This window comes from Juglans regia, chromosome 9 (genome assembly GCF_001411555.2).
Source record: "Juglans regia cultivar Chandler chromosome 9, Walnut 2.0, whole genome shotgun sequence".
Lineage (NCBI taxonomy): Eukaryota > Viridiplantae > Streptophyta > Magnoliopsida > Fagales > Juglandaceae > Juglans > Juglans regia.
The window spans coordinates 12,696,803-12,768,891 of NC_049909.1; the positions used below are offsets into that span (position 1 = coordinate 12,696,803).

Genomic DNA, 72,089 nt, shown 5'->3' on the forward strand with positions numbered 1-72,089 from the left:
CCCAAAAATTTTACTTTGGTTCTGCCCAGCAGATACATCATGATCAACCACCCAGCAATCCATATTCAGGCTCACCCTCCAGGCATTCAACTTTTTATGAGCATTCATATGGTGGAGCTCCTTTCCGACACAGCAGTTCAACAATGAAACCCTTACAAAGCCCATCATCTCCTCCAGTTCTCGGTGGCGGGAGCAGCAAAACACTACTGCCAACGGCGCAAGTATTACCGCATGCACTACCCATGGCCTCTAATGTGGATGCCGAGACTGGTTCTAGTGGGACTCGAGACAGAATAACAACCGATGATGTTGTTGACAAGGTTGTAGCGATGGGGTTCCGAAGGGACTTGGTGAGAGCAACAGTGAGGAAATTGACAGAGACTGGACAAGCAGCGGACCCTAACATAGTTCTTGATATGGTAATGAATAGCGGAGAAGTAGGGCCACATGGTGGTAGGTTTGGCTGATAATATATATATATATATATTTATATATATGTTGTTGCTTGCAATGTCTAGTTGGATTTATTTCTGTAGATGATGATATTACCGTGGTCTTCTGTATCATTATTGTTAGTTCCTATGTACATTAAAACATCATTTTATATATGCTTATGATGTACATATGTAAATGTAAATTCTGGCTAATGTACATGCTCGGTTTTTCTGTTCCTATTTATGTTCTGAATACTCTCAAACTTTGAGCATCATACTATTGTTTGTTGACATGAAAGGACCATTTATGAATTCCAAAAGGTTTCCTCTTCTTGGTAATGGTGTCATATCATCAGGCAATATGAGTTGCTTTTCTGTCAACTAGGATGTGGCATGAAGGCTACCAACCAATAGCACTTGGGGTATGTGATGATGAATAGTAGCCAATGAAAATAATTTTTCTATATATAATGCTTGAAATTATACATATATTTTACAAGCTGTGATCTTGGTTACTAGGACTGTTTGTCCCACATCACATGTTTAAAACTTTGCAATTATAAAGGGTGTTAATAAAGGTGTCATTCCAGGTGGTAATAGAAAAAGAAAGAGTGTTAGATCTACAAAGAGATTTTACAAACTGACGTGTTTTACTGTTATATGTTATATCTGCTTTACAATAATAATAATAATAAAAAAAAAGTTATAATATAATGTATCATATTATCCCACATCAATTTGTAAACTTATTTTTGCAAGATTTTTTTGTAAACTAAGAATCTTTCATAGAAAAAACTGTTTTCTTGTAAAGGATATATATATATACTGTACAACGTGAAATGATTATGAAGCCCATATGAAATGCTTGAATTTTGAACAGCTACCGTGAAATCTTTTTAATAATTTTAATGTGTCTATTCTCTCTCTCTCTCTCTCTCTCTCTCTCGGGGCTGAGTAATAATCAGTGGGTTATTCTATCAGACGGTCCATTTTGTGCATTGTTGTTGGATGCGTTCGAATGGTTTGTGCCAACAGGTCATGAATCTTCAAGGTTAACTTCTTGAGAGGGAGAGAGAGCGCTTAGCTTGAATAAAGGATTTTAAACTAATCTTAATTCATCTCAACTCATCATTACAATTTTTTCAAATCCCAATACAAAATATAATAAACAATTCAACTTTTTCAAATCCCAAAATAATAATAATATTAAAAAATAATATTCTAATAATATTTTATCATCTCAACTCAACTCAACTCAACTCACTCCAACATCCAAACACAATCTAAGGCTGCATAGCCAACATTCCTCAATACTTTTCAAATATTCTCTTATTATTAGAAATACTTCACATGCCAAACGCAATGAACCATCTGTGTATTAAAGTCTTTTTAAAAATTACTATAAATATTTATCAATATAATATATAAATAAAAAATAAAATCACTAATAAGACGGAGTTGTTGCCACCAGACCACCATTTTGTTTGAAAATTTTAATATAATTATTTTATATTAATAAGACTTTAACTCTATGTGGATGGGTCTATTTTACCATCCAATACAAAACTGATGTGTCAACTTTCTACTGGAGGATCTAAAAGACTTGATTTACACCAGGGTCCTGATTTTAAATTTTCTAAAACATTTCGTATAAGCTTTGGAAAAGGATCCTGTCTAATTTTTTTTGTCCACCAAAATTTCATATTTCACATAGATATATGTTACCGAGATATCATCGTAACCATCTTTGGTTATCAAGGAGACAAAAATAGGCAAGTAATTATTTTTTGACAATAGCTTGGTCAAAATCAACTTAATGGAAGGTATGGCATAGTCGGTCCAACAATTGGCATGTATGGATGCTGCTAGTTTTGAAAGTGTTAGAACGCCTCAAATGCACATACGAAAAATTAAAAAAATAAATAAAAAGGACATGTACTAGCAAGTCTATTGAAATCTTCTTAACTCTTCTGGATTACTTAAATGAAGATATGGCATAGTCGGTTCAACAGGTGGCATCACATGATGATGCAATTAGACATTGCGTTAGAAAGTCTTAAATGCACATACGAAAAATTGAAAAAAAAAATTAATAAGGACATCTACCTGTCTAGTCTCTTGAAATCTTCTCAACTCCTCCAGATTTACTCAACGGAAGATATGGCATGGTCGGTCTAATAGGTGGCATCGATGGATGATGCAATTAGGCCTTGTGTTAAAAAGTGTCAAATTCGCATATAAAGATTTTTTTTTTTTTTTTTAAATAAGGCATCTACTTGGCTACCCCAATGGTATAGATATGGATTTGAATATGTATTTGATGTCATAAAAAATGTCGGATAGTATGGATTTACGAGACCATGATAGCCCTATAATACAATAATAAAAAATACGTTAACTAAATAGAAATATTGGACAGTCAAAGATATCAAAATGAACAATATATATCATACTTGGGTCGATGAAATCGATGTAGAATGCCTGGATGACCTATCATCTTCCTATTCGCTTGTCAGGCTATTACAACTAAGAATGACACGTACACAAATTCAATATCTCTTAATTGTAAGAAGCATGTGAGATATATGGGTACAAAATAAGACCAAGAGGATTTCTTACCCCAAAGATGAAGAATTTAAGATTAAAAACATTAAATTTGTCTATTTTTCTCGAGTTCTATATATATAACAAAATCATCATTGTCTGCATTTGTGTAGAATGGGTTAATCCAAATGCCGGACTATTAATATAAATAAGTGCAAAAGCATAATTTTTTTAAACAAATTGTTATTCAAACTTTATTTCTTAAAATTTATTATCCAAGTTTTACATATTTATTTTCTCTCTCTCTTGCTAAAAGATAGATATTCTTTCACGACTTAATAAAAAATAAATATTCATTCATTAAAGTCTAAAAATATCATTTTAATATAATAAAATAGAATTACGGGTGAGAACAAGAGAGTCTATGTTTTCCAAAATACGCTCTACTAAATAGTGGGATATTGTTTACGAATTATTGAATTACTATGTGTTTAAAATAATCAACAATAAAAAAAAATTAGGCCTTATGAAAATATAATTATTGGGCAGTATTTAATATTATTTATTAAAGAAATGAAGGTAGATAGATAAATGGAAAATTGGAAATAGATCAATATTATTTTTTTAAAAAATCATAAATTTACTAATAAATAATCTAATAGTTACTTCGATAAACATTAACCAACTGTCAAAATGAGAAAAAAAATGACAAGACAAGTCAGCATTTTTTAATATATAAACATGTGTCATTTTATGACCATGTCAGTCATTCAAGCCTCACTTCAATGTGATTGGCCATGCTAGTGTCCAAGATTTTTCTGATAATTGAGAGAATCTTATTTAAAAATGGATATTTTGCAATAAACATATGCTCATTTTAATAACATTATAACTATAATTGCTTATTAAGGAAACAAAAAAGGGTAATAACTATTATTTTTTAAGAATAATTTAGTTAAAATCAATTTGATACAAAATAATTCAAGTCACCTAACGTGGGTGACAAGGTCGTGTCATTTCATATCAAGGTTCAATATCAGATCAATATCATATGACACACTAACACAATGATTTGACCCAATCTCGAAGCTCAGTCTATGCACCTTTCTCCATGCATGAATAGAATGCCAAAAAAAAAAAAAAAAAAATTATAGTGCCTAAATTTTTATATGAGTAATGATATAGGTGGGTAAATATTATATAGTCATTTTAAAAAAAAATTAAAATTTATTATTAAAAAATTAATTTATTTTCATGTGGATTGGGTCATGTATTTAATCATTTTTTTCAAAATAACTATACGACTTTTACATACTTACGATTGCAAGTATCATTTTTCTTTTTATATATATATAAAAAGTGTTACCGCTATAAAAACATCTGATAAAAATAAGTCCACAAATTTATATGACTTTATATGATACGTTAATCTATATTATAATGAAAATAATTTTATAATCTAACGTACTACATCAAATTATGTTAGTTTATAAATTTATTTTCGTATCATTTCGTTATACATGTATGAATGTATGTATATATATGGAGCCATGGACTTTCTAGAAATCTATAAGAGTTATTTATGCTATTCCTAGAAATATATACACATTTATGTCATGTAATCACACATTTTAGTCATTCAAGCCTTATCATCCGACATATGCTCACTTTACTTTAACGCAATTGGCCATATTGTGCAAGCTTGAGCTTCACAGGGACTATTTGAATAAATAAATACTATCCATTTGACTTGAAATAGAGAGAATTTTATAAAAATAAAATTGATATCTTGTAGTAAATATATTCTCCTTGCCATATCATTGTAACTATGATTGCTTTTTAGGAAACTAAAATCGGGGAGTAACAATTTTGGACAGTTCATGTTTAGTAAAATCAACTTGACATAAAATAATGCAAAGTCATCTTTTCTGGATGACAAGGTCGTGTCATCAAGGTTGAACATGACAGTATTACATTAGATTAGAGACACTAACACAAATTACATGAATAAATGTAAAGGAAAACACTATTCTGATGTCCACCGACATATTATCGATTTTTTTTTTTTACTAATTAAGAAAGTTTTTTTTTTAATAAATAATTTATATTTTTCTAAAATATTTAAAAAATTACACACTCGATAACCACTCTAGGAATGTAAAAGGTCGGTCAGTGCACTCTCCATGAATAGTCCATGAAAGATATAAAAAAAAAAACTTCTCATTTAACGTATTATGTAATTTTTAGAATAGTTCTTTTATATATACTCGATAGATATAACCGGTGTACAGTCATCTATGCCACGTCAGATTTGAAATGAATTCTTCCTCTCATCAGCTCAGTCTTTCTCTCTCATCAGCTCGGTCTCTGCCTCTCATCAGTTTCAGCAGCTCGATCTTTCCCTCTCTTCAGCTCTCTCTTATCTCTCTCATTAGCCTGATCTCTCTCTCATCAAGTATTTCCATGTCAACCACGTTTATATTAGGCGCTTGCAACAAGTGTTTTTCTTCCTCATTAACTGCTCCAGTTCAATTCTTCTATATACAGTCGGTAGATATAACCAGCGTGCAGTTGTCTATACCACGTCAGAATTAAAATAAATTATTCATTTCTCATTAGCTCGGTCTTTCTCTCTCATCAACTATAGTAGTTCGGTCTCTCCCTCTCTTCAGCTCTCTCTCATTAGCTCGGTCTCTTTCTCATCAAGTGTCTCCACGTTAACCATATTTGCATGCCGTTTACACCAAACATTTACAACAAAAGTTTTTCTTTTTAGAACTATAAACTTCTCATCACTTATAGAAATGTTTTAGAAAATAATTTTATAAATTAATATAATTAAATACATTATATTATAAAATTATTTTTATATTAAAATAAATCTAATATATAATTATTTAAATTATAAATTTACTATCAAATCTATTTATACCGTAACACTTGTCAATTTGATATGGCAGTCATTCGGGCCTTATCAATGCCCACTTTAATGTGATTGGCCATGCCATGAAACTTGATGGTGACCATTCAATCAATTTCACTTGAAAATAGAGACGATATTATCTTAAAATCTAATATTTTACAGTGAACACTTGTACTCTTCATTGTCATTGTAACTATGGTTGCTTGTCAAGGAAGTTGGAAAAAAAAAAAAAAAAAAGTGCTGCTTGTATGCCGTCCAATTTTACCGAAGTATTCTATAATATAAATTGTATTTTTTATAAATATTTTTTAAATATCATTAAATATTTAAAAAATAAAAATATATTAATAATCACTTTTTTATTATTAAGTCTATACATGACCGTATTACCGTATTATATGAGAAATAACATAGTGACATGAACAAATGTAAAAGCTTCATATACACAAACGGGTGAGAGCTTTTGTTAGGTATTTTGAATTTTTTTTTTCATATTATTTTTAATATTTTAAAAAAATCATAATAACATTAAATAATAATTTTTTATCACTAATTAAAAATTAAAAATTAAAAAAAAAGAACAGTGACTTTCAGCGGAATACTTCCTATACCATATGTATTGTCTTGGCCAGAGTTATTGTGTCATTCTTAAAAAGAATACAAACATAAATGTCTCGTAATATGACACATGTCAATCATGCAGACCTTATAATCTGACATATGCCCACATTAATGTGAGATTCCATGACGTCAGCCCTCTTCAATGTTGATAGTCCATCTTGTCAACTTAGTAAGGACAATTTCACTTCAAACAAAATTTATGGTAGATATATGCTCCTTGTCATATCACTATGGGTACCCTATCATTATCGTAACCATGATTAAGAAAACAAGTATAAAGAATAATTATTTGTGAAAAATATACAATTTACTTTATAGTAATTATAATTAAATTATACTATATAAGTATTTTATTATATATAGTAGTATCTAAACCGAATTATAAATCAAATTCTGATGTGAATGATGTACTTTATACGTCAACTTAAAAATAGAATAACTCTTAATAAAAATAACCTAATATGGGCATCAATGTTGTGTTGTTAAATTTCGAGTTAAACCATGATAACAATATAGCATCATATGATATAGTTTTAGTTTATAAAGTATAGAATACATAATGTAAGTTATATGAAACTAGGGGTGATAATCGGGCGGTCCGGACCGGGAAAACCGACCGGACTGGCCAATTCGGTCCGGACCGGACCGGACCGAGAGTTGTTCCGGTCCAGTCCGGTCCAAAAATAAGAGGACCGAATTAATTCGGTCCAGTCCACGGTCCGGCTGGTTTTCGGACCGGACCGGACCGGACCAGACCGAATTAAATATATATATATAATTTAATAATTTATATATATTAAGTATATAATTTTCATTTGACTAATTAACCTAATCCTATCACTAATTCATCATTAAGTAATTATTAACTAATACACATTTATAAGTTTATACTAATAGTAATATTTATAATTTTATAGTAATACTAAATTATTAATATTTATACTAATACAAGTATTATATTAATAGTCTAGAGTCTACTTCTAGACTCTAAAGTCTAATATGGTATTAATAAAAATATATACTAATAGTATATTAGTAAATTAGTAATAGTCTAACATAGAGTAAGAGTCTAAGACAATAGTTAATAGTTATAGACTTATAGACTTATAGTTATAGTAATATAGTTATAACTTATACTAAATCACTATAACTAATATTAGTATATTACTAACATATAGCTATAGCCTATACTATATTACTAATAGTCCAATACTAATACTATTAATCTATTATATAGTTATAAGTTATAACTTATATTGATCATGATTGATAATAACTAATCACTATAAGTTTATAGTATTAATGTATTATTATATAATATATAGTATTAGTATAGTAATAGACTCTAATATGGTATTAGAAAAAAATATACTAATAGTCTAGTACTAAATTACTAATGTATTATTATATAATATATAGTATAATAGTATTAGTATAGTAATAGACTCTAATATGGTATTAGAAAAAAATATACTAATAGTCTACTTCTAGTACTAAATTACTAATGTATTATTATATAATATATACTATTAGTATAGTAATAGACTCTAATATGGTATTAGAAAAAAATATACTAATAGTCTAGTACTAAATTACTAATGTATTATTATATAATATATAGTATTAGTATAGTAATAGACTCTAATATGGTATTAGAAAAAAATATACTAATAGTCTAGTACTAAATTACTAATGTATTATTATATAATATATACTATTAGTATAGTAATAGACTCTAATATGGTATTAGAAAAAAATATACTAATAGTCTAGTACTAAATTACTAATGTATTATTATATAATATATAGTATTAGTATAGTAATCCTTGGCAAAATCTGTATTATTATTATTTTTTGTTGATACTCCATATATATTAACATACAAAATCAGTGGGTAGCAATCCTTGGCAAAATCTGTATTATTATTATTTTTTTTTTTGGGTTTTTTTTATTTTATATAGATTAGTTTTAACTTTTAACTTTTTTTTTATCATTGTATTTTTCAAAATCAAGTTTTTTAAATAGTTTTAGTTAAAAAAATATACCAAATTTGAAATGGGCCGAAAATAATTGAAATTGAAAAAAAAAAAATCACATTTAGATGGGCTGAATGGCCCATTTTAGGCATGTCCAGACCGACTGGACCGATCCTGGACCCGACCGGACCGAAATGGACCGGACCGGACCGGACCTATATGTGAGTCGGTCCGGTCCAGGGTGGAGAAAATATAGACCGAATAGGTCCGGTCCGGTCCGGTCCACATTATGGCCCAAGACCGGACCGGACCGGACCGATATCAGCCCTATATGAAACACTAAGAAAGTGACATGATCAAATCTAGGAGCTCATTCATAGGAAATAAATGATACAGATTCTCATCATCTGACAAATGCCCACTTGAATGTGATTGGCCATGTTGTGCAAGTTGAATGGGACCATGTTCTTAAGTGGGTGAAAACAGAGACCACTTTTTTTGTTTTTTTTGAAAGGTGCAGAAAGTTACCTACCTTAAATGCAGAGCAAGAAGAGACTTCAGAGGCTCAAAATTAAAACCAAACCTTGAGGGTGAGGGGTCAGGTCTTAGTTTGTTCAAAACTCTCTGGAGATCACTTCTGACTGAGCTCTCATAAACATACTTACATGGCCCCAGTTTTGAATTCAGGATTTTTCTTTTTCAAAGTGCTGATTTTGTGGACCCCAAATCAAACTAGAAGTCCAGAAATTTGCACCCTAGGAATTTACATGTTTTATCCTTTTAACTTTATGTCAAGGTTGCGTTTGAATGTTGAAGTGAGTTGAATTGAATTGAGATAAGATGATAAAATATTGTTAGAATATTATTTTTTAATATTATTATTATTTTAAGATTTGAAAAAATTGAATTGTTTATTATATTTTATATTAAAATTTAAAAAAATTATAATAATCATTTGAGATGAGTTGATGATCCAAACGAAACAATTCGTTACCCTAAAGGCACAAAATGCTTTATTCCATTTGTTTATTGATAAAAATGGGTTTATCTTTATTTCAGCCAACAAAAAAGTCCCATATATAAATATATATATATATATATATTAAATATCTTTGAGAACCAAAGAATATAATTAGAAGAAAGTGCAATAAAAAATATCAAGATCATTGTATTCAAACTAATGTGCATATTTTTCTTCATTCATGCAAGTCATGTAAAACCAGATGGATAATAGGTGACACAATCTTTTACCAAATAGAAAAAACAGGGATAGAACCATGATTTCTTAAGCTAAGCTAGATAATGAGATGAGATGAGATAATCTATGAATAATAGTGAAATAGTTTATAAATAGTAGTGAAATGATTTGAGTTAATATGTTTTATAGAGTTTTGGTAAAAAAAAAAAAAAATGAGAGAAAACGTTAAATAAAAATATTGTAAAGTTAAACTATTGTTAAAATATAATTTTTCAATATAATTTTATTTTGAAATTTGAAAAAATTGAATTATTTCTTATATTTTGTTTAGATGTTTGGAAAAGTTTTAATGATTAAGTAATGATTTGATAAAAAAATTAAAAATTAAAAATTTATATTTATAATATTTAAATATTAAGATGAAATAAAATGAGACGATAAGCTTGTGGGATGCAAACCCGGTATTAGCAAGACCTGCACAAACAAATACAAGATAATTGAAATATTTTTAAGTGACAGGCAGAATGATGATGTCACATATTTTCATTTAAGTGACAATAGAAAATATTTACTAATTTATTATTTATCTCTTTCTACACTTTAACAACAAATAAAATTGAAATTCTCATTCAACTGGAATGAAAATGTTAAACCTATAACTATTTTATAATTTTATTTAAAATGACGGATAATTATGTAAAATTAAAAGTATTTTTAATAAAATAACATAATTAAATTGATTGATTTAAAATATACTATAAAATAATATAATAAATATTTATATTTGGACAAATTTGAGATTAAGACTAATATTCCTTCTTTTATATTAGTAAGCGGAATGATGACATCACAATTTAAGTTTTAAGTTTTAAGTTTTAACTACAAAATCTAAATGATAGCAATCCTGCCAAATAAAATTATAATTCTTGTTGCAATTAGGTGGTGGAATATTCATAATTGGGTCATGATTTATCTCACAATATTATTCATGCATTTAGCTTTCAATCTGAGTCTAAAAAACAGAAGAAAAAAAATCTCAAGATTGATCACCATGATGACCTCACATTTTCATTTAATTGACATAGAATTATTCGCTACTTTATTACATTGTAACAAAATTCAATTTTGCGATGATTTTTATTTGAAACAAAATGAAAATCATCTCAAAAAATGAAATGTAAGGACGAGATTTAAACTTCGTTCCTAAAAAATGAAGAAGAGTGTTTATCGTTCGAATATGTAGGGACTTCGTCCCTAATAAAATAACCGTTTGAACAAAATAAAATGAACATTTGAACGGATATTATATATCGTCGAACAAGAATTTGGTGTGTTAAGTGATAAAATCTAGCGAGATATTGACTTACTATTCAAATAATATATAACACGTTTAAACGTCAAAGTTAATTAATGTTCGAACGAAAAATTGGCAGGTTAAGTCAATAAATTTAGCAAGATATTGACTTGCCGTTCGAACAAATTATTATATCATTTGAACGAATACGTTAATCAATGTTCGAATGTAAAATAAAAAGTTCGAACGGAGATTTATTGCAGAAATATCTTGAGGGAACGGAGAAACGTTTGAACGTGATATATTATGTTCGAATGGTTATAGAATTTTTACAATTATTGATGGCAACAAAATACCTTATTTAATTATGGATAAATTTTAAATTTATATAAAAATTAGCAATTAAATAATAGGAATAATAAAAATCAATAATTAAATTAGAAAAGACAAAACTATTTAATTCATAATTAAATTAAATTTACAAACCACCAAATATTTTCCATACTAACAAAAAATGTAAATAAAAGAGACAAACTACTAAAATCTAAACTCTTTGCATACATCCCCGACTCTAACTAGGCATGTCTCTAGCTGTGTTAGTCAAGTATTGATCGTAACCTAAGTCACAGACATGGCATTAATCTTTGCACATAAGTCAGAGATGCTAGTATTAATCTCTGCACGTGACTCAGAGATGCTAACATTAATTTACTCAGACATGGCAGTTTGGATCTCCTTACGCACTGCATTGATGGATGTCTCACCGACCGATACTCCACAATTGCCCGGGCGTGCATCTCTCTAAGTATCGACCGGGTCTCGAATAGGATCACAATGGCGAAGTCTCGAGTGTCCCATGCTTCATGTCAGGGTGGAGGAGTTGATTGGTCTCATCGGCTCCCAGACACGCTTAGCAATATTTGGCAAGACCTCGACATGTAGCAGAAATCATGTGATTAGGACCTCAAATGGCAGTATATATGTCATAATGTACCCGGCCTCTGATCGAATCCTATCGAATATATAACTCATTAGGTCGATAGGAACACTACAAGCGACGAGTATTATAAATTTTGTCCAATCCATGCCAACTTCTGTCTTGTGCTGCCGAGGATCAATGTTGTTGGCGATGATCAAGTCAAGTTCATGATCTTGAAGAAACCATATAGATCTGCCTATATGTTGCTCTTCATCCCATCATAGAGAGGAGCATCTGAACCAACAACTAACTGTCTCACCTCATGATCAGAGAGGCCATCGAGTTTATCTGTATAAGATCTCTTGTCCTCAACCGTCTCTTCATCACCCGAAGCTGGAGACTCTCTGGGCACTACGTTCGGATATGCAATGCGCAATCGAGGAATACCAATAAAAATAACGAGTATGTCTACTTAAAATATAACTGAAGTTTCTCAGATATAGATCGTGTATGCCTCTCCGTCATTTGGGCTGGCACTACCGAGCTCTTTATAGAACTCAGAGACAATGTTAATATAAGAAATGAGGTCCCATGCTTTGTCATTCTGGTCGAGGATTGGTGTCCGACCACGATCAATGAAGACTGATGTCAAGGAATGACCCTCCCATTTAAGAGTCTGAAAGTCAAAAATATTCACCTGACGCTCTAATAAAATAGGCATCTCTTGAACTGTTTCAATGGAAGGTTGCCCTAGTTTGCCACGCTTACGTCCCCTATAAGACGTTATCAACCTGAAATTTAAAAAATAAAATATATATGCAACATTAGTTATAAAATATAATACATGAATATTCATAAAGTTATATACTAATTAAAACAATGAGAAATTTTTTTCTGTTATACCGTTCAATTGAATCTCTAACCATTCGAACATTTTAATTTTTACATCCCTGTTCGAACATGAAACATATATTTTCGAACGATAAAATTAAATTTAGTTTGAACAACCGCTCGACGTTTGAGTTCCTATTGTTCGAACGTATACAAAATCGTTCAAACTGTATTTAGATCGAACTCAGCCATGGCTAGGAGTGTAACCGGTCTGGTTCGGTTCGATTTTAGACAAAATCTAAGACCGAACTGGTATGTACCGGTTTTGTAGTTTCCAAAACTGATTACGCATCGGTTACCTTCCTAAACCGATACTTCCGGTCCGGTTCGGTCCGGTTTTCCGATTTTTTTAAAATGTAAATTTCACAATTTGTCATTAAAAATTTGTTTATAAAAAAAAAAACTTTTAGTATTAATTATAAGTATTAGTGTATTAGTTATAATCTTTTAGTAAAAACTTTTAGTATTAATTATAAGTATAACTATAATCTATAGTCTATATTAGACTATTAGCATTATTTATAAATTTATATATTAGTATTAACATTTAATGTAATAATTTATAAATTATAATATGAAATTATTTCATATATATGTATATATATATATATGAAATTATAAATTAACATTTAATGTATAAATTTATAATTATACATTATATATAAAACTTATTTATATTAATATTTAATATATATTTACAATATTTTGTATAAAACTTATATATAAATATTATTTTTTATTTTTTTTAATCAACCGGTCTGGTCCGGTCCAAAAAATCTCAAAACCGGAACTGGCCGGTTTTTATATTTTAAAAACCGGTTCCGGACTGGACCAGCTCAAAACCGATCTGGACCGGTTTTCTGGTTTGAGTTTACACCCCTAGCCATGACTGAGTCAATTCAGTGGCTATGAAAATGAAAACTCATTTCTTTCCTCCACAAATAACAAGTACACAACACTTGGTAAACAGCCTACGGTGGATTCCTGGCCACCTATGGGCCATCGACGGAAAAACCAAGTTTTCATATTTTTTACAAATAATCTAACAAAACCTATATAAATCAACCATTATTCGAATGTAAGGATTGTACTACTTGAAAGGAATGAGTCTTCGACGATGGCGGTGATGACGTCCTTCGATTGAGGTTGATCATGTTCGAAATTTTGAATGGTTGTTATGGGGTGACGACGGCGTTCAAAAGCCTCCCCTAATACCTTATATGTATAGATATGTTCGAACGATATGTTATATATTCGAATGGTTTTGAGACTATCTTACCGTTCGAACACTAGTATATATCGTTTGAATTCTGTTTATTTCAAATTTAGTAAATTAATTGATGTTTTATACTTAATATATTATATATTATATGATATTATATGTATGATATATCATGTAGAAATTTCATATATAAATATTATAATATATAGTATTAGTATATGCTAATTATAATATCATATAATAATGTAAATGTGTGGGGTTCGAACGGTATAGATTTTAAAAGGTCGCGCAGGTGACAACTTTTTTTGCCGTAATAAACGTTGTATTAATTGGAACGACGGCGTTTCAATTCAAAGAACTTGTTAAATACTAGGTCTGGGTTAAATAATGTAGATCACTTATAGTGCCGCACTCTCATCATTTTAGATTTCTTCTTCAAATTCCAGAGAGAGCTAAGGTATCTAAGTGATTTTTTTCTTCAAAAAATCAGAGAGAGAGATACTCACACTTGGGTTTAGAGAGAGAAAAAGAGTGAGAGAGATAGAGATAGAGTGAGTGAGATTGATGGAGAGTTGGAGAAAGGGTTGCACACGAATTTTTCCAAGAGACGATCCTTGGTAAATATATATGCACCTTAACTCATGTTCTTCATTTTAAATTTTAGATGTTTACTAATTTTATTGTATCCCCTAAATGTGGTGTAGGTTTTTTGTGTTTATTGGATTGTTTGGAATTGCATTGAAGATAAAATCTTTGATTTCTACTCATTATAATCTATATCTATGTTTGTCCATAATACATGATTTGTGTTCGTGAATAATCACTGGATTGTTTTGTGTTTGTTTGTCTACATCTATTTGTCGATGTTGTTTTGCGTTCGAGTCTAGAAACTGAGTTGCAACCGTTCGAACAATATTTGTTACCATTTGAACGGTCATTCTGCATTCGAACGTACACTATATACGTTCAAACGTGAACTTCCATTATAGATTGCACAGAACTCTAATTAAATTACTAATTAAATTTCAAAAATGTAGTTTAAATTATCACACAATAGAACATCATAATAATAAACATAATGAGAGTATAATTAATACTTAAAAACATAATAGACAATAGGAAGTTAAATAACACAATAGAACAACATAATAATAAACTATAATTAATACTTGAAAACATGCACCCAAGTGAATAAATATACTAATAAAAAATAATTGGTCAAAAGTATTTAACATAAATAACACAATAGAACAATAATATTGCACAATATATTAGATTTAATAAAATCATATAGCACAATAATTGATTAGATTTAAGAAAATTATATAGCACAATTAATTAGATTTAAGAAAATCATATAGCAAAAAAATAATACCTTAATTATATAATTATCCGTTATTTGCTATATTCTTATATTTTGAATTGTTATTGTGTATTATATGAGAGTAATTATATGTTGCATTGAAATAAACCTTAGACATGTTCGAGAGTTATCAATCCCATTGAATGGTTGATTGATAACTCTTTAATTGTCCAGAGTAAATAGTTTGGAATTGTAAGATCATTCTCACAAATTATCTAATTTTATCTGTTCACATTCAACATTATGATTTTGGTAGAGTCATATCTTATTGTTCTCCAAATTTGCAGTTTCGATGATGGTGCATTGAAATTTACTCGTCAGTGCATACGATCAAACGAGCATATTTGGAGAACTATAGAGAGATGCTGCCGAAATTTCGTTGGATGTAACAGATAATAGTTTATAGATTGGCGACTATAATCTTACAATCCCGAATGAGATAGGATCAATTACCTGGTGAAAAGAAGAAATTGCACAATATGTTAGATACATGCTTGTTTTACCATGTAACTGTTTGTAATAGTGTATTAGGCATGGATAAGAGTTGGATGCGAGTTAAATATTGTTTGGGTGAGGATTACATTGTTTATACTAAAAGTGTTAAGAAATTATTGGAGTTCGCATCCTGTATAGTTGATAGTGACGTGAGTATTAGATGTTCATGCTGACAATGCAAGAATTTGTGTTCTTATAAAATAGACTTGGTGAGAGAGCATCTATTTGTCAAAGGTATTGACCAGGATTATACCGATTGAGTCTTACACGGCGAACTATATTCAACATCATTCAAGCCTTCACATGAAGAAGAAGACATCGATGAAGATGTACAACCAGAGATTGTTGGTGATGAATATGATGAGAATATGGAGCAAATGCTAGGTGAGATTCATGCGAGAATGTTTATGGATGAAGGTGATATAGACACATTAAATTCAAATGATGCGGGCCATGACACTTTTGCACGCTTGTGGAATGGTTCATAACGTGAGTTATATCCAAGATGTAGAAGGCACAATAATTTATCATTTACAGTTAAACTGCTTCACATAAAATTCATGTGCCAATTATCTATTAAGGCTGTCAATATATTACTTTAGCTGTTTAAAGAGACACTTACATCAGAAAATATTTTACCTCGCAACTTCTATAAAGAAAAACAGTTGAAACAATGACTCGAGTTTGATTACAATGTAATACATGCATGCAAGAATGACTATGTATTATTTTGGCGAGGGAATGAGCAATTAAACTAGTGTCTCATTTGTCATGAATCAAGATGGACATCTAAGAAGTAGAATGTGTCGCGAAAGGTCGTACGCTACTTTCCATTGATACCTAGATTACAACGGTTAGTTACATCATGTGCAACGACTATAAACATTAGGGCTATGCAAAATTCTGAAACCTCCGATTCTGGCCGACCTCCACTCCGCCTCCGACGGAGTCGGAGTTTTCAGAATTCGGAGCCCCTAGGGGTTATGAACTCCGAATTTTTAAAAAATATATATATATTTTTTAGCTCTCCCTTCATCTTTTCTTCCCTCCCTCTTCTCTCCCCCTTCTATTTTGTGACTGTCCATTTCTTTCTCGATTCTCCCCTTAGTCCCCTATCCTTCCAGAGGCCCTTCTCCCCCTCCCTCGTCGTCATGCCATCGTCCAAAGCCCAGGCCCATCATTGACGGCATCCCTTCGTTGGTTCGTCCTACCATCATTAGCTCCAACTGGTAACAGTAAGTCCAAGTTCCAACTCCCCTTAGGGTTTTGAATCTTTTGAATTCACATTTATACTATAATTATTATATTATATATAGTATATAATATTATAATTATACTATATACTGTGTATTTACTTTTGAGGAAATGGTATTACGGTTGTAGCGATTTAGTGAGAAAAAAAATTATATTATAATTATATAGTATATCAATTATACTATATATTCTAGGTGTTTGTGGAAATGTCACTGAGGAAAAAATTTGGGTAGCCTTCATCTTTGAGTTAATGACTTCAGTGCATGCGCTTAGGGATCCTTCACAGATAGTTATGTTAGTGATGAGATACCTTTCAGACTATACTTTGGTGGAGAGAAGAAGCATTGTTCTTTTCATAGTGTGTTAAAACAATTCTACTCATCAAGAACCATAATTTATTAGTTCTTAAACTTAATCTAAAACTCAATAACCTTTATGTATTCATTAGTACCAAGGCTAAAATACATGAGTTGATGAAACTAAAAGATGTGTGTTCAAGAAAGTTGATAGTAATCCATTATCATAGGGAAGAAATGGCATGAATGAACAGAAACAAAGCTCCGTAAATGCATGCTTTCAAAAAATATATAACATATATATATATGTATATTTAAATAGAGAAATTCTATTTGCAGTCCTGAAGTAGGGACTGCATGTGCAGGCACATGCTTAAATGAGAGAAAATATTATTTTAAGAGGGATAATTTTATAATTTTACAAAATTTTAAAGTTAAAATAGCCTAGGCCTGTACATGCAGTCCCCAAGTGGGGACTGTACCTAGCATTGCTCATTTAAATATTAAGTTGAAGTGAGGATGGCTTTCCTTAGTGGTCCAGGGCAACTATTAATTCCATCTTCCAGAGTTTAATTTCATTTCAATCCAACCCAGTAGGTCCCTTCCCAACATTCCATTAGGGGTACCTCTGCCTGTAGATTTTATTAGATGACACCAAGATAATTCCACTGACATCCATCTTCAACCTACACCATGAATCCATGCATCCTTTTCAACTTTGAAGTCATCCAGAGAGTGCCTTTTAACTTTGACGTTCATCATTAAATGAGAGAGAATGGTCCTCTTACTATGTCTCATGACTGCGATGTGAATGTCTAAGTTGCTAATTAAGCTCTTCTATTTTGTGTTTACCTTGGACATTTGATTGTTGCCATCTTTCATTTTAGTTATGTGCTTAGTTACCGTATAATCAAGTTCAGAAATGTGCCCTTCTCTTGTTTTGACATAAAACAAAACAGTTTTTTTATGTAAAAGAGACAGAGACGCTCTTAGCATTTGTGATTTGTTTGAAATTTTTTTCTTGTTCTGTGCAACCCCCCAAAAAATAGAAAATTTTATCTGTTATCCATATATATATATATATATATAATTAAGCCGACCCATATCTATATATATATATATATATATTAATACAATTAAACCTAGCCAGCCACTACTCAGAAATATTTTTGTTTGGCCTAGGAAGGAAGTTTGCCTTCTTCTGTGGGCATCGAAATTCAAAGCTTCATTTTCTTAGACCTACATATTGTTTTTCAAAACATCTAATACGAAGGAGTCCTGATCCTTGACCATATTTCATAATCTAAGGCACCTTGATTGAGCTGAAGTTTGGAAACTTTGATTTGACTCAATCAAAGGGTAGGCATGCAATTTTATTCTTTTTTTGGGTGGGGTTTGCTTAACTAATCATTTGACGGGGTCGTCTTCTAGGCTGTTGCTGCATGCATCAACCTTCCCAAAATTTGATACCCAAATTGAAGAGTAGGATTGCTTTTCTTTATATTATTTCTAGACATGTGCTAATTTATATTATTTCTAGACATGTATTTCTTTATATTATTAGGTTAGTACATGTTTGTTTGGCTAGCTTGTTGAAACTTTTCAATCATTTTTATTATATATATATGCAGTTCATGTTTTTTTAAACTAATTTTTTTTGTTTCTAATTTATTTTTTCAGCTTATTTGGTTGTGATATGAATGCTACACCTAGTGGAGACGATTGTCCACAAGGGGATGCGGCGAATGTCATTGCTACTGCTCCTACACCGGTGGGTACTTCCACCCCTAAAGCCACGTCTAGAGCCACATCTAGAGCAGCTACTTTCTGTACGAGTAGTTGACTCCCAGTAGATATAGAAGATGATGATATGTTCAAAGAAGAGGAAGAGATATCCATTGAGCACGATCGATCACCACTGTGGATTACTTTGTGGTTACCATTCGAAGAAGCAAGGCACCAGTGTATTAATAACATATCTTAATGGTTGCCAGTGGTATAAGATCGTGAAGGGATTGGTGGCTACTGATCAGACCAAGCTCAGTTACGAAACTTCTACAGCCTCTGATGGTACACATGTTAAGAAATTGGCCATCCCTCAATACAGTGAGAAGATGTTGAGGAAAATGCATGCAGAGATGATAATTACTGATGAGATGCCTTTTACCACAGTCGATAAAAGAGGCTTTCGAAAGTTTGTATAAACTATTGAGCCACGATTTCTCATTACATCATGGTATACGGTGATGCGAGATTGTATGAAGATGCATGCGAAGGAGAAGGCAAAGATGAAGAAGATGTTTATTACCACTGACCAAAGAGTGTCATTTACGACTGACACATGGACGTCTATACAGAACGTTTACTACATGTGTATCACATCACACTATATTGACAATAAGTGTAATTTGCATAAACGAATTATTGGTTTCAAAGAAATTGTTGATCATAAGGGTGCATCCATTTGGGCAGAGATGAATAATTGTATAAAGGATTGGATAATTCGAAAGTGTTATGTATTACAGTTAACAATGACAGTGCCAGTGACACTGCAATTGATTGGGTCAAGCGGAATACGACGATGAAAGATGATGTCATTCGTCAGCATGAGTTTATTCATGTTCAATGTTGTGCTCGTATCATCAACCTCATAATTGTTAAGGGTTAAAAAAGGTTGATGATTCCATTACCAGAGTCTGTAGCATTGTGGGATATGTGAGAACTTCTCCAAAAGGCTTGCCAAGTTTAAGGCAATAGTAGAACAACTTCAGATTGGATGTTCTAATATGTTGTACTTGGACGCTCCGACTCGATTGTAACACCCCCTTCCCCTAAATAAGGAATTTCACGTATTTTTCATAAAAATAAATCCGACAAGATATCTCAAATTTCATAAATGAAATTAAGAGTTTATTTTGTAGAAAAATGTCTTCCAAAAACATTAAATGAATAAACTGAATAAATTCATGTCATAAAAACATGTTTTATTTTAAAAAGTCTAAAACTAAAATTAACTGCTCCTTCTATTCCTGGTCTAACTGCTTGTATTCATCATTCTCACTTAGGTGGTTAAAAACATGAAAACAAACTAAAATGAATCAAAGACTCAGCAAGAAATCCATCACAACGTAAACATAATAAATATAAGGTTTTCATAAAAATTTTCATACTGAGAGTTTAAATTTATGACTGTTCATATTGATGCTTATGCTATGTATGACTGATTTAACTGAATTAACTGACTGATCTAACTGGCCAACACACTAAACACTGTGTGAGAGGTTGTGCACCGACCCCACATCTCGCGGCCACAAGGGGAGCCACTGATAGTATTCTGGCATACTATGGTGGACCACGACTGAGTTCATGGCTTGTACATCCACCTTGAAACTGAACTACATTGGTACCATGCATCTGAATGACCATCTTATTAACTGATCTAATCTTATCTTGTACTTGAATTTAAGATGGCTTATGTGTCTTATACATATGAGATGCATGACATATTACATACATAATTATAATTTCTGAATATCAACTTGATGCGGAATGACATGATCGTATGCTATGCTGGATGACATGTTTGCATATGACATGAGTGGTAAATAAATAATGGCTTTCAATGAACTGGCTTGAATAATATTTGTATATAAGCTGAACTGTGATGATCCTAATTTATGATCAAATTATTTATCTCGTTGTGCTTCTTCTTGAATATCACTTCGTAACTCGACACCTATACGCAATAATATCTATCACTAAATCTGTCTGGGAACAATAAGTACTAATATCCTATTTAATTAAATTCACATCGTAGAACATAATCAAATAAATATTCTGTTTATTACAAAATTAATGAATACTGATATCTTAAATTATGTATAATACTAATAGCATATTATAATATAGTAGAATACTTGAGCTATTTTAAATAAGTCATAAAAATCCCAATTCTTAAAATAGGTTTCATTTCTTAATATAAATTTTCAATCTTATAAGAAACTTAATAAATACTAATAATATTCTTAACATAATAATTTTATTAAATTCTACTAAATAGACAAAGAAATATTAACAAAATATTAGTCTTCAATAATATACTTTGAAACATAATTTAAATTCTTTAAACACTTCCTTATAAAATAGCCTTAGACTAATATATTTATTTAAGTAAAAACTCATCTTTAAAATATTAAGCCCAACTCAACTTTAAATAAAATGACTTAATAAAATCCATAATTAACATATACTTAAATGTAAGGTTATAAATGTAATTGTACTTAAAATAATCCTTTAAGATAATACATTAAAAAGGGCATACTTGTAATCTCATGCACAACTACACTTAGTAAACTAAAACTTAAAGCAACTAATATATATTCTGCAGAAAAACAGAGGGCTCGTGAGAGAGGCGCGCGAAGTAAGGCTCATTGAGAGAGAGAGGCTGACGTGCGGCGGTTCTAGGTTGTTGGCGGGGGTCACGGCGGACGACAGGAGGCTCGTCTATGGTGGTGCGACATCGAAGGATGAACTATGCGGCGGTGCAACCGTGGTGTTGCTTGGGCTGGGGAGTTCTGTCACGTCAAAAAACAACCGAGAGAGAGGCTGACGATGGGCGGCGGCTCTAGGTGGTTGGAGGTGGTTGGCGACGCGGTTGGTTTCTCTGGGCAGGGTAGTGCAACACCGAGAGAGAGAGAACAATATTTTGTTATGCCGAAACAAGAGGGAGAGAGAGAAGGGTGGTGGACGGCAGTGGCTACGGTGTTCCTACCATGCTTGAACTGTGGCAACCGTAGGGTGGAGGCTTGGGCAGTGGTTTCTATGGAGTTGGATGGCTAAGGAGGCTTGCGGGTTTGCCGCGCATGGGAAGAATTGGTGCTCTGTTTTGAATTGTGAAAACATGGGCGGTTGGTGCTATTTACGTGGGCTGCGGAACAACTCTGTTTTCCATGTGTTGGTTGCTGCGTGTAGGAAGGATCGTGGCTCTTGGTGCACTGCCGTGTGTGTTGTGCGGTGTTCTCTGGTTGAGCTACAGTGAGGGTTGATTGTGTGTTTGTTACGATTGGTGGTTTCATGGCTTCTGCATGAGATGTGGACTGACCAGGTGCTGCGGCATGGTCTTCCTGGGGTTGGGGGAGCAAACATGGTATTGTTGGATAGAAGTGAGATGGCTCTCGGTCTGCGGCGTGAGGTTTTCTTCATGCATGAGATCTGCCGTATATACATATATATATATATATATACGTCATATAGAACGCCATAAAAATAAACGGAAAGAGACGTGTATCGAGAAGAAAGCTAGACATGCATGCGGAGGAAACAAACGTCCATGCGGAGGATGCAGACGCGAATCGTGTAGAACGTGGAATCTGATAAGATCTCATGGTTTGGGCTTTTTGGCCCATTAAAAAAATAATTTAGGCCTAATAAAAGAAAAATTTTAGAATTATTAGGTCGGGTGTTACAAAACTCTATGTACATGATGTTGGATGTGGCACAGAAGTACCAAGACAACAAGACAGGGGCTTGGTGTGCTGGACGCACATGATTGGACTAGTGTGAGGTACTTTATTCAATTTTTAAAAAAACATTTTGACATAACTATGCGAATATCTGAATCTAAATATACGACACGAACTTGTACTTCAACAAGCTCTCGGGACTTCACTTCCACTTGAAAAATAGTTGTGCAGACTCTAGGGAATTGTTATTTGCTATGACTACGAGGATGAAGACCAAATATGATAAATATTGAGAATATAAATAGATTATTATTGGTGGCTGTGATCCTTGACCCCCAATATAAGTTGGGTGTTATAGAATTTTGGATAAATTTCGTCTTTGGGGCAGTGAAGGCTGCATAGTTTATTAGACTGCTAAAAAGTGATATTGATGACTTATGCAGTCACTACAGCAATAGTGATCAGTCTTCATCCACAGCTGGTAGCTCCTCACACTCAAGGTTGACGGGGTCGACATCTTCCTTAGATGATCATGACCCATCTAGAGAGGGTAGAAGCTATCTTATTATGCAGCAGTATCATCAACTCATTGCAACGAGGAATATTATGCAGTGTACGTCTGAGGTTGAACGATATTTTATAGAAGCTATCGAGGCACCTAGCGGTGTATTTTAGTTATTAACTTGGTGAAATGTTAATTCTGCCAAGTATCTAGTCATTTCTCATATAGCTCGAGATGTGCTAGTCATTCATGTCATTACGATTGCCTCAGAGTCGGTGTTTAGCATTGGAGGTCGCGTATTGGATGCTTATCAAAGTTCATTGTCACCGTCAACCGTGGAGGCCCTCATTTGCACACAGAACTGGATAAGTGAAACACTCATTGGACTAGATACCGTTGGCGCTGATGCTGAGAGCTATAAGCTTGAATTAGGTAACTTTATATGTTTTAAATGATTATTTAATTATTTTTAATGTTTTATTTATTTAACTTCTACTTTTTATGATTTTATAGACTTAATTGTGAACCCTAACATAATTGTCGATGACTGAGAGTTTGAGACGAACGCCTCTTGAGAGTTGGGATGGAGTTGAGAGACTATGGATTATGAAGAACCCCATTTACTGGTGAGAATCAAATTCTATTTTTACTATGTTCAATTTTTTATTATTAGTTTTTTTCTTTGTATTGATTGCGACTTTCTATCTTCATTTCACGTATGACTATTGAGTGAAATCCTTGCTGCACAAGTGCATATGTCGTTAACTGTTTACAATGTTTATTGTTTACTGTTTATGTAGTTATCTCTAAGTCAGTGTTCAGTATTGTAATAAGTGTGACTGTTATAAGTTATGGCTACATGTTATTTAGTTTTTAAACTATTGTATTTAAGTTTTTTTTTTTTCAATGTTTTTTTACAAGTTCAGAACTGGGTTTTGCTTAGCCCAGAAGTCGAAAAAGGGCCTTAAGTTAGCCCAATATACGATCGGAGTCAAACTTTGACTCCGTCGGAGTCAGAGCTCAGTCCTAATAGACATGACATGACACTCATCATCCAAAGTCAGAAATGATGGTGTCTTGTCACATCCTGTTGACTCTTAGCTTTGGAAGGAATTTGATTTGGAAAAATCCATGGTTTGCTGAAAAACCTCGTAATGTGCGACTTGAGTTGGCAACATATGAATTTAATTCGTTTGGAAACATGAGTACTAGTCAAACTAGTCAAAGTACTTAGCCAGTTGTACTTACGCTGTATAATCTACCACCGTGGAAGTATATGAAAAATCTATATTTTATAATGAGTTTGCTCATTCCAGGTCCGAGATTACCGAAAAATGATATAGACGTATACTTACAACCATTAATTGCAAAATTGAAATATTTGTATGAGAATAAGGTCATAACATTTGATTCAGTAATAGACAAGTCGTTCAAGATGCATGCTGCCGTGTTATAGACAATAAATTATTTTTTCACTTATGAAAACTTGTCAGGTTGGAGTACTAAGAGGAAAATGACATGTCTGACTTATAACAAACATATTCAATCTGAATGGCTTACGTATGAGAAAAAACTATGTTTTATGGGTCATCATCGATTTTTACCTATTGACCATATATGGCGTGAAAATTCTAGGATTTTTTATCGCATTGTTGAATGGGGGCACCTTCCACAATATTTTTCTAGCAAATATGTACTTACACAATTTGTATATGTTGATTGTAATGAATTTGGTAAAAAGCAATGAAACAGAAAATGAATTGCGAATGAGTTAAATTAGACAAAGAAGAGTATATTTTTTGAACTCCTATATGTGAATCCTTGTTGGGAATATTAATGTCAATTGAAAGAAAAATGAAGGATACATTAAACTCACGGATGAATTTGAAGTGGTTGGGAATACGACCGGAAATGCAATTGCAACAAAGTTATCTTTTTATCTACATACCAATTGGGTGGTATACATTGTCAAAGAACGAATGGCAAAATTTTGTGAGTGACTAACGAAGATTAAATTACCGAACGGTTATGCCTCAAATCTAACAAGGTGTGTGCGAACAAATGATTGAAAAATTACTGGATTAAAAAGTCATGATTGTCATGTATTTTTACAACGTATCATGTTTGTTGGTATCCGTGGGTACTTGACGAGAGATGTACATGTGGCTTTGACTGAGTTGGGTACATTTTTTAAAGACTTATATGCTAGAATGTTGAATGTAGAAGTTTTGGATCGTATAGAATGAAAAATTGCTATAATATTGTGTAAGCTGGAGAGTATTTACCCACCATCTTCGATTCATGATTCACTTAGGCGTTCATTTGCTATATGAGGCTCGACTTACATGACCAGTCTAGTATAGATGAATGCATCCCATTGAATGATTCATTTGGAAGTTGAAATGCACAGTGGGTAACAAGGCTCATCCATAAGGATCAATTGCAGAAACATATATTGACGATAAGTGACATACATCCTGTTCCAAATACTTTCACGGAGTTGATACAAGATTTGGTCGACTGGAAAGAAACTTTTAAGTTGACCAAGCAAGACAACGAAATGGGTTCTCTATCTTTTCCCAACAAATACATCCACTTGGTGCAGCGCATGATTATGATTTGTATGGAAGAGAGTTTGAGAAAACTCAGTAGTACGTACGGAACAATTGTCCTGAGATAGAGAGCCACTTGAAATAATTTGTTATTATTTGTTAATTAATATTGTGATTTGCTTAAAAAATTATAAGAATAGAAATTATTTGGTAATCTTCAGTTTCAGTGATTATATTGACGTGCTCAAATAACTGTGAGTAAATGATATAAACCAGAAACATGAAAAGGAGTTCCCGAAATGGTTTGAACAACGGGTAATAACATTACAGATGCGAGTTTGGATTACCAAAAAAATATATTGATTGTTTATTTTTATATGTTTATACTTTATTCAATATATAGGTTGTACAAATGCATGCGAGTAATCCAAATGATATATTATATGAACTGTATGCATTGGTGAGTTGCCCCTTGAGACGTGTTGCTCGATATTCTGCATGTTTTTCCGGGGAAGTCACACAATGGATCGAGAACGCTATAGGAAAACAAAAAATAGTAATGTCCTAGTCGAAGGAAGTCATGATGGAAAAAATATTGATTTCTATGAGGTTATTGTTGAATCTCGATATAATTAGAATGAGATGTTTGTGAGAGCTTCTGGTGTATCTGTTTAAGTGAGATTGGTGGGATTTAAGTAATTCTCGAAGGGAAGTCCGTGATAATGAATATTTTTTGAATATTAATATATCAAGAAAATAGTACGAATATAATTCTTTTATTTTTGCTTTCCAAGCATGTCAAGTATTCTACTTAGGTAATTCTGAGTTAGGAAATAAATGGCGAGTAGTACAAAAGTTTTATCTAAGAAATATAAATGATGTTATCCCTGAGACAGAAGGACAAGATGAAAAAGACGATTATTCATATACTCAAGAAGCATACCAAAGGGGTCAACCTATCTTTAACTTGTTTGTGGATTTGAGCCAGTATGAAATGATTCCATTACATAGGAAAGATGTTGAGGCTAAAATTGGTGATTAAATCAACAGTGATGATTTTAGAAAGTGATGATTTGAAATTTTAAGTTTTGAGAATTTTAATAGGTTATTTTAGAAGCATAGGATTGAATATAGAAGTATGAGGTTAATTGGAAATTCACGAGAATTATGTGATTATTTTATAGGTGACGATTAATTATTGTTTGACATTTTTGAGGAATTCTGAAAAAGTTAAGAAGTTCAGGTAAGCAGGGTTCATATGCTAGACTTTGCATTAAATTAAAATGAGCTGAGGTTATTTTTGAAAAATATACATATTTGATGTTGAAGAGAAATTTGAACTGCCTCAGTTATTTGTTCTGCATTACTCATGAGATTCAGTTTAAGAAGAAATTATTTTCTGTCATGACTGGTGTAGACATAAGCTTATTTTTGACATTTTGTTCCTGAACTTTGAAAAATATAGCGAATATAAAATTTTGTGCATAAATTATGTTGTGTAATGATTTTGTTCTGTTCTGAAGATTTTCTGTACTCTGATATGATCTGATGTGATTTCTGAAAACCTCTAGCATAACATTCTATTTCTATTTCTGTTCCGTTCTGACCTCACCATGGGTGTAAAACTGTGGCCTCTGTTCGGGTTGGTAACAACTTTTCTGTTTTTGGTGCACCCACTTTGGAAACAAAGTGGTTTTCTGCGTGGTCTTTCCTATGTGCACCTCGGGGTTCCAAGAATGAATAAGGGGAAGATTTACATTCTGTTTCTGCTCGGTTAGCTATCGGGATTTGCACAACCCTACCACAGGGGTTAAACATGGTATTTGTTCTGATATGATAAGATAAGATGTGATATTTCAGTTTATGCTATGCTAAAGAGATTTTGATTATGAATATTTTTCGAACTTTCGCTCTGATATTTTTGATAACATGTTCTGACACTGCATTTTGAAAACATTATTCTAATTCTGCATTCTGAAATAAAATATTTTTGTTCTGCATTCTGAACTCTGTAAATGCTCATGTATACACACTAGTATATGTCCTCTGCTTACTGAGTTGTTGATAACTAATCCCTTATCTCCAATTATTTTTCAGATAATTTTGTTGGTTCAGCTGGAGAATAAGAGTAGAAAGTTTAGTAAGGTGTGATGATCGTAGTGGAATAAGTGTCTAAGGGTACAAATGCTTATTTGAGAGTTGCAGTTAGTAAACTATTTTATTTTTCGGGTATTTGATTTGATGAGTTGAGAATGTTTTCAAGTTTTTGGGGAATGTCTAATTTATGTTATTGGGAATTTCTTTATTGTCGCCATGGAGGAACTTAGATTTTTGGATTGATTAAATAGATTAATATTTTATGGATTAAATTATGGAAGATTCTCATAATTTCCAACTGTATGCAATCATTGCAATGGACACCTTGTGGTATTGTAGAAACTGGAGCATCCATGAGTCCAAAAACTCCCATCGACCAATTTGTGACACAAATCCTCAACACTTATACAACAAGGCATGGGAGTGGAAAACACTGATCAACCTCCCTGAATGGTCCCTCCCATCACAAGAGCATTTCTCAATCACATTTGACATGGCAGTAATACCACATGGCAGCACGTCAACAGTAGTTGGCAGGGTGGATCAGTCCAGTTTGTAGTAACAGAATTCTCAACTAGCTGTAATCCACATCAAGGGGAAGTTATGGCAACACTCATAGGTGTCCAAGAAGCACACTCAAGCAGCTAAAAAAGATTATCATAGAAGGAGATTTACAAAAAGTCATAGCAGCTTTGCAACAACCACATGAGAACACTAATTGGATAATTGAGGGCATCATCAGTGACACACAATTCCTTCTGCGAAGTTTTGAGGAGTGGACAACAGTAAAATTATATCGTTCTCAGAATCGATGCATACATTCCATTGCTCAATGGGCAGCAACCAACAACATGTTATGTAGCATATCCTTGAATAGGTTCCCCTAATGTCTGTTGGAATTACATAATGGGAAAGATCCACATATCTAAGCTATTTGCTACTGTTAAATTGTACTTTTAATTTTCAACACCAAGAACAGTTGTCCTTAATGTTTCTAAAGTTTCTAATGAAGACTACTTGTTGAGAGAAAAGCAAAAAAAAAGGAGTAAGAAAAAAGCTAAAGGCAATCGTCTTATGCAACCGTGGTGCAATCATGGGCCACGTCAGTTTAATGAAATGATCATGATCATGTTTCATAAATGAAGAAGTGGCCTTTTCTGGTTTTGGGAGGAGAGATTAAACACGGAGTAATGCTACATACAGTCGTGGAAAGCGCAAACGCCGTGCAGTCGCTTTGAAAAAGAATGGGGTCTACGATTAAAAAATTAATTTTTTTTTCATGTGGGTCCTATATTTATTCGCTTTTTTCAAAGCGACGGCGCTTATACACTCACGACTGCAAATATCATTTCTATTAAACACGCCGTTTAGAGAATATTTCAATCCCCGCGTATGCCCCCCTCCTTCTCCTTCAACCTCTCTCTCTCTCAAAGTGAACTCTAATCGATTACCTCCCTTCTCCTTCGATTGTACATAGCATTTCTATCAAAGGTGGGAGCAATAAAAATGGAGATTTTCACTTGCCAAGGTGCGGAGGCTGAACCCCACAAACCTATATAAGTCGAACAATATGAGTATGGGACGGAGCCAACCACCATATTATTATTCTTTGTTCTGTGTTTGACTTATACATCTCATTGAAAATTTTCCTTTTCTATTTCTTTTTCAAAGAGATCATTGTCAATTATGCTAGTAACTTGTGAATCGACTTCATTTTCATTTATTTATGATCTACCAATTGAATGATTTTAATTTTCTTCTTTCCCGATTTGTCTCATATTTTTTGTACAAAAGATACTGCTCCAAACATAAAATGCTATATTTTTTAGTCAATTGTGCATCCCATTTTAGAAGAATCCTACACTCTTAGGCGAGATTTTGTATATTTATATTTTTTAAATCCATTTTTTATTTGGAATGTACAAACTTCATCATTGAGTAGGTTTTTTATTTTCTTGAAGGGATGTTTTCAGGGATGAGGACAATATTTGAAAAGTTTCTCGCGGATGTCGATAAGTGGATTAAAAGACTTGACCGTCGAGTTGTTGGTCCAAGACTTGGAATTGGAAGGGACCCGTTTCTTCTGGTGTGTTTTTATTAAATCTGTAGTTTATTGAGTGATTAAGCTCCCTTGAAAAATATGTGCTTTGACAGAATTTCTTGATAAAAGAAACATTTGCAGATGGTTTATAGGCAAAATGCTACAGTGAGATGGGTTTCGAAATGGATTTGGGATTTGTGCCTTTCACTTTCACCCTTCTGTTAAGTGAAGCAGAAGTGTGAGGATACATGAGAAATTAATCCATAAAGAAGGGAGATAGAGGGATTTAGAAGAAACAATGGACCAAAAGTAAAAACTCAAATTATTGCTGAGATACCCAGAAAAGCAACAACTTGTTGAACTGCAACTTATTATTTAAGGTAGCAAAACACTTACCTGGGAACTAAACTAGTTTCCCAGAAAACCTGTTCTCTCTGAATTCTCATTAATCACTCTTTCTTTCATTTTTAGTTCCTAGTCCAGATCAAAACTCTCAAGTAGTGACAACTCAAAAGCGACACAGATTTAGCAAAAATGTTGAAAATAAAATTAACCCAAAAAGAAAAAAAAAAGTTTAAAGAGAGGTGAATGGAAAGAGGAGAAAGGAGAAGAAAAGCAAGGCTGCAAAACTGGGAGGATGCAGAGGGAATAACTATTAGCTTCTTTTATATAAATATATATATATATTATATATTTTAAATTCAGCATTTTTCTCGTACTTTATTGCATAGGTTTCTGTTATAAATATGGAACAGTGAATGAACATACGCCTGAGTAGGAGTGTATTGCTTCGAGGTCTACTCTTCTGGCATCGGAAAGCGGCGATTTTCACGGAAAGTGTTATCGGGATTTCTTGTTTCCTGAGAAAATCTCCTGTCGGAGGGTATTCCAATTCGAGGTTGTCGGACCCTCTCGGCACATTTTAGCTTCTCCATAACTCCACAGTTCTGGGTTTTAATTTTTTACTGAAGTATGCCAATGTATGAGGATTTAGGATTGAATCTCTTGTTCATTTAGTGAGTTTTGTCTGAATCTCCTTGGAAAGCTCTGGAAAATCATGCTGGTACTTGGTATTCATTCAGCTAACATCCATTGAAAAAAGCTGAAGATTTGTATGGAGGTCTTGACAGGGTAGATCAAATTTCAAACGTAGACCCCTGAGATTTCCATGCACAGGGGCTCTAGAAACCCTAGGATTCAATATATTTTAGTTAATTTTCAGGGTTTCGGAGTCCTTCCAAAGTCCCAAAGCCACCACCAAGCTCTTTTCCACTATTTCTGTTTCTCACTTTTGTAAGTAGTGCTTCAAATTTCAGTTTCCTGTGTTTGAACCAGTAACTTAACTCAGAGAATCCATATCAGATACTCGCTAACCTGTTCTGCATGCATTAAACTCTCTCCCATACAGTTGTCATCCCGGTTTTTTCTTTTTCTTTTTCTTGTTTTCATCTATCCGGGCTCTATAAATCCCCAGCCGGCTTCACTGCCTTGCATTCACTCAAAACAAGCTCTCATAGCAGTGTATACTCAATACTCTGTTTTCGTGCTCTATTTCTTTCATTACTCTGTTTTCCTTGACGGTTTCTTTCAATACTCTGTTTTCCTCTAATCCGATGGCTTTAATCACTAGTGTTTTGTCGATGAGGAACTTGTTCGTGTTATCTCTGGCTTTAAATGTCAGCTTGATTCTACGGACTATGTACGAGAGGGAACAGAGCCATCATTGGCTCAGTCTCGAAACTCAGAAAGGCCAAGCTGTCCAGGAGACGCGTTTGGCATTGTCGCCTACTTCCTCGTCCTCTGCAGCTACTACTCAAGTTAACACTCAAGATGGCGGGGAGAAAATTCTCAATCTCGCCCGGTTAGTGCAAGAATGTTTTTTTTTTTTTTTCCTCCATTTTTTTAATGCTTTAATACTTTCCATAAAGTTTCCAAATTTGTCACTAATCTCTTTTGTGGTATTTGGTTCTTGCCATATCATTTACCTCCGGCTCAGGCTATTTACCTCCTGAAGTCCTTCTTCCCCCACCCGTTTTCTCAGCAAAGTTGTTTCTTTTTCCGGTCCTTGAGATTCTGAAAATATCGTTTTCTCTGTGAGGGCTCTCTGAGCAGAAAGAGAACAGCTTTGCTCGAGTGAAATTTTTTGGCCTAGGGCCGTTAGACAACCAAGGGGTCCTTGATGGGTCGGAAGTCTGAGATGAGGTGATGTCAGTGATATTTCTGAAGCATCAGGGGGTAATTGTTATTTTTCATTTTCGTGGCCATTTTTTATTGTTCCACTGCCATGGTGCTGTTGGGGGGAGGGCTTACGCAGTACAGAAGTTAGACTTCCCAGCGGTAGACAAAGACAGGTCCTTGTGTTGGTTGGGATTTTCCATGGTGGATGTTGAGAGTCTGTGGGGGAGAGCCAAGCACCTACTCGATGTCTCTTTTTATTTATTTACTTTTTGTCATTTCTCTATTTCCAAGTCGAGGGGGGGAGGTGCTGGTGAGATTCTAAGCTGCACCATAGGTGGTGTTGTGTGGTGCTTACTGACATTTGACCAACACCATTATGTACCCAAGTTGTTGTGGACCTCAAATAGCTCAAGTAACTTTTTACAGTTAATAGGAAGTTGGAGAGAACCCCAAGGTGCATATCATGTAGGGCACAAAGCACTACTGAGGAGGCTTGGAAGTAGGATGCATGCTTGTGGGAGCCATGTGGCTTTGTGCACGCAGCATTCAGAAACCCCCTTTCGGCCTTTGGTTTGATGTAAAAGACTAAAGTGCTCCTGGGCTGTCTGAAATCTAAAACAACTTTTTGGCCGCCCAGGCTTTTAAAAAGCTCCCTTGTAGTCCTATATGAAAAAGGTGGGATTGCCTGGATCTAACACTTTGCTGGTTCTGTGTTTTGATTATCATATAACCCATCTCTTGGTTTTTGCCTATTACTTACTCCACATGTTGCGACACGTTCCTGTTTTGTTACTAACATATGCATATACCTAGTGATTGACAGGGACCACCCATGCTGCTTTCACATACCTACCCCATGCAAATGTAGAATCCCATTGCTGTCACAGTCTTTACTCCCTCTCCTTGGAGTGACCCTCTTTTTCTCATATTTTTTTTCCTGGGCCTAACAGATTTTACGATTTAGCTTGCAATTATAATGCTTTTATAGTTTTTCCTTGCAAACTTGTACTATAAAATTGGTAGGGGAACAGTAGATGATTTCTATGGCAAATTATTAATATAATATACTATTACAATAAATATTATTGCAATAGTATTAGTGGACTGTCTATTATTGGACTATTCAAAGATTTAGATGGTGGAGTGGGGGGACACTAAGTACAATAAATACTCAAGATATATGCTGGAAAACTTGTGCTGTATTAAATATTAATAATTTTCTCATTTGCAACATGATAATATACTGTTACCCAAAGCACAATAACTTGCTAAATATGATTGAACCAACACTGTATTTAAGATGCTAATTTTGTAATGTTATTCAATAGCGGTGATCCAACCATGTTTGAAAAATACTGGCGACAAATGGGTGACAAAGCCACGGTGGTGATCCCGGGATGGCAGCATATTAGCTACTTTTCTGATGTGACCAACATTTGCTGGTTTTTAGAGCCCAAGTTTGCCAAAGAGGTAGAAAGGGTACATAAAGCTGTGGGAAATGCTGTGACAGAAGGTCGTCACATTGTTGTTGGTACAGGTTCATCCCAGCTTTATTTAGCTGCTCTATATGCTTTATCTGCACATGATTTAACTGAACCAGTAAGTGTGGTATCTGAAGCCCCCTACTATTCGGTGAGTTCTATATTGTTAATTTAATAGTCATGCTTAAATTCTAGCTATTTTGTAATTTGATTGTTAGAGAATCCATCAAACAAGGGTTATTCCGACGTTGTGTAAATGTGATTAATTTAATCACTTTACAAAGTGCGCATGCTTATGTTTCTTTTTTCAAACCATTTACCGTAATGGAATAATATCATTATGTGGTTGACCCTGTCCAAGATAGTGCCGGAAATATTAGTAGTAGCATCCCATTTGTTTCTTCTGCACTACCAAAGTTTTCACCTCTTAATTAATATGCTGATCCTAGACTTCATATACCTTCCCCTTCTGTTCTCTATTTGTCATGCTTGCACTAATGCATGCTGACACATGACTCAACCCAACCGAATTCAAATAGCCCTCAAGCACATGGAGACTGCATATTTGCATGTGCCAAACAAGGTAGTGAAAAATATTCTTGAAAATCAGCTTGGAAATGCTTGTTCAAATACTGTTTGTACTTTCAGATACTGTTTGTACTTGAACTTGTGAGTCAAACTACCCGTCATGAATTTCAAGGAAAATAAGAACTCTATTGCATAATAAATTTGTCTATAGGGTTTGATGTGTTCCATCATGTGCACTGTCTGCTCTATACTTATTAAAGCATTTGATGTCAGTAAGGAACATTTTACTAGTATCAATTTTTTTGATGATGCTCATGTTTGTATTTCACCTACATAGAATTACACGATATGACATGATCAAGTCCATAACGTTTTCAGTTTTGTTTCCCAATAGGAGACAATAAATAAACTCGTTGACTTTAGACTAAACTGTAAACAATAGTCTTAGTTAGACTGCCTTGTTTTCCTGACCTGTTGACCTCATATAGCATTTTACACACACGTCTTTGTTTACTATCTTCTCTCTCTATGATGCAATTGATTTTTAGATTCAGTGGCTTAGAGCTACTGAAACACTGATAATCATAACCAGTCTCTCTCTACTGAACTATCGAATATTTAAGAAGAGGGCTTTCTGTAATTTGCTAAAGATCTAGACTTCTTGATTGGTATCCTGCATTGGTGAAAGATCTGTGTGTCAGGATAGTTAAAAAATAGTGAACTATTTCTTTTTCCTAAACAAAAAAAAAAAAAAAAAAACCTGAAAGAATTAATTTGTGGACTCTGCCCATGAAACATTTATGATTGGCTTCACAAATTACTTGCAGTCCTACCCATCTATGACGGATTGCCTCAAGTCAGGCCTATACAAATGGATGGGAGATGCGCGGAGCTTCAATAAAGAGGGGGCTTATATAGAACTTGTCACTTCCCCCAACAACCCTGATGGTCATATTAGGAGATCTGTGGTCAATAGAAGTGAGGGTATATTGGTTCACGATCTTGCCTACTACTGGCCACAGTATACTCCAATATCTTCACCCGCAGACCATGATCTAATGCTGTTCACCGTCTCGAAGAGCACCGGTCATGCAGGGATGCGGATTGGGTAAGCCAACCATATGAAACACTTCTGCTGTAGCAAATTATTTATCTGTATTTGGTTTCCACCAGATCTATTGTCTGAAATTCTGAGTCACATGAAACACTTTTCTGGTAACAATTTTTTTTTTTCAGACTTCTTCGGTAACAAATTATTCTTAACCATGTTGCAAACTTGTCCTCATAAATTGGCAATGGAATAGAATAATGTTTTAACTGCTGCATTTATTAGGAATAAAAACTATTTTTAACCATGTTGACATAAGAATATGAACTTCATATCTAGTGGTTTTATTACTTAGTGGTTGCTTAAAGTTCTGGATGATGATTGTATAAAACTGTGTTGAATTGATTCTACGTCTGAACTTTTCATTTCTACATTTTCCAGTTGGGCTCTTGTTAAGGACCGAGAGATAGCGAGTAGGATGACCAAATTCATTGAGCTCAACACTATAGGCGTATCCAAGGATTCACAGCTCCGGGCTGCTAAGATTCTCGAAGTCATTTCTGATAGTTCAGAACGTGCTGGCAGCTCTGCAGAAGGTGAATCCTTCTTTGAGTTCAGCTACAACCTCATGTCAGAGAGGTGGAAGCTGTTGAGAGAGGCAGTGGAACACAGCGGAAGTTTCAGTCTGCCCGAATTTCGTCCTGGATTCTGCACCTTTTTGAACCGGGTCTCGGAGTCTCAACCTGGTAATACACCACCCACCAAGTGATTAGATTGATGAATGTCAAAAAATAAAAATAAAAATTGGTTGATATCATAGAGTTGCACTCATATTCTTTTCTATTCCTTGGCAGCTTTCGCCTGGATGAAATGTGAGAGAGATATAGAGGACTGCGAAAGCTTCTTACAAGGCCACAAGATCTTCACACGAGGAGGGAAGCACTTTGGGGTTGGAACAGAGTACGTAAGGATAAGCATGCTTGATCGAGATGACAATTTCCATCTTCTTGTGAAAAGGCTGTCCGCGATCCACATATGACCCCTAAGCAGGAGGAAATTTGGGAAGAAAAAAGGGAAGAGGGGGTGGGGATGGGGGTGGGTGGGTTAAATAATGAGCAATTCATGTACATTATATTTATATATATATATATATATATATCGGAATCAGTTTAGTCAAAATTCGACCACATTTATATAACTTTATTAGAGAAGTTTCCCAAATTAATAGATTATTAAACGATATAGCGAATAATTTCATTTTTATTGTGTTATAATATTATTTTTAATTTTACAAAAGTGTTTAAAAATTAGAAGGAAATGAAATTTTTTTCTATATGCATGTATAAATTGTTTGGAAGATACTTATAAAACCCGTTAATGAATAAATTTGAATTTATTTGAAAATAAATGAATATTGGTGGTCATAAATAATCAAACTAGACTCGAATTCAAATAAAAACCAACAGAATTTGATTATTTACTATTTTCATTAGAACTTTGCCAGTTTACACCCTTGTCTATTAATAATTTCTAATTTAGTAATTGTGGATCATGTTGACTTAGTGCTTGATACAATATATACACACACACAACAAATTAAAAGGAGAAAAATAATTGCAATTCCTTTGAAAAATAGTTAGGTCTATTATAGAAAAGATATTTACAACTGTAAATTATGCAACCATCCCGTAATCGTTTTAAAAAAAGTGAATAAAACATAAAACCCACATAAAAAAAATTAATTTTTTAATAGTAAACTCCACTCTATCAAGGTCGGCATTTACGCACTTCACGATTGTATATAAAATTACCTATTCATTTTTGCACTAAATGTAATCCTAATGATTATTAACAATACTAAATCCGATATTAATGTGGAAACTTACCATATCAGCCAGCATAAAAAAGTATTGGCGGTTTGACATTTTTATAATTGTAACGAGTCTCCCCGATAAATGGTGTTTGCATATTGACTTGTATGTAACAAAACTATATAAAACTTTTGCACTACACTTACAGGTGGACCACTGAGTCTGACTCCACTCCTATGGCAAACTATTATAAACCACATCTTTGATCCAGGCTCCCTCAGACTTGCGATTTATTACCAAGAGAACACACTCTTTAGGCCATTTTGCCATTTTGTTGGGAGTTTAGAACTATATAAGGTTTGCATTGTGATGAAATCAGTAAATGAAAAGGAAGAAATCTAGGTTCATTTCAAGTCAAAGGGCTAGTCCACAAAGTGTGCTATTTCTGTGGAGCATCCAACTACTCTCACCTTAGCATCGTCTACTGGATACATCCATGAGGGTCCTTCAAGTCATGGTTAGCATGTGCCATGGAACATCCAGAAGACCTCTAGATAGGATACAAAATACAGCTTAGGCCCTATGGCTCAAAGGAAACAAAATAACATACTGGAGCCTTTCTTAGGCTCATTACTGAACAGCTTTTAAGTGCCTCTTACTCTCTATCAGCTTCTTCAATTTCTTCATCCTCTGGTACCCCACGAAGATAGAGAACATTGTTACATCTGCAGATGGAAAAACATTACAAGATTCAGTGAAGGCAATGTAGAAAATCAATTAAATTAAAGAACTGCTTTCCTGTCTACTTCCACAGCTGTTATTCATGGTGATCACAGATCCTCTCTTGATTCTCTTTTCCATAGGAATTCAACATTTACAAGCACTGGACTATTTGGTGCATACCAGTAGAGTAAAAGAATCATTTCTATTTCCAGTGAATGTAATTCAGTTTATGGGTTCTCTTGTATAGTTGGTGTGCATTAAGATTTAAGATTGGCTGCAAACCACAAAGAAACAATAGAAGGGAAAATTCACAAGTAAACGCAAAGGTGATTTTCATTATCTTACATATCTGCTACGGTTCCAAAAATGCAGCAGACTTGAAACCCACAACACCATATCTACTACAGTTCGGAAGTTTCTATAGCCTCCAGTCAGCTAAGATACGGATACCCTACTTTTCTCAACTGCTTGAGCTCTGCTCCAAAACATAATCATATTTTTACACCATAATTTAATCTGAGTCCTAATCCAAACAACCCTAATTCCTACAAAAATCTCTGCTGTCAGGAAAATCTTCAATCCCAACAAGCCCAAAAGTTTTGTTTCCCAGCTGTTAAATCAGTACAATTCAATCTTTCAAGCCTGATTTAAGTAAGAAGCCCTCTACTTCTTTCTAACAAGCTTTATAACTTTGAAGCCTGAATCTTCCCCTATGGTTTCCCATCAATCAAACCTAGAAATATCTGTGTGTGGCAGTCCTACATCAGATTCTGTATCAGAGCCCCTGATGTACATCTGAGTGTCAAAATTTTCTTTTATATGGATTTGCTGACACTTCTTATTTAACCTACTAGGACGATGACAACTAACTTGACAAATAAACAAATTTTCTGGAAAAACCAAAAGACTCCTAAATTCCTAAGACTGAAAATTCAGAAATATTCTGAACCAAAAATAACTAAGAAATTAACCCTAAAAATAAGAACCCATACACCAAAATAAAACCCACAACCCTACGTTTGTTGAAGTCCACATTCTCTGTCAAATTTATTTTTTATAAGAGGTAAATTTTATTGATACAAATGAAATAGGCATAGCCCGTGCATACAGGAAGTATACAAAAGAACACCTAAATACATTCTAGGATTGTCTGTCAAATTGAAGTAAGAGTTTATGGGTTTAAAGGAATAGGAGACCAATTGCATCGGGTCTAGTACATGGTGATGCAAATAAGCATAAACTAACCCACACTAACTCAATTAACAAGAGAAAGCAGACATCTAGTTTTTTCACGTTAAAACAAAACCAACGCCAGTTATGCCAGCGACACTTCTCTACTCTCATGGGTTGTTGTTGATATTATGGAATAAATAAAGCATGCTTTTAAATGAATTTATACCATCCAACCTCATTTGAAGACCATTAAAATTATACATTCTCCAGTCAAACCAAAAGGAGATTCACATCTCATATATTGTTGAATTATCATATATAATATATGTGATGAGATTCTGCTTGGAAACATTGATTAAAAAAAAGAGGAACTTCCATACAAGTTGTATTCCAACAAAAACCATAACCAAGAAACTCTAACAATTGGAGAAGTTACCTGATCAAAATCTCTCCCAGATTTCCAGTGAATTGCCCATCAATATACTCCTCAGTGTTAGCTAGCTGCAAGAAAGATGTCATATAAGCTTTTTTTCCCCACACAAAAAACAGGGTCATTAGCAGCCACTAAATTCAATAGGCATCACGTTAAACAACAGACATTTAGATATGTACTCATATGAGGGTGAAAGTAGCCAAGTATATAAGATTTCAGAGTTCACACATTATGATGTTGTTTGAAGCACATTTCAGCATTAATGTCCTGCATTTATAAGAAAATAATTGGATTTCTAATTTTAGTTTTATTCTTACTCACACTGTTACAATGGTTCAAACATAGGGCAGGGCTGTAAATGAACCAGTCTAATCGATAGCCCGCTCAGTACTCGCCCGGTTAAACTCGAATTGAACTCGACTCGTGAAAAAAAAAAAAAAAACTTACCTGTGAAAGCAAATACCCGCTCGATTAGTAAATGACACATACCCGACAAAACTCGACTCGACTCAACTAAGCCTCGTTAAGGCCCGCTCGATTATGTTCGAGTCGACTCAATTAAAGCTCATGCATATATTGATAAATATATACATACACCTATGAATATATATGTATTAGCTAATAATGTAAGCATAGCACTTTTCTAATTAGCTTAGCACTTTTCTAATTAAATATATAGTGTAACCCAATTACTTATGTCTATATATTGAATATGCTTCATAGCTACATTTTTTAATTTGTACAATAATTAGTCGATAAGATTTAATAATTTTATATACTAGTATGTGGGAACCACATGATATTATGTATATGTATTAATAATATATGTAGGCATATAATATATTGTTATTATGGATAAATATCAACTAGTTAGATATTAATTATTTATAAATTTTTAAAATCTTATAATTCAATAGAGGTTCTAAGTTGTACAAATTCAATATTAGATTTTTTATTTTTTTATTTATCTAATTTATTAATTATTAAATCTTATTTAAAAAATAAAAAAATAAACAATTTGAGCTCTAGCTCAGCTTAATCGTTTGTGGGACAAGCTCGAGTTGAGAGTTTAGCTTACCGAGTCGAGCTTGAACAAAAAATAAATAAAAATCTCAAACTCAGGCTCGAGCTCAAGTATTTTGAGTCGAGCCAATCTTGACAACTCAAAGATCGGCTCGGCTCGGCTTGATTTGATTATAGTCCTATTCAAACATGATGGGCTGCACAAGACAAAATTGTGAATTATAAACGAAAAACTTTATTTATAATTCTTCTTTTTATTGGCACTGGGTGTCCAGGAACAGTGTCTCGACTAATCCCGGGGGTCCACAGGCCCTCGGCAAAAAGTTTCCCGCAAGTGCAGCTCGGGTAATTCAAGGGGAAACTCTCTTTGTCCAATGGCCCTTAGAGATTGTTTGCACCCAATGAGATTTAAACCTTAGACCTGGAAGAGCATACCCCCAAGCCCAAGGCGTTTACCACTTGAGCCAACCCCTAGGGGTTTTATTTCTAATTCAATTTCCAATTAATCCTTATTGAGGCTTCTTTTTTTATAGGTAATCCGTATTGAGGTTCATATAAGATCCATAATCCAAATCGTAAATCTCATCTCAATCCTTAAGATTATGTGAAGCAGGAAAAATTAGTGACAACCTGCCTTGTGTGCTCGTCCTATGCTTTAGTGTGGAAAGAAAATATAATTTTTGAGGGTTTATTATTTGAAGTAGATGGTTTTAGAATTTGTAGGAAGTTTATGGTTTAATATGGAGGATTTGAGTGTAATAAGGCCATGGAAATCAAACAAACTGACTACAAGAATTAACTGGTGAAGGGTCTTGGGCAATTAGGATTATTTGGTGCTAAACATTATGAAAATTTCAAGGTTATAGATTTTAAAGGGGTTTAAGATAAATGATCTAAATATGGGATCATTAAAGGAAGATGAGAGATGATTTCACCATGTAAATGTGTGTGAAAAAGTGACCTGAACAATAACACAGTAGAAGACAAATAAGAGAGAGAAGGAAAACAACACTCTAGACACAATAGCCTAAAATGTCTTTAAGTCTCTCAAATTTTGAAGCATGTATATCTAAGAAATTCTTTAAGTTGTCCTTAGTTTACAAGAATTAAGGAGATGTTTGGATTCGTAGGACATCTCAGCTCATCTCAACTCATCTCACTACTATTCATTACTATTCAGCAATTTTAACTCACAAATCTCACTACTATTCACAACTCATCTCATTACTATTCACAATCCATCTCAACTCATCTCAAGTCATTTTCGAATCCAAACGTCTCCTAAGTCTCCGAATTGACTAACAAACTAAGAATCTAATTAAACTCAAAGAAAATAAATAGAAGACACTTAGAAACTCCCACGAATTTCTAGCCTCAACTCAATAACCAAAAACCCTTTCTTCACAAGTATTATTATTTTTTTAGTACAAATGTATTAATATCACCTTATCAAAAAAAAAAAATGTATTAAGGTCAACAGGCGTAACCAAGTACACTGGGTGTATACAAGAGAAAACACCTAGCCATAATAGAGAGGCCCTAATGAACATCGCCCAATAAGGAGAAATTAGAAACCTATCCAATATACACACTAAGCCCTATTGGGACAAAAACACGCCTCCCCAAAGTAAAGCAAGTCAATGTAACTCATGAAATGAGATCAGAATTTGATTACAAACTAACCATGACTCATGAAATAAACGATTAATCAGAAACTGTCTTGACACCGTAGACTCGAAATAGTTTAATCCTCAAAAACCATGAAAGACCTGACCAAATAAGATGTTGCACATGAGCAAGAACATAAATATTGAATTTTATGGGGTTATGATATAATTTGGTTTTCTAAAATTTAAAAAAACTATCTTAAAGTTCACGAGAAACTCTTGCATTGTACTTGGACTGAGGGAAGTGAAGAAAAGTATAAAGGAAAAGATGGCTGAATTAGTGGGAAATACCCCTAGTGCTTGGGGAGTTAAGTGGAAACTCAAAGCAAGTTGGGAAAAGTGGGAGGGTCTAACTTCTCACTGGCTTGCCTTATTGTCTCCCATAATTGGTGAAGAGTGAAGGAAGTATGTTGAGTTTTATGTACAATTATTTTTTAAATATTGTATCTGCCCATGATCAATGCAAAAAGATAAATGTAAATAGCACTTAAAACGACATTTGGCAATATATATTTAGAGGGCAATTCAACATGCAGAGTAGAAATCCAAGCATAGAAAGAGAAGTTTATACATCTAGTTTTAACACTTCTTTATCATTTTTTTTGATAAGTTTTCCAGGCAATGTAAAACACAACCATGATGATAGAAGGGTTATTTCTATTTTTTTATTTTTTTTATTTGACAAGTAAGAAAATTTATTGATCCTCAAGGTTTATTTCTAATTCAAGCAACATCCATAAACTTTCATTTTGTGACTTCAAAATTTCACATGGTATCAAAATGAGCAGCCTTATCCCAACTATGCAGAACAATTTCTTCTTACTTCTACTAATATCATTCCATTGTTTATCACCACAATGAATACACACAAGATCCCATCCTGCATGTGTCAAAGCGATAATATACTACTCACTCAAATTTGGACAAAGTACGTGTAAAAAACAATCAAATTGCAACAAACATGAGGTGGGCATATGGAACAAAAAAATAAAAACTATAAAGAAACACCTGCAAGTTCATGTATGAATCCACTGAAGCAAGAAAACCTGATTGGCCACCAAATTAAAAGAGATTTAAAACGCATTAGGTATATGCATCACCAAAATCTTTTGAGTTTAGCAAGTTGTAAGAAGCACCGACCTTTGTACTCCATTCCCCACTTCAGTTTCACAATGACAGGCTTCCCAGTCAAATTGTTCAAGAAAGGTTTCGGGTTAACCGGTATGCTCTGCAATATAAAAACAGGAAAATTAAGTAAATAATTTATATTTGAACTGTGATATTCTCAAACACAAAAAAATATAATAAAACTAGAAAAAAAAATTAATGTAGTAGACTAGGGCTGTAATTGAGGGAGAGACTGCGAGAGAGACGGCAGTGACCAACCCCAATATGTGCTGTTTTAAAATAATAATGGCGGAAGCAAAGGAAGTGTACCAGTCATAGATCAACATTTTGTTCATGAAACTGGTTGAAGATTTAAATCAAAAGAGTAAGCAGTAAATCAAGTGAACATTAACTGTATTTGTTGCGATACAATATAATATTCTTGATCACCAACCAAGAATAGCCAAACCCAGCGTTCAAACAAAACCACAAAACATTCGTGTACAAAAGGTTCCACCTTTATGATATACCAAATAACAGATTCAAACGCATCTGATAATATTCAACATGCATTTTCTTTCTCTATCACCATTTTCCCAGGAGCCAAACAAAACCAAAAAACAGCCATGCACCAAAGAATGCATTCAAACCAGGACACAATTCTCCTTTCTTCTCCAACCCAGGAACCCAAAAACCCCCATACCGACCCAAAATGAAACCAATCATTTAAGCGAGAACAGCTACAAGGAAATATAGATCCCTAGTTTGCGAATCTTACCATTGCTGAAGTACGATTTGACACTAGAAAAAGGGAGAGACTGCGAGAGAGACGGCAGTGACCAACCAACAGCTATGACTTTTTTTTGGAGCTGGGGAGGGATCACCACGTTTTTGTGGCTCAGTAAGGGCAGAACGGGTCAAACATATAAAAAGCCCTAAATTACATTATAATATTTATTTGTATTTTTGAGCAGTGCTACCTATAAGTCTCATATTCTATACATTTATTTAAAAATATATCATTTTATTTTTTTATCCTTTTATACTTATAAACATGTCTGGAATCATTTTCATTATGTGATTAACAAAAATAAAATAACATATTTTTAAATAGGTGTACAGGTTATGAGACTTATGTTTAGAATTTTTCCTGTATTTTCAGCCCAACTATACAACCAAAAAAAAAAAAAAAACTCGGAATTTTTCCAATTTTGAACATCAAATATTTAATTTTATTTACACATTTTGTTCTTGAAAATAACCTAAAGAAAAGTATGAAAAATCATCAAAATTATCCATATCCATCCATGAAAATTAGCAATCATCATAATAAAATTAAAAACAAAAAATAGAGAAAGGGAGTTTTTTTTTTTATAGGTAAAAATAGAGAAAGAGAAATTGAAAAATGCAATATCATCCAAACTCCAAATAAAAGAAAAAAGTAGAAAGTAAAAGGAAAAAAATATTATGAATAAATATAGATAGCAGCGACTGTTTAGGAGCAACCATTTTACACACATGATGTGGTATCATCTAGACCACACATGCATTTTACAGAGGTAAAAAAAAAAAAAAACAAATGGACCACATGCATCTATGTAATGTATGCATTGTGTGCACCACTACAATGGATGTTATATAGAAGGACTCAAATATTATATATCATTGCATATAATATTATAATTTATCATATGATATATTAATTAATTGATAGCATATTAGTTAAAGTATATTTAATATTTTATATGGTCAATAGTGATAAGTTGAATAAAAATTATATGATTAATTTATACAATTACTATATAAAATAATATATATTTAAAAAAACACACTCCGAGACTAGACTATAAAAGAAATTAAATAGACGTCAGAAAATGATCATCAATTTTCCTTTTTTAAAAAAAAAAAAACTAAAATGAAGATAAACAAAACCAAACCATTAAATTAAAATAATAAAAAAATATAATTATATCCGAAGTTTCAAGCCTTCATGCGTGGGAGGTAGGAACATCCGTCCGGCTCCCCCCAAACCTTAAGCCATCTCTGAGTGGCCAGAACCAAGCTGTCCGGAGGTGGCTCAAAATTTGGACCGAACTCGCCGGGTGGGGGTGGGGGGGGTTTTCTAACCCCCCAGCATCCTCCATCCAAAGCAATATTTTGAATGCCGTATCAAAAACAGTATCGGTCAAAGCACTAAAAAGAAATATTTCAATATCGGTACCGTTTCGGAATAGTCGATATATTAATAAATTATATATAAATTATAAATAGCTTAGCCTAAATTGAGGATAAAAAAATAAGCTTGTAGTTTAAAAAAATGAAAAAAAAAATTGAAGGCCGAAATATAGACTGGTATAGACTGAAATTGAGGCCGATATTTGGACCGGTACGAAACGTATATGATATCTGTACCGGGCCACCGGCCCAGCGGCCGGTATTGCAAATATCGACTATACCAGCCGGTATGGTACGAAATTAAAAACAATGATCCAGAGGGCAAAGGGAGGTTTTCTTTCTTTTCTTCCTTCTTTTATTTTTTATTTTTTATTGACACCGAGTCTTCAGAAATAGCGGCTTAACTATTTTCAATAATATTGCTTAATATTTTGTAAAACAATATAAACTTTTGGGTTTATTTTATAATTTAACAATTTATATTATTGTTTTTTCTTTTCCATTATGTAACATCCATATTAAAGTTTAGGAATCATTAACCAATCTACAAAACATCCATATTTTAAAAACAAATGCTTCAGATTTTGAAAGCTCTATGTAGTTGAAACTTCCCATAATTTTCACGGTAGAAAGATAGCTGAAGAATGGCCAAATCATACACAAAAACTGAATGAAATCCCACTGTTCAATTTCACAACAAAAATGACTGATTCGCACAAAATAAACAGACTAAACTTTTTGAACAGCTACTGTATGCTTAGAAAGAAAGCAATCCTTACATTTCAAAAATTTGTGGGAGCGCCCCTATTACAAAACGGCCTTCACATTACTCTTGGAAGGAAAATAACTACAGAAGAGCCAACCCTAATGCACCCACCAAAATTATGGAAACAAACTTCTTCCACAGTGGACAGTAATTTTTTTGATAGGTATGGACAGTAATTTTATTTAGAACAGCCTTCACATTAGTCTTAGTTCATATTCACCAGCCATCGTTATGTATCTCACCCATGGAAGAGCCTGATATCCACTTTTTTCAATTATTTTGAGATATCGAACCTGCAAAAACCCAATTCATATGAGTACAGTAACTGTGACCTATCATAATTTCATTGCTGCATCTATGATTACTAAAGAAAAACCTTAAAGGATATCATGGTTCATGTGATATATAATTTGCCCCGCCCTAAAGTGTGGGACAACCCAGTGTTGGTGAATGCGCCGGGCGCACTTAAGCACGCTTTAAGCGTATTTGTACCAACACCGGGACAACCTCTTTCTCAAAAGTCCAAGATGAACCTTGACAAGAGGCATGCAATTCAAAGTACATAACAAAGTGGTAGCCCAATTCATCAGAAAACACAAAGGTGAGGCAAAATAACAAGATTCATGGATCCTTCAAGCGACTAGAGATGCAGGAACACATACCTGAATCCCCGAGACAGTAAAATATGGTATCTCAAACTTCACACGGATGGGAGCCTTTCTTTCAGGAGTAGCTTCTTCGGAAGTTACACTAGGAAGGATATACTCTGCCCTCAACATATACTCCTAAAAGGTTCCAGGTTATGAACAAGGTTTAGAATGGAAAGGTCAAGTTGCACCAAATAACATAATTACCCAGTTGCTAATGGCATGCAGGAAAAAGGGATCCGAGTCTTGGACCAGTTCTTACCTTATTACCAGGAAAAGACTTGATTTTCCAAACCAAAGCATCATTCTCAGGAGCATATGAAGCAGTTCCCAGTGATGTTCTGACATTAGGATTTGTAGCATCGGATGGCACAGGCAACTCGATTTCAACACTTGTGGCAGTGCTGTATTAGAAATTAACCAGGGAATCAAATCAGAAACTATGGCCTTAACTTATCCTTTTTTATTTATTTTTATATAGATCAAGAAAAAAATAAAAAACTATAGCAACGACCATGAAGCACTTCATTGTCCCAGAGGCATACATAATGTTTTTACGTAGTACATGAAGACCCAAACCCACCATCCACCTCAAAAAAAAAAGTGCCACAAACAGAACTGAGAATTCGACTCAAACAAAAATTGAAGGATTCAGCATCAATATAAAAATAAAAAAGTGGCTGTACCCCTCAAAATGAAGATTTGTACCCATTCCAATCTCGAGCTTTTTTTAAGCTATTCCAGACTCTATAAATTACAGAATTTTCTACAGAAAGAGGACAAAATCATTCCAAACGCTTCAAAGGCCCCAAAAGTTAATGCTGACTAGACCAAATAACCAGATAACTTAAGTCCTACCATTTCACTGCCGTCAAATGTCCAAACCCCATATGTCTCAAAGATTTTAAAACATGAAAGCACCTGCTTGTAATTTTATCTACTCAAGAACAGAAAAAGCAAAAATGGCACACAATTGCACCTTTGTTTCTACCACCAAGAACAAGCCCAAATGTGCATTAGTTTAACACTACAAAATTTTTACCTGCGCTCCTTAAACTGGCTCCGAGCTTTAACCATGATCTCAATACGACTTCTAGAATGCCTTTCAACTTGTGCTTCAACCCAAATGAGAGGTTTTACCTGAAACCATAAATAAAGAGCTTAGATACAATAAATTATACAAAGTGACTATGACTGAAAATCAAGACACAACCGATTGACCCCATGCAGTATGATCTCATAATTTTAAGTACATCTTGACTGGCGATGGAGGCAAAAATATATGTAAACAGCAGTCAAAATAGCCATTGAACATTTACGGTGCAAACAACATTAAATGAACCTGAGTACTGAGCCTATATGTCATCAGGTCAAAAGATCCATCTGGAGGTATGAAGGATATTGTCCTGTCATTTTCAAATCGAGCCAAGCGTACACACCTGGAAAAGGGAAACGAATATGCATGAAGAAAAAGTAAGAACAAAGAAGATCTTACCTTCGAAAGTGTTCACATAGGAAATATCATAAACCAGAAGAGAAACTGAATGAGCAAAATAATCATACATACTGGTGGAACTTCATATCATCCAGATCAATGGCTTTTCCTTTTGTTGCTCCACCTTGAGCCTCCAGTAGTACTCTATCATTTAGGCCAAGCTTACACTCAGGCATACCACTATAACAAAATAGATCATGGTTAGTGTAATCCTTTGAAAGTACAGACTAGCATATCCTCCCTATAATTTTCATATATGGTTTCTCTTAGAACTGAGACCTTTATCGTACACTATATTTTGTTAAACATTAATAATGACTTCTGAATGTTACCTTGATTCTGCCAAGAGTTCAATATGGCCCTTAACATAGTCATCTATACTTATCAATGTGCAGCCTAGTGGTCAGTGGATGGGCTTGGAGCGAGCTGAAGACTCAAACATCTTGGATTCGATTCCCCAATAGGAGATTCCCTAGATTATCTAAACACAGTTTTGGCAGGGGGGCATGTATTTGGGGCTACAGGGTGGGTCCAAAAGACCTTAGCTTGGTGAGGTTCCACCTATATTTTAGTGAGTCTCAATTACTTGGTCCAGATCTTTGACTCCTTATGTACCTTTCGGCTTTGGGTTAGTATTAACCCTCATATTAGTAACTTCAGCAACTTAGGTGGCTTTCAGTTTCAATTTGTAGATTTGCATGCCATCAAGCTTACCATATAGTATGAGCTCAACTAACTGTGTCATAAGAACAGGTAATGCTTTCAAACTCTCATTCTTAATGAACTCTTCGCAAGCTTAAACAAATTACAAAAAAGATGATATGATGATGTACCTTAAATACGTTCGCATTTTTAGTGCCCCCACAACATCTGAACGTATTATTTGGCCATTGCTGTTGACAAGTATATTCACACTCTCCACCACATCCAAGAAAACCTGATTTATGATGAACAAAGCTTCAAACACAAATGAGATGGCGTCTCATTTTAATTACAAGAACATGTACAAAAGATAACTCTACTTCATTCTTCTTGTATCGTATCCCTTCACTACGCCAGGACACTGCATTTGTCACAGCCATGGGAGGACGCTGTGTAACTTCCATCCTATAAGCATCGGTCTTGATAAATTCGCTAAGAATCTTCGCTTCAGTGTATTGCGGGAAGCCAAAGTCCATAATTTCATCGAGCAATTCATACTTGCAAATTCACAAAAGGCACATCATCAGTGTGCACATTCGTTAAAACCTATCCTTAAAGTTCCGTATCTACTATCCATTCCGTCACAAACGGCATAGAAACATACAAATATTGATAAAAGCTGAGAAATGCTCTTACCACAACTACAAAATTATCTCGGAGGGATTCCTCTTCCAACTCTTCAAAATAATGCTTAAACACCTGAAAATATACTTATCAACTCCGCCCATTCTATCTCTAATATACATATTTCTTCTTGTAGTTTGAATCAACAAAACGGCTTACATCAACTAAACGATGTAGAAAGAGTAAAAGGCTGGCGGCATTGCAATTCTGCCTCGAGGCAATCATCAAGTAAACGTTATTGTATTGTATAAACATGTACGTTATGCCATTGTCGTAAATCACAGGATCTTGATATTGCGGATCGCCCTGAAACCGAGATCACGAGGGTATCAAATTAATTGGGTTTTTTCCCCCATGCAAACCAAACTGAAACTATTGGTGCCGGAGCTTTTTTCTTTAAACTAACCGTTTTGTTTTAATAATAAAAAAGTGAAACTTGCAGTGGTAAACTTGAGAAAAATGAATCAATCGGTCTGAAAACTGAATTTGCGATTTCTCACTCAAGATGCTAATAGAGAACGAACCTCTTTCTCGATGAGCTTGGTGAAAAAGTGCTCGGCCTGAGCTGCGGAGACATCGCCACGGTAATCGCGCCAAATCAAGACGCGGCCTTTTATGTCTAAGAGGAAAAGCGCCGAGGCGGCGCCGGTCATTTCTGTGAGAAAAAGAGAGATTCAGGAATCTCGATTCAAGTTCACAGTTATCAAAATCCGTGTGCTTTCTTTTAATCGGCAAGAGGAAAAAAAATCAGAAGGAAAGCGAATGGGAAAAGGAAGGTATCAACTATCAAGTCGGGGGAGGTCGAAATTTCGAGAGTGAATATGATGATTTTCCCTCTTTCTGTCAGGAAATATAAAAAGAAAAAATAAATTAAATTCAGTCACTATTTGAAAGAGGTAAAAATTAAAGAGTCGGGCTATACTTGCTATCGATAATTATGTTTTTTTTTTTTAAATAAAAAAATACATCAATACATTTAATATTAATATCATTTTTTCAATTATTAAGTAATTTTTTTTCCTGAACGGTCACATTTAGTGGACAAATTAGTTTTTTTCTAAAATTAAAAATTAATAAAATATTATTAGAATATATTTTTTTAATATTATTTTTATTTAAAAATTTAAAAAAATTAAAATTTTCTTTTATTTTATATAAAAATTTTAAAAATTATAATAATTAAAAGTTAATAAAATATATTTTTAATATTATTTTTATTTTAAAATTTAAAAAAATTTAATTATTTATCTTATTTTATATTAAAATTTAAAATGATTATAATAATTTAATGTGATGAAAATCATAGTCTTCCTCTTTCTTTTTGTAACTAAATATATATTTTTTCATGTTAAATATAAGATTCCTAATTAGTGGAAGCACCAACCCAAAGTTACACATGGAATTGTTTTTGTAAAATGCTATTTTTAAAATTTTAAATATTATTTTTTTCCAATCCTGATATATTTCAAGTAATTTCTTCTAACTTAAATTCTAATTTTTTTTAAAACGTCCCATTTCACAATTAATCAATATAATTACCTTACTTTATTAAAAATAATTTTAATTTTGAAATAACTATTCTTATTTTAAATAAAATTATAAAACAATTATAAAAGAGAAGGGTAAATTTATCATTCATCTTATCTTCCTAATACTTAAAAGCACGTATAAAGATGAACAGTAGTGAACAGTAGCACCGTTTTCTTTTTCCCGTTGGCTTTTCTCGTTACCTTCTGAAATTCAGTTCGAATTTCAATCTCTCTTCGTTCGGTTAGCATCATTTACACATTAAAAATATCTAATCCTTACATACATGTAAAATATCTTATCTTCACATATAAGAGATGAAATATCTGATCTACACACAATTCACATTTACAGAACAATTCTCAAACTCAACTCGAGGAAGAAAAAAATTTCCTGTGCTCCTGAGATTTCTTCTCGCCGTTGGTATGCCGTTCACTTCTAATTTCACCTCTAACTTTGTTTTTCTCTTTTCTGGTTCTCGCATATATGTTTCTGTTTGTCCGTGTGCCTTTGAGTGGGGGAGACGGAGGGAGACGGAGGGCTGCGCGTGGGGGACTCCGAAGGTGGGTGCGATGGTCGCCGCCTTGAGGGGGACTCCTCGGTGGTGGCCGTGAGCTTCGGTGGCGACGTACGACGGCGCGACATGAAACAAATGGGTGAAACCCATTTTCGTTCGGTTTCCGTGGGGGAGACGGAGGGCTGCGCGTGGCGGCCTTCGAAGGTGGGTGGGATGATCGCCACCTTGAGGGGGACTCCTCGGTGGTGGTCGTGCCCTTCGGTGGCCGCGTACGGCGGCGGAAAACCACATAAATGGGAGAAACTCATTTCGGTTTTCTTTCCACGGAGGAGATCCATGGCTGCGCGTGGGGAACATTGGTGGTGCCAGGGATGCTCATCGGCGTGAGGGGAACACGCCGGTGTTGGCGGTGATGATGACCGGCGCTCGGCGGCAACGGGCTGCGCTGGAGGAGAGGAGCCGAGCTCCGGAATCGCGTAGGAGAGAGAGAGAAAGTGTTTAGAAATAAAATGTTTTCCGAATAAAATGAAATATTAACTATTTATATGTTGTATTATTTACAATTTTCCATCTGAAAATATTAAATAATAATATTTTTTTTTTCTTTACAACTCTACTTTTATTCTTACTAGAATTTTATATTGTTGAATTTTTTATATAGGTTGAGCTCCGTGAAATTGAAAGTGGAAACAAAATATTTCAACAACTAGCTGTTATAAAAATATCAAAAGTATGGATCTTTTAACTTTTTAGTTTCATACTGTGAACTAATAACTGAAATAGTTTATTTTGCTTCTCTGATTTTAGAATCTTTTAAATTAATTATTTAATATCATTTATTCAATATTTATTCTGTTTGAACTTTGAGCTGTATTAAATTATAATTTCAAATTAAATGTTATTCCAACATATTTAAATGTTATATCTTATTAGTTACATATGCATGTTTATAGAAAAAAAAAATTAAAAATTGTTATAAAATTACTCATAAAATTCTACCGACAAATTTAGTTCTATATGTAAATACTTACATCAATATTTACAGTTTTACCCATATAATTATACATAATCAATTAGTAAAATATTAAAATTTTTAAAAATAAAAAATTTAATTAAATAATTTGATAAAATAGAGTATACATTCAATAAAATTAATATTGTGCATAAACTTGTATTTTAAAATATGCTTCAAGAACAAAATGAAATAAAAATTTTATGAATATTAATAATAAAGTTTGTAAATAATAGAGATGTACTTTCCGATTAAATAATTATGTAATATTTAGTCATTTTAGACTCTACTTTCAGTAACCAAAAAAACAATTATGTAATATTCACTTTCCTGACTTGCTTAAACATATAGTCTGTCTAAATCTATTATTAGAGACTTTAAACAATTATAATTTACTTAAACAATTAATTATATTATGTTCATAGACCTAATCATTAAATTCTCTTATTCTATACTAGATGTTTATATTTTAGAATAACCTAATACAGGGCAAACGTGCATCGCACGTATATACACTACTAGTATAAATATATATATATATATATTATTTTAAGTCGTTTAGAAGATTAATTGTATCATTTTTAGAGTATCGTCAGTCGAACTTTGATACACATCAATTTTTTATGCATCATATTTATTTATATTTATATTTTATTCTCTTAAATTAATTGAATTTAGAATAATGAGTAAAAATTTTCATTATCGTCATGTAATATTTGTTCAGAATGATGCTACACAATTTTTTCAATCTCTACATATTATATTTTTTTAATTTTTAAATATATTTTTAATTTTTTAAAAAAATTAATTGATTTTTTTTATTTATATATTAAATATTTGATAAAAAATAATAAAATTTTAAAAAAAATATAATGTGCGGATATTTTATAAATAATAAGAAATTGCGTAGATTTTTTCATTTGTTCATCATTGCAGACTTTACCCTACGCCAACAAAGTCAAAAAAGGCATGCAGAGTGCAGACACTGACGAAAAGAGACCAGTTTCATGTTCTTTTTCCTACACCCGCCGGCCAGTACAACCTTAAAGGCCTCGGATTAACACAACATTCTCCATGTTCTTTTTTCTTCACCCCGTCCCAGCGGCCTCCTGAGCTCTTCCAGCTGTTTCCTGCGCCTTCCCCGTGACCGTCTGCCCCATCTGACCCGCTGTCTCCTGGGCTCGTTGCTTCGCGTGCTCGAGATGCTCCGGCAGTCTTGCTCGACGCAGATAGTTGGCTATCCACGAAAGCGACGAAATCCCGGTGATACCGAATGCTCCCGATGCCAAAAACCCGGTCATAGCCAAGCCAATGAGTGCTGCTGCCGGAACCAAAACAGGGCTGCACATCACGAGCAGCGGGGTCGACACAGCGAGGCCGATAAACGTTGCCGCAAGTGTGAGACCGGACAGGAGTAGAAGGAAGCCGGCGACGGGTACGAGAGTGACGACTGCTAGAACTTTTGAAGTAGGGGGACCCTGAGCCTGACCTTTTTGTCCTGCGAACATGCCCTTCATTGCATCGGTGGGGCGTTGTTGGTGGCTCTGGTCAGCCATGTCTTGGTTTAATTTCCTGGCTCGTAAATAATGCTTTGGTTCTTTGAGAGATGGAGATAATGATCAAGAGGTTGGGGTTCTTATGATTCTATCAAGGGATGGGGTTGTGAGTTCTAACAAGAGGGCGGGGTGAACACGTGGAGTATGGTGAGTACACTTGTTCGATGGATGGAGTGTTGCATGAGAAACATGTCGCTTTGGATGGCTTTCCAGCAGGCTGATGTCTAGGACTCGTTTATTTTCGTTTATTTATTGAAATGAGACAAAATGAGATAAGATTATAGTTAAAAAATTAAATAAAATATTATTAGAATATATTTTTTAATATTATTTTTATTTTAAGATTTGAAAAAGTTGAATTGTTTATTTTATTTTATATTGAAAGTTGAGAAAGTTGTAATTATTAAATAAAATGAGATGAGATGTTTTTTCAAAACAAACGAGACCTTACTTTTGAGTAATCCAAGCCTAGGATGGTTTGGGGGTGACATGATGCGAGAATTTTGTGAATATTATGAAGATATATATTTTTTTTAATAGTATTTAGATTATTTAAATTAAGTATTTTTTAGATTTTAAAAAATAATAGAGAAAAAATTGAATAAAAAATATTATAAAGATAAAATATTATTAGAATATTATTTTATAATATTATTTTTATTTGTAAATTTGAAAAAATTGAATTATTTTTTATTTTTTGTTTAAAAGTTTGAAAATTTTGTAATGATTAGTTTGAAAAGGTTGTAATGAGTATTTTGAAAATTTTGTATTTGAATTATACTTTGGAAGAAGATGAAATAGAATGAGATGAGATGAGATGAGATAATAATTTTGAGATGAGATCTATAAATAGTAGTGAAATAATTTGTTAATAATAGAAAAATAGTTTGAGTTAGGATTTTTATAGAATTTTGAAAAATGAGAATATAAAGTTAAAATAGGCTTAGAATATAATTTTCTAATATAATTTCTTTTGAGATTAAGAAAAGTTGAGTTGTTTTTTGTGTTTTATTTAAAAGTTTGGAAAATTTGTAATGTTAAGTAATAATTAGATGAAAAAGTTGAAAATTTGAAATTAAAAAATAATTATTTTTGAATGATGTTTGGATGTTGATATAAGATCAGATGAGATAAAATAGTTTAAATTTGTGAAATCAAACTAGACCTTATAGTTATTATAGTCCTCTTGATATTAAGGCAGTTAATAACACTTTCGTGAATCCAATACAAATACGATATGAGATTAACCCGTAATAGGTTAACCCGCTTAACTCAAAACGAATTAATCCGTTAAGAAACGATTAATCAACGGACCAATAATAGGTTAACCCGCTTAACTCAAAATCAACCTCTAATATCATTCACAATTTATTTAAAACATATAATTTTATTACTGTTGAGTTGTAATATTGATATTTCTCAATATGTTTTTATTCTTGGGATTGTAATTCTAGATCTATGCACATATTTGTTATCGTTGGGTTTGTAATATTGGTTTATTTTATATTAAAATCTGAAAACTATTGATATTTTTTTATTAGTGGGTAGTTTTATTATTATTATTATTTAAATGTTGTGATTATTAATAAATATATTTTAATTTTTATATAAAATTATGTTAATCAGGTAAAATGGGTTATGTGGATTAGTTCAACCAATTTACATGAAATTAGTTGAAATGTGTTATGTCGTGTTGATCCATTTCTAATTAATAATAAAACTATCAAAACGGATTATTGACACAACTCATGACTTAAATGGGTTATGTTAGAGTTCGAAAGTGACCTGTTTAGTTTAGCAGCTCGTATTCGGGCTACCCTATATAGTTGAGTTCATGACTTAACATCAGAATCGCGAATTGCAACCATTATTTGATGTGGCTAGAGGTGATCTTGGTCTGGTCCGATTTTAGGCAGTTTTGTGGATCGGACTTATTCAGTCCAGGGATTTCCACCTTAGACTGGACTGAGTAATGTATAGGACCGGTCCATTTCGATCTGGTCCGGTCCAGGGTGGTCCATTCGGTCTGGACCATGCCTAAAATAGGCCATTCAGCCCATCTAAATCTAGTTTTTTTTTTTTTTCAATTATTTTCAGCCTATTTCAAATTTTGTATATTTTTTAGCTAAAAATACTAAAAAAAAACTTGATCTTAAAAAATACAATGATAAAATAAAACTAATCTATATAAAAAACTAGAAAAACAAAATAATAATAATAGTACAAAAATTATTAAAAATTAAAAATTACAATCCAAAACTTTACAACTTAACATATAATGGGTACATGGCATGAATGGGTACATATAACAGGTACATATACTGTATTATTACTAACACTATATACTCTAAATTATTACTAACACTATATACTGTATTATGCTATAACTCTCATAATATATTAATATATGCTAATATTATATATTATACTATTATAGTGTGCGTATAGACTTATGGTGTGTGTGTATATATATATATTATAATGATATAGTGATACTAATATTATATATTATATAATAATACATTAATGCTATAGACTTATAGTGATTAGTTATTATGAATCATGATTAGTATAACTATATAATAGTATTAGTATTAAACTATTAGTAATATAGTATAGCTATATATTAGTAATATACTAATATCAGTTATAGTGATTTAGTATAAGTTATAACAATATTAGTATAAATATAACTATAATCTATATTAGACTATTAGTATTTTTTTTATACCATATTAGAGTCTAAAAGTAGAGTCTAGACTATTAATATAATACTCTAAATTTTCTCTATCTCTTTTGCATTTGCATTTTTAATTTTTTGATAAACCTCATGACATTATACAGTGGTATCACTTCAACAGAACTATTGAACGATAAGTTTAGATAACCAAATAATATTATTCCTTCCTTGTTTTCTTTGTCGGTCACTTTGATGGCTTTGGTTAAACGATAAAAAAGTTGTCATTAATCGTTCAATTACATATTACATTAAAGAATGATAATTTAAGGGCATGTTTGGAGGGTGAGATGATAATTTTTTATTTTATTTTGAAGTTTAAAATATTATGTTTTAATATTATTATTATTTTAAAATTTAAAAAAAGTGTATTGGGATTTAAAAAAGTTGAATTGTTTATTATATTTTATATGAAGATTTGAAAAAGGAGTAATGATGAGATGAGATGAGAATTTTATATTTTATCTTGTGCCCCAAGAATATGATCACAGACAATATGATAAGATTTAATTTATAAAAAATTAGATTTAATTTATTCACTAATAAAATTTTAAAATCAACAACGTAGAATAAGTGTAATTCACATTAATTTGAGTCATATTTTTAGTCTAATGATTATAGTATTGCATGGTAAAATACATATACATATATATATATATATATTTTAAGAGAAACAAAATTTGCATGGAATTTTTTCATCCCAGACCAACTGAATTTAAAATATAAAATTTTAGATAATTTTTTATATGATGTTTTAATATTTAAGTAGTTATATAAATTGAAAACAATTAATTATGTAATTTTATTCTAATCTAATTATTTATGCTTAGATCATATAAAATGTTAAGGGTTAGGAATTTTAAGGCATTGTATTAACTATTAATTATTGATTATACACATACTATTAACATTATTAATTTATTATACTTAATTAGTGAAGTATATACTTAGTTACACAACTTAGATTAAACTATCCATTTAATTATTTTTTTTTATCACAATGTATAATTCTTTGTAATAAACTTGGAAAAAAAGTAAAAAAATGACCCGAACTGAAATACCTTGATAAGACTGACCGATCGACCGAACCAAAACTTTGGTTTGGTCCAAAGGCACGGCCTTATCGATCTAGTCCAGTTCAAACTTTTGGTGGATCGAAAGAATCAGGTCGGTCCAAAATTCTTCTCCAAAACCAAACGAATCAAAGTGATTGCACCTCCACATGTGATAATAAACAAACTTACAAATAAGCTTTAATTGAGCTTGAGGTGAGGCAAATTTTATCGAAATGATTCAGTTTTGCTTACCAAATGATTGAAAACAAGCTAATTCGGGGGCTCTTTGTTTAATGTTTAGGTTCACTAAATAATAAAAGTCGAAAAGTATTATTATTTTTATTTCTACAAGTGATGAAAAAATCGAAAATTAGGCCCAACATGAACATATATTTACACGGATTATGAGTCTTCCATTGCCTCCCGTCCCAAAGCTGAGCCCTTGCGTGCTTGTTTGCTGTGCTACGTACAGGTACATAGTAGAAATGGGCCTCCTTCGGGTATTAAATGTACTAATTAGAGCCCAATTTATATTCCAAAAACATTGCATCATCGGCCAGGCTCTGTATACTTACGCATTCTATGACTACAAATATCATTTTTTACTTATCATTTACTACACTACACATCAATATATGATTTTTTATTTTTATCCTTCTATTTAAACACACATATTTTGTATAAATATGTGTGTTTAAATAAAAAAATAAAAATGACAAATCACATGTTGATGTGTAGTGTGAAGATTATGAGTAGCATTTTTTCCTAAATTAACGTTAGATATAGCGTGCAATAATCCTGCATATCTTTTTAAAAAAGTTGGATTTGCTATAAAAAAAAATGTATACTTTTTTTTTTAATTTTCAGATGGATGTTTATTTTTTTAAAAGGGCTTACACGATATTTGGATGCCAGCTTAGACCTACACAGATTATTTCCATAGCTTGACACGATGTGAGCTTATAACAACATAAGTAAAGGGTTCAATTTGCAACTAATTCACCCTTCAATTAATCATAATGTGCATGATCCCACTGCTTAATTACACGATACATCATGACCTCTCACATCTTCGCGTATATATTCACTCCCAAAATCAACAAGAAGATCTCAAATCGTACGTGGCTACATGTAAACCCTCAAAACTTAGCTACTTTGTATTGGTTTGGCATCAAAATTCTTGAGGAAGAAGCCAAGGAAGCATGGCACTACTAGTATTTGCTTTCAGTTTCGGCTAATTTCCAGTTCTCTCATATATATGAGTGCAAGCTAGGATGGCTAGGCTGTAAGAATTTTATTTAAATTCTATGTCCCACACACCCTCTATATCTAATCATAGTGAGACACAGTCTCTAGATTTCTTGATAGCCAGAAATCTATAAATAGTACTAAGGGGTTAATTAGAGTTTTCACATACAACATCATTGTGCCTTTAGCCATCGGGAGATACTTGGAGACTAAGTTGCTAGGGTGATCCTTTTATCATAATCAATCAAATTATTCATCGAACTGCTATGGAGAAATGTACGTATTTTAATTGTTATTGTTTTATTGTGGATCATAGAAAATTGAAAATCCAATTATTAATTTTCATGTCAAAATATTTAGCATGTGGTATCATAAATTTATGTAACAATTTTTTCTTATGATCTCGATAAAGTAGATTACAAACATGTAAAATATGCATCTTTGATTCTATATGAAAGTGCTTCCCTTGGTGGTTTTTTTTCCTTTCTCTTCGGTTTGAGACAAGAACATATGTTGCTTGGAACTTTACATGAATATTTCCATTGTTCATAAAATCATTGTTCTTCATACGAAAACTTTGGTCCTGATATTCGGGCATATAAATGCAATTGTCTCAGTACATGCTCAGTTGCTTAAGTTTTATTTTTTCTCCATTTTTTGTTTGAACTATATTGGGTTGAAGAGAGAGAATAGTTGAGGAGCTATTGTGTATGTATGATGGTGGTTGAGGAGCCGCTAAGTGTTGGTAGCGTATGGTGTGAGGTGGCCGGTGGCTCAACACGTATGACGACATAAAAGGGAGGCTTAAAGGGGCGGCACAGAGAGGCTGTGTAGTCCTGAATGGGCGCTGCCCCTGCCCGATTATGAATCTTGTCGAGGTTGAGGGCTGTCGGCGTTGGGAAGAGGCTAGGGACCTCCTCCGCGACGCCTCTGTGACGGCGACAGATGGCTCTAAAGCCCATTGGCTGAGGCGATGTTATGGTGAAACAGAAATAAAAACAAAAAATAAAAAAAGTGAGTTAGGGGTCGGCGGCAGAAGGAGGGTGAAGACACTTTGCCGTCCCCTCCTCGTCGGCGACTCTTGTAGCTGTAGCAGCTCAAGGTTTGTAGAAAACTGGTGCGGCGACTGTTGAAGGAAGAAGAAAGTCTAGGGTTTTCTTTCTTCTTTCAGAAGGGTTGGGCAGAGTCTTGGGCCGTGGGCCCTGGCCTAGTTAGAGGGAAAGAGAAACAAACAAGCCAACTCAAAATGGGCCACTGTTGTGGTCCAGCCCAATAGGAAAAAAAATGAGGGGAAGGTATCGAGCCTGAGCAGTAGGTCTGACCCAGGTCAACACTTATGTTTGACCAATGAACTAAATCCGGTCTCGACCCGGTTTATTGGACTAGTCTGGTTCAGACCTGGACTAGTCAGATTATAATATAATATTATTATTTTAATATTATTTATTAAAAGAATAAAAAATCTGAAATTTGTTTTTCCTTTTATATGCATGTTCTTATTGTTAAGAGTACTACTATACATAAGCCCCTGTAGCATTGCACTATTCACACACCTTATGTGTCTTTTTTTTTTTTAACCTAAAACGTGTGTTTTGTAGCTTTTGTCGGTTTGTATTTTCCTGATTCAAATTTTCCCTGAGTCGAAACTCCTCCCTCGCCCGTGTCGATTGTGCTCTGTCCACCGCCACCGGCGACGCCATCTCTTTCCAGCGACACCGAGGCCGTCTACACAACGCCACCACACCTCCAGTCGCCCATCTCTCCTCCCTCCCCATCGCCAGCCCATCTCCTTTTCTTCCTCTCCCCACCCCCCGTGTCGCCCCCCACCCCCCACCAGTCTTTTCGCCCATACTCTCCCCCACCCCCACCCCCTTGTCGCCCAAAACAATGCCCTAGTTGGCCCGCACCCCCTCTGCCCAGCAACGCCCTCGTTGACCTCCCATCCTCTCCCCGAGTCTCCTCGTGCGGCTTCCACGCCCTCCCCGAGTAAGTTCTACTCTACATTCGGCCCTCTTCTGATGTTTGTTTCCCTTTATGTTTTTCTTGAAAAGAACATGAACTGAAAAGTTCAACTCAACTGGAAGATGCGATGTTGTTGTTTTAGTCGTACCCAGATCATAAAACAGTTAATAGTTTTAGATTCATGATGGGGTTTTTCCTTTTCTTGGATTTTCACAGCAACCCAATATAGGATAGCTGTTGTGCCTTCACTTATTTGTTTAAAAAAAGATACTTTTTTTTTGTCTCCTTAATCTTAGAGTTTTTCATTTCATTTAATTTATCACATTCATCGATCAAACGAGGAGATCGCATTGTATTGTATTTTAAATAAGCCAACCCTGTAGTAAATATTGTAACTGTGAGAATAAAGAGGGAATCGTGTCTAATAAAATGGAAACTTATGGGTGTCGAATTGATAATGTTAGGGACTTTGAATGTGCTCATATGGTTTTTAATTGGTAATTTGGTAACGTGTTTCGGCTTCACAAATCATGATGCTTCTGCCTCATAAATGCTCACCTAGTATCCTTCATCTGAGACCCAGGTAGTCTTTTCTAATTTCTTTTGAATTTATATGGTGCTTGTGACTGCATCATACAAAAACTGTATTTTGGCATTGCTGACGAGTTACGTCTTCGAAAATGGATTCAGTGGCAATCTTTCTAGAAAACATGTTATTATGATATTTCGGCTAGTAAAGGGATCAGAATGTGCATAGTTTTCTTAAAAATAGATTGGAGGATTATGCACATAAATGCTTTTGGTTGTTTGCATTAATTCTGCATCATCAATCTTACTAATTGCTATAGCTGTTCCTTCTCCTGCTGGTTAATTGGCTATATTCTGGTGCACCATTATGGATGGGACCGAGTCTCTCCAATGGGCATTTCCAATTTTCTTCTTTCATGATTCTCATTTCTTCCTCTCTCTAATGGATTTCACAAATGAAGTGACATGCTACTGTTATTTCTTTGATCAGCTGATCAATCTGAATAAACACCGATTGGAGGAAGCAATGAAGCTCTAGGAGATCAATCTCAACAAGGAGATGGCCAAAGACTTAGCAAGACAAGAGAAAAAGAGGTATGAAGCTGCTGTAACAGAAGCCACATACGTGAGACAATGTGCTGAAAGAGAAGCTTCCCAACGAAAAGAAGCAGAGATGAAGGCTATTCATGATGCAAAAGAGAAAGAGAAACTTGAGAATGCTCTTGTGGGTCCAAGAAAATGAGACTACTTAGATTAAAATATTGGATTTTGGAATATTGGATTTTGTAATGAATATTATGAGACTACTTAGATCGTAATAAGCTGCTTTGTAATGTTGTATCCAATTGGAATGAATATTATGACTCAATATTTTACTAGATGACTTAATCTAAGGATGATTATTTGATGACAGTGTAAATAGTTTTGTGTTCAGTTATGGATGGATTTTGTGTATCTAATTGTTGTGGAGACTGTGTATTGTAGAGATGTATAGCTTGTGATTCCTTAGGAATTGGGAGTACATGTTGTTAAGCTTACCATACAGAACTTGTATATGAAATCAATCATGCTTCAATGTCAATTCAATTGATTAGTTTCTGTGCATGCGTGCGTTTGGAAAAAAATCTATATAACTAGTTCAGATTTTTGTTCGCTTATCATCTTGTGTATAATAGATTGGGAAAAAATCCATATAGAGGGTGTTCTGAGCATGTTCCACTTATCATCTTGTGTGTATAATAGATTGAGAAAAAATGTGATGAAGAATGTCATAGATAAAAAGTGACCAAAAACACTAGATTTTTCATAGCCTCCATAGTACCTCTCCCCATATACAACAAAATGCCTAATCAAGTACCTAATCAGGCTTTGCCTAATTCAAAGGGGGAGTACCATTACAGTTGATCCATACAAGAAAAATAAAGAAAATATCTATCTATTTACATGTGCCATATAGTTCATTCGAATCAAGCAGAAACTATTACAATTGATACAACCCGGTACAAACACAATAATATTCGTGCATTTCTATTCTTGACCCTCCGCAAATTTTGTTCAACCTCAACCTTATGAGCATTTGTCTCTTTCTCTCTTAGTTTATCTTCCATTCTTCGCAATATGTCCTCCTCCCTCTTCCGAACTGCAGATCCATTATAACAAGCATACTGTGAAGCATCCAAGTATGTGAATCATTAACAAGTAATACAAACAAATGGGATAAAACAGGGGCATATAAATCAACAAGGGTGACAAAATCAGTATCAATTCTTATGGAAGTGTTAGACAAACAAGAGATATTAAAGTTATAAAGTTATATTGAGCACAAATAGAACAAATACATAGACAACAGCTGTGAGAAGAGAATTCAGAGCATACCAACAAAAACTAAAGCATACCAAGAAGAATGAACAAGAAACTCACATCCAAGCAATTGGAAAATCCAACAAAAAATGGTCTATACTGACGAACTAAAATCTAATAAGCAGATTCACATCCAAAAAAATGTAGAACAAAAACCCAACAAGCAAAAAAATGAAATAAAAAAATCCATACGAAATGGGAAAAAAAATAAAACCATTCTTCAGATTTACATCCCACAGAGTGAAAAGATCCAAAAACCATACTTGAAATTGGGCTAGGGAATTCTGAGCATGATGATGGGCATTTAGAGAGATCCAAGCTTGAAGATCTTTGGGATGAGGAATGGAGGAAAGAAAATCTCCATTGGACACTTCTATTTTCTTAGTTAGCAAATATTGTCCTTGGATCCGGGTCTCTAATTGGAAGCCTTCTAGCTTTTTCTTCCAACATCCAAAGAGGACAAAGCAATAAACTGCTTCCACCCACCCTTAGTCCATTGTAGGAAGAAAGGCTCAGAAATCTACAGCAAAGGCTTGAAGTCCCTTTGATGGTTCTCGTGGGGAGCACTAGGATGCACTGAAATTGTTGTGGAGGCTGGCTTTTCCTAATAGGTAGCTCCCATCTCTTAAATCCTAGGTCTCCACGGACATAGCGTGGAATTCTTACTGCCCAGGAACTAAACAGCAACCAGAGTGTCGAAACGAAACTGCTGACCACCACTTAACTACCCACAGAAACTGCCAAAACCACCTAAAGAGGTTTTTCATTAACTCAATCATCTTTCGTCTGTATCTACCGAAAGCAACTTTTTTTTCTTTCTTTTCTTTCATGTCTTCTTACTCTTTTTTCTTCTCTTCTTTTTGGTTCTTCTCCCACCGTCTCATATTTCGGCTTACACAATGAGGGCTCGCGTCGTGGTGGGGAGGGCTCTGATCAGTGGTTTGTTGCTTGGCTTGATTGAGCTGAGATCGAAGACGACGAAGGAGGTGCGAAATGAGAAGATTCTCGAACAAGAGATAGACGATTTCATCTACGTGTGACTCAGCCTGCGAGCGTGTGTGTAAATGAACCCGGTCCAGTGCGTTTAGTAAATCTGGTCCACACATCAGGTGTGTTGCGGCTGTAGCCAACAGTAGGCTGATATAAAGATTTACTCTATTGTTAAATACACATATAAATGATTAAATATTTATTTTTGGCTCTTATTTAAATAATTGTTATTATGCCATATATAATTGTTTATCAAATATGGGGCAAATGATTTACACCAAAATTAAGGAAAATATTGGTTGCCTAAAGGTACAAGATTTTTTTAAATTTTGGTGAAAAATCATTAACCTCTATAGTAAGGTGGATATGATGGAGTGAACAAATTTGTATGTCAAGATCTACGCCTAAATGAGGGTCATGATGACACTACTAGTTCATCCATCAAAGTAAGGTTGGAGTGAATACTTTGTATATTAGAATTTACTCCTAAAAGAAGATTCTGATGATACAACTAGTTCATCCACATAATTTAATACTAGTAAGAACACTTTGTGTATCAAGATCTAATTCCAAAGGAGGATCTTGATGATAATACTAGTTCATCCATCGAAGTAAGGTTGGAGTAAACATTTTGTATGTTAGAGTTTACTCCTAAAGGAGAATTCTGATGATACAACTAGTTCATATACAAAATTTAATACTGGTGAGAGCACTTTGTGTATCAAGATCTACTCTCAAAGAAGGGTCTTGATGACACTACTAGTTCATCCATAAAAGTAAGGTTGGAGTGAACACTTTGTATGTCAGAGTTAACTCCAAAAGTGTTCACTCCAACCTTACTTTGATGGATGAACTAGTAGTGTCATCAAAACTCTCATTTGAGAGTAGATCTTGGCACACAAATTTGTTCACTCCATCATATCCACCTTATTATGGAGGTTAATCATTTTCCACCTTACTTGGAGGCTAAGACTAAGTTGTTAGGGTGCTCATTCTCTCATTATCAGTCAAATTTTTCATTGAACTATGATGGAGAAAGATACGTCTTTTAATTGTTATTGTTTTATTGTGGATCATAGAAAATTGAAGATCCAATTATTAATATTCATGTTAAAATATTTAACATATGCATGAGAAAGATTGTCTCGTGATAAGATAATGCTATATGCATGTCACCTTTTTTTTTTTTAAATTCATGCTAACAATTGTAACTAAGAAATATATTATTTGACACAACACGCGGGTAGCATGATCATCAACAAAAATATGACAATAAGTGGTGAAAATTCCTTGAATTGGGACAATACGGACAATATTTTTCTCATAATTTTTGTTATGAGTATCATAATTGCACATAAGATCCCAATTTGAAAAATCTTATTGTCACGCACATTGTGGTACTCACCACACATTTGGACTCTAAAATCAGCTATTGCTAGATCTCTTCAAATCATAAATTTAAGTTATTTCTAATTTTTTAGGAAATATTTAGTTTCAAGTTCTGGAAAATTGATTTTAATTATTCCAGCTTTAGGCATATTTGTGGAGGATTCTTGTTTAATTATGCTAATTTTGATTTTCAAGCAAGATTTGAGATTTTTCCTTTTCTAGCAAAACTCTCATAATTTTTAGGGTTTTCATATCTATTTAAGTACAAGTTGCGCGCAAGCTTCATCAAGACATGTAGCATTGTTCAATCGGGCCGGGTTTTTTCCCGGCCTGGTCCGGAATCTGGAAAATTGGGTTCCGATTCTGGGTTCTAGCCCGGATCATATCCTGGCTGGAACCCGGGTTGCAAAACCCAGGTCAACCCGGGTCGGGTACCGAGTTTAGAACTCGGGTTCCGGGTTTTAAACTCGGTACTCGAGTTTTTTTGTAAAATCAAACCCAGCATAAAAACGACACCGTTTTGATGAACCAAAATGGCGTCGTTTTCACACAAGAGTTAAAAACCCTATGTAACATACTAGTCTTGGATTTAGGGTATATAAGTAAATTTCTTAGTAAAAATTTTTCTATTATTGTTATGACTATAGTTTTATTAGATTTTTATATTTATTTATTTTAATAAATTCTATTATAACTTTATTTGAATTTACTAGAGTTTTGTTTTATTATTATTTCTAATAATTATTACTAGATTTTATCAGATTTTAGAATTTTGTTTGAATTTAAATTTTTGTTTCTCCCTATCCCCACCCGTAAGCATCATATTTATCCTCATCCCTAGTTTAGTAAATTCAAATCCTAATAGGAGACCAACTCATATATGAAAACCTACCGTATCTCATTCTTATCATCTATAAGAAACCCACGAAACCTCTGAATTAAACACATAACCCTTTTTAAGCCCTCGTATCAAACTCTTGCAAGCTGCCAACCCGTAAGCCTTGTTCTTCAGAACCACTGCAACCTTTTCCCTCTTCTCAGCCTTCGCCAACCATAGTCGAGCAGCCATCGAAAAAATAGAGAAAATCGCACCACTCCATCTGGGAAAAACCAGTCACGTCGCCACTCTTTTCTCTTCTTCTCTCGGCGTCGCACCTCCCTGCTCAGGAACCCAGCCGCGTAGCCGTCCATTTCCAGTCACCCCACCAGCCATTGTGCCTTGCAGTCCCTTTCGGTAATTTTTCCCTCTGTCCGCCATCCTCTCTCTCTCTCTCTCTTGTTTTCGGTCTAATAGTTTCTCTCTCTAACACTCTCTCTCATTGCGTCGCACCACCATACTCAGAGGAGCCTTCGGTTGCGTCGTCGTGACCCCCCTGCTAGCCACCCAGACCACCATCGTAGTGACCTTCTCCCTCTCTTGGTGAGTCCCTCTATTATGGCAGAACCTCTTTCTTCTCTCTCGATCAAACTCTCTGTTTCTTTTTCTCTTTTTGTTTTGTTTGGCCGTGTGTGTTATTTCCTAAAAGAACCCTTAGTTCTTGATGGGCCTTGGGCCCTAGGCCTTTATGTGCGTGAGATGAGCTTATTTCTTTATTTAGTTGGGCACATGTATTAATAATATTATGGGCCAGATTGCAACTCTTAGAAATTTTAGTGATCTTTAAATGGACTTGTATTTTAAATTGGTCTTGATCTTATTTTATTTCAACAACAGTTTTACTAATTTTATTGGGCTTAACATTTTAAAAGTTAGATTTCTTAAATAAATGTATTAGTCATGAGTTCATTTTTATAAGGAAATGTTTAAAGAATTTGAATTATATTTCAAAGTATATTTTTGAGACTAATATTTTGTTAATATTTCTTTGTCTATTTAGTAGAATTTAATAAAATTATTATGTTAAGAATATTTAAACAATATTCGTATTTATTAGGTTTCTCATAAGATTTAATAATTATGTTAAGAAATGAAACTTGGTTTAAAAATTTAAGTTTTATGAATTATTTTAAAATAGCTCGAGTATTCTACTAAATTATAAATTAGTATTTTTAGTAATTTAAATAATAAGATTTATTGATTATAGTGTTAAACAAAAGATTTGTCTGACTATCTTTTAGATTGTGAATTTAGTTAAGTAACATATTAGTACTTATTTATTCCCAAACAAATTTAGTGATAGTTATTATTGTATATATGTGTTAAGTTACGAAATGTTATTCAAGAAGAATCGCAGCGATGTAAGTAATTTGATCATAAATTAGGATCATCACAGTTCAGCTTATATATAAGTATTATTCAAGCCAGTTCATTGACAACCATTATTTATGAACCACTCATGTCATCTAGCATAGCATACGATTATGTTATTTCGCATCATATTCAAATTCAAAAATTATAATTATGTATGTATCATGTCATACATCTCATGTGTATAAAACACGTAAGTTATCTTAAGTTCAAGTGTGGGATAAGATCAGATTAGTTAATTAGAAGGCCATTCAGATGCATGCCAGAATACTATCAGCGGCTCCCCTTATTACAGCGGGACGTGAGGCCGGTGCACAACCTCACATACTGGGTTAAATGTGTTGGCCAGTCAGATAAATTAGTTAAATCAGTCAGATCAGTCAGTTAATTCAATTAAATCATTCATACATAGTATAAGCATCAGTATGAATAGTCATGAATTTACACTCTCAGCATGAAAATTTTTATGAAAGCATTATGTTTATTATGTTTATGCTGTGATGGATTTCTTGCTGAGTTTTCGACTTATTTTAGTTTGTTTTCATGTTTTTAACCACCCAAGTGAGGATGATGACTACGAGCAGGCAGGCCAGGAATAGAAGGAGCAGTTAATTTTAGTTTCAGACTTTCTAAAATAAAACATGCTTTTATGACATGAATTTATTCAGTTTATTCATTTAATGTTTTTGGAAGACATTTTATTAGACCTTTTTCTACAAAATAAATTTCTAATTTCATTTATAAAATTTGAGATCTCTTGTCGGGTTTATTTTTATGAAAAATACGTGACACTCCTAACCTACGGGAAGGGGGTGTTACACCCTACCATTCCCATATCAATGTATCATCCCCAGTTTTCAGCCTTCTCTCTCTCTCTCTAAGGAACCTTAGCCTCCCTCCTTAGTGCCGAACTACCAAATCTGCCGATTGAAGAAACCTCATCATCCTCGTGACCCCACCATCGTCGTCACCGTCATCCTCTTGACTCCAAGGTTTGTTCTCTTCTTTTTATTCCAATTTGGGTCTGTTTTTAACTTTTTATGCTCAAATTTCATGACCGAGTTTGCAAATACTTGAGGCATTTTCTTGTGACCCCATCATCTCTCTCGTTCCAATGTGGGTCTGTGTTGGGTTAGTTTTGTGTGGGCTACGTGATTCTCCATGCATTTCTTTCTTTGTGGACATAATTTTCAGTACTAAAGTTATTTTCGATTGAGATGTGGGTAAATCAGTGAAAAATCATCTATACATAAGTAGTAGTACTCTTCAACTCATGTACGCTTTCCTTCTCAAACTTCTCAACTCACTTCCTTTTAATGCCTAATATTCCCAAATCAGTACTTTTGTATGAAGTTTCCAAGAAAAAAAAAAAAGCTAAGTCATGAAATTATTGATTGTGGGAAGGAAAATTATGCTTTTATATGGGAAATTGTACCATCTTAAGTTATTTTTTTTTCACTTCTTGCTCATGCATGCCCTGTGTAGTGTTCTTGTTTAGAGGGCTTTGTTTCATTTTGGGTAGTGTTCTTCAAATTTGCTTTTGCTTGACGCTTGTAGACTTATAGTTGTGGTCTGGGGTGGGGATCCATGTTTGGTTGGATTGGGTTGGGAAGCAGAGGCTAATCTATAGATTGTGAGTATTGTTAGCATAATGAGAGTTTTGTTTGACAGTCTGGATGCTGAATTTATATGGTGGTTTTGTGTTATGGTCAGAAAGGCGTTTGATGATTTGTAGGTTCTGTTATACTTTGTTATATTTGATTATTAGTGTTTGATTATTTATTATATTGTGTTTGGTAGTTTTTATTACTCAATTACAGATGAAAGAAGATTATGTGAGTTGTAATGTCGGTGGTGGTGACTCCTCGTCTATTCCAGTGGATGTGGAGGAGCATGGGAGTCTTCCAACCCTTTCATCCACATATAAACAACAGCCTATCCATTCCATTACATCTTTACCCAAGCAATAAAAAAAAAATACCTAGTAACCAATCGGTGGTTTGGGAACACTTTACTAAAGCGCAACCTATTGACCATGATAACCCAAAAACTCAGTGCAATTGTTGTATTAAGCTATACAGTTGTCACTACAAGAATGTCACTTCATCTATGATACACCACCTCCAGAATGCATGTAAAATTTTCCCTCTTAGATTTAAAGGAGTTGGAAAAAGTCAATCATCTAGTGTTAAGAGGGATGCAGATGGAAGAGTGTGTAACCCACAAAGTCTAGTGAAGTATGATGCAGAAAAACTTAAAGTGTCAACCGCTAAGTTTTTTAATTAGGTGTGAATTGTCTTTTAGGCTTGTGGAGAACTAAGGGTTTATTGAGTTTGTGGCTGATTTAGAGTCTCGATTTAATATCTATCTATCTATATCGGTTTATTATCTATTTAACTCATTTTTAATATTTTTTTAGATGATCATCTAGCTTCATCTTCAACAGAAGCTGTTGCGAGTCTCTCTTCCCATTCATGTTGAAAAAAATCTAGCGTAAATACTTTTATATTTGTTATGCTGAATTGTTGACTTTAAATTTCATAACGATTAATGTAGATGCACTATACCTAAAGAATGTGACATTTCCTGAGAATGGTGAAAAGTCTTGTTTTCACATGAATACATTGAATAGCACCTTTTGACATTGGAAACATTGACTGGAATCTATGCTTAGCATTGTCTTAATTTTCTTTTACATGTATCTATCTTGCAAAGAAAGAGAAAGAAGATAACCTAACTAGGATGAATCAATTTGTGTTAGGCAAGCTTGGAAAGTTCTTGATGAAATGTCAGCAAAGGCTTCTTTGGTGTGAGATTAAATCATTGATGTGAAGACTGTGCTGCTGATTTTGTAACTCATTTCTTGTAATTTTGTGTTTGGTAATGTAATTTATAAATATCAATAGTATAATATGTAGTGGATTGTATTGTGAGCATGCATAGATAAATATTTGATTTATTTTTTTGTTTTACATGCATTTAGGTTGTGTTTGGATGTTGAAGTGAATTGAGTTGAGTTGAGTTGAGATGATAAAATATTGTTAGAATATTATTTTTTTAATATTATTATTATTTTAGAATTTGAAAAAGTTGAATTGTTTATTATATTTTATATTGGAATTTGAAAAAATTGTAATGATGAGTTGAGATGAGTTTGGTAACCAAACTCACCCTTAGTGTTTTTAGAACACAAATATTATACGTTTAATGAACATGACTTCTTTAAATTTTTTTTTAATAAAATAAAAGTTTTTACTTGAAAAAAAAATTCGGATAAAACTTAGAATCCGGAGTTTTGAATTTCAAAAATTTGAATCCACCCTAGTTCCGGCTCGGGTTTGAAACCCGAGTTCCTGTCCGGATTTCCGAATTGGAACTTGGATGAAGAACCCTATATACATGATTCAAATTTTTGTTTTTGATCCATATTTTTCAGAGTTTATCCTTTTGAATATCTTTTGAATCTTGATCCACTTTGAATTTCTGTTGATAATACTGGTGATCATTTTTATTTTGAAGGTCGTCATGATATTTTAGAAAAAATGTCACACACCTCCCGAAATCTAGTTCAATGGTTTGAGACCCTCCTGTCACTCATCAACTGTATCTTTTTCTCATTCTCTTTCATTAACTAATTACACCTATCGTGGTCCGTACTCCCCATGCATGTAGGTTCTGGACCTTCTGGTTTTGATTTTTTTTTTTTTTTCAACCCTAGCTAGTAGTGATCGGCAACCCAAGGATAGGAATTAGGATGTTGTCCTGATGACCTGAGGCTTCCTCCAGCTCCCTTTA

General features: G+C 33.6%; 5 protein-coding genes across 6 annotated transcripts in view; 2 read left to right on the forward strand and 3 right to left on the reverse strand.

The window, feature by feature from the left end:
• Window positions 1-689, forward strand: part of LOC108984466 (forkhead box protein J3-like) — a 6,779-nt gene extending 6,090 nt beyond the window's left edge. The window contains exon 2 of the mRNA XM_018956439.2: window positions 1-689. This exon is cut by the window's left edge and continues 586 nt beyond it. Coding sequence (XP_018811984.1) covers window positions 1-467 — 467 coding nt within the window. The 3' untranslated portion in view covers window positions 468-689.
• A 30,098-nt stretch (window positions 690-30,787) lies between these two features.
• Window positions 30,788-36,498, forward strand: LOC108984468 (tryptophan aminotransferase-related protein 2-like). Of its 2 annotated transcripts, none has more exons than XM_035694207.1 (5): window positions 30,788-30,982; window positions 33,591-33,894; window positions 35,099-35,379; window positions 35,761-36,065; window positions 36,174-36,396. In XM_035694207.1, exons 1-5 carry the CDS (start codon window positions 30,843-30,845, stop codon window positions 36,356-36,358), a joined length of 1,215 nt encoding a protein of 404 aa, XP_035550100.1. In that variant the 5' UTR covers window positions 30,788-30,842; the 3' UTR covers window positions 36,359-36,396. The 2 variants fall into 2 exon arrangements, with proteins under 2 accessions (XP_035550100.1, XP_035550099.1); XM_035694206.1 differs by having other exon boundaries at window positions 30,858-31,945; window positions 36,174-36,498.
• Window positions 36,499-37,509: 1,011 nt separating this feature from the next.
• Window positions 37,510-44,157, reverse strand: LOC118349478 (probable small nuclear ribonucleoprotein F). The gene is made up of 5 exons (XM_035694209.1): window positions 44,035-44,157; window positions 43,290-43,377; window positions 43,158-43,195; window positions 39,463-39,527; window positions 37,510-37,855 (listed from the first exon to the last, which is right to left on the reverse strand). The coding sequence occupies exons 1-5, from the start codon at window positions 44,035-44,037 to the stop codon at window positions 37,786-37,788; spliced, it is 264 nt and encodes an 87-aa protein (XP_035550102.1). The 5' UTR covers window positions 44,038-44,157; the 3' UTR covers window positions 37,510-37,785.
• Window positions 44,158-46,134: 1,977 nt separating this feature from the next.
• LOC109015343 (AP-1 complex subunit mu-2-like) lies at window positions 46,135-50,570 on the reverse strand. Its single transcript, XM_035694208.1, has 11 exons — window positions 50,190-50,570; window positions 49,825-49,971; window positions 49,678-49,740; window positions 49,362-49,538; window positions 49,173-49,276; window positions 48,412-48,519; window positions 48,187-48,283; window positions 47,887-47,984; window positions 47,107-47,248; window positions 46,860-46,982; window positions 46,135-46,490 (listed from the first exon to the last, which is right to left on the reverse strand). The coding sequence occupies exons 1-11, from the start codon at window positions 50,316-50,318 to the stop codon at window positions 46,392-46,394; spliced, it is 1,287 nt and encodes a 428-aa protein (XP_035550101.1). The 5' UTR covers window positions 50,319-50,570; the 3' UTR covers window positions 46,135-46,391.
• A 3,136-nt stretch (window positions 50,571-53,706) lies between these two features.
• On the reverse strand, window positions 53,707-54,362 carry LOC108982740 (oleosin 18.2 kDa-like). The gene has a single exon (XM_018954195.2). It carries the CDS (start codon window positions 54,275-54,277, stop codon window positions 53,810-53,812), a length of 468 nt encoding a protein of 155 aa, XP_018809740.1. The 5' UTR covers window positions 54,278-54,362; the 3' UTR covers window positions 53,707-53,809.
• Between the last annotated feature and the right edge of the window lie 17,727 nt (window positions 54,363-72,089).

Bases quoted from the DNA above. Each gene is read 5' to 3' on its own strand.
- LOC118349478 (XM_035694209.1), bottom strand. The intron at 43,196-43,289 runs GTCGGTGCTTCT...GTGGCCAATCAG, and splicing joins GTGGGGAATGGAGTACAAAG to GTTTTCTTGCTTCAGTGGAT. The intron at 37,856-39,462 runs GTAACTTCTCCA...TTCCATCTGCAG, and splicing joins CTGGGAGAGATTTTGATCAG to ATGTAACAATGTTCTCTATC.
- LOC108984468 (XM_035694206.1), top strand. From the start codon at position 31,698: ATGGCTTTAATCACTAGTGTTTTGTCGATGAGGAACTTGTTCGTGTTA. The intron at 33,895-35,098 runs GTGAGTTCTATA...AATTACTTGCAG, and splicing joins CTGAAGCCCCCTACTATTCG to TCCTACCCATCTATGACGGA. The intron at 35,380-35,760 runs GTAAGCCAACCA...TACATTTTCCAG, and splicing joins CATGCAGGGATGCGGATTGG to TTGGGCTCTTGTTAAGGACC.
- LOC108982740 (XM_018954195.2), bottom strand. From the start codon at position 54,277: ATGGCTGACCAGAGCCACCAACAACGCCCCACCGATGCAATGAAGGGC.
- LOC109015343 (XM_035694208.1), bottom strand. From the start codon at position 50,318: ATGACCGGCGCCGCCTCGGCGCTTTTCCTCTTAGACATAAAAGGCCGC. The intron at 49,539-49,677 runs GTAAGAGCATTT...TGAATTTGCAAG, and splicing joins GAGATAATTTTGTAGTTGTG to TATGAATTGCTCGATGAAAT. The intron at 48,284-48,411 runs GTATGTATGATT...TCCCTTTTCCAG, and splicing joins GATGATATGAAGTTCCACCA to GTGTGTACGCTTGGCTCGAT.